Here is a 72,089-nt window from a genome sequence, read left to right as displayed (position 1 = left end):
TAGTCATCAAGGCAGTGATGAAGTCACCTTATATGTACATGATTCACAAAAGGGAAAAAAAATTAAAGCAAATACCCAAATAATTTTAATACATATGTTGCTATATGCACGTTTTATGTTATGCTCATGCCTAATGACATTGTCCTCTATAGCGACCCTCGCTCTCTACACAACTTTTAGAACATCAGAATACATGGCAGGTAGTTAATTATTTCATACCCCATGCCTGCTACATAATGAAAGCTGCATATGCTTAATACTAATCAACAATGATAACCATAATACAGAAAACATTGATTTTTCATCATTGTATTCATTTGAAAAATGACCATTTCCCCCTTCTCCTTGGAAAGATGATGCAAATTATAAATTATAGGATTAATTCCATCGCTATGCCAATTTTTTTTTAAATCATACCTTCGAAGGGATGGAAAAGTGAATAATATTTTGTTAATGTAAAACAAAAATTTAATTAAATATATTTCTTGTATAAAAATAATTTACATTTTCATCCAATTATAAATTTTTGTTCATTGTAAACTTATTAACATTTTAATAATTACTTTAAAAGTCTCATAGAATTTCTAATTAATCAACTCTATAAAACTATTTATATTAACAACGTACAAAGTGTGTTTGAAAAGCAAATGAATCCAACACAAATCAATGTTTAGGCCAAAGCTACAACCTAGCTGCTTTGACGTTTTTGCTTTGGAACATGTAATTTTAACGTTCAACATGAGTACAACGCATATCCAAACACACTCATAAAAATTAAACTCAAAACAATAAACAATAAAAGATGATAAATTTTAACCTTAAAAGAAAAGCCTGTTCTAGATGATACGGTTACCTGAAATGATTTCTTGCAATTAAAGGGAGACATACAGGGTAGGTTGCAATAATCCGGCTAGCAGCTTTAGCCTTGTTTCCACAAATAAAGCAACCACCAGTGTCAAGTATAATTGGTAACCAACATCTTGTCTAGAGTAATGTCATCTTCTGTCTAGACAAAGATGATGCAGAGGAGAGGTATTCCTTTTTTGCATGTTCTACTACTCAATTCACGAACTTGAACAAGTTTTTTGAATATTTCACTATATTTCTACCCACCTCAGATTACCCCAGTTAAAATGATCAAGTTGGACACGAGTAGTGAAACTAATCAATGGATGAAGTTTATGAACTTGGATGACAATCTTGTTAGTTGCAAATGTATGGCAATGTCAAGGGTTGCCGTTAGTAGCACTGAAGATTTTATCAAAGGAATAGTACCTAGTTTGTTGCGGTCAAAATAATAATCATTTGATTCTTGTAAATGATACTCATTTCAGATTCTATAAAATAATCCCCAAGTTTTAATCCTAATTATTTGTCCTTATTAATACAAATTAGTCCTTGTTACTATTATTACTATGTTTATGAAATTTTAGTCCCTTAAAAAACTTAAAATTTTATATCTATATTCACTTCAACAGGAAATATATGAAGCAAATCAGCTATTGGAAATTATAGGTAATATACGAAGTCCAACAGATAAAAGTAGAATAATAAAGTTTCAACAAACCCACAAAATGTGCTAACTGAAAAGTGAAAACTGAAGCAAATGGAAAAAGATAATCATCATTTTGGATTAGTACAGCCTTTGCATTGCAATGGCAGGATAAAATACCGCACCAGCACTAGAATCTTCACACAGAGACCTCTGGTAGCTTGAAACTGCTGATTTTTTAAATATATGCTTAAGTGTACTGCACACTAGTTGATAGGCCAACTACGAAAAGATTCAAACTAGTATCTGATTATTGATGAAAAGCCACTCGATGAAACTGAGTATTGCAAGCTATATTACCCCCTCTCAGTAGTCAAAATATCAACATTGCAAGATTTTCATTCATAATAAATTAAAACATTGAATTCTTACACCAATAAGTGAATTGCAAGATCACTAAGATGCCACTCAAAATTGAGAAATAATACATTGTTGCATGTATCAACTTATTTGGTTGACATGGATCATTCACTTATTATTTTCCAAATACCATTACATATATCAAGGGCAGTCATCTTTGAGGTGTCATATTCAAACTTCTCAACAGCATCTTTATCCTTTTCCACAATATCTGCAATTGGGGGTTAAGGAGCAACCAATTTTTATTTTTTTTTAAGAGGAACGATCAACAGACAATATCATATATACAATACCAGAAGAAAAAGATGAAGAGACAGAATTAGTAAATTCATCAAAAGGATACAGCCTGAAATTTTGGAATGTTCATCCAAGTTAGGCACAATATTTGTGACAGAAGCATACATTGAAAGTACCATCCTGAAACAGAAGAGAAGAGTGCATTTATGTTCCACTTTATGTAGAATACGTTAAAGTCAAACACTCATAAGTTTAGAACAAGTAACTGAGAGATTCTAACATGAAAGAAAACATGAGTAACCAGAAAATCAAATGTACATGGCATCTTTACTATCTTAGATTTAAGTTCTGTAATTTACTTACTGTGTCCTCTGCTTATTTTTCTCAATTTTCTGTAAGGTCTTCTTTTGCTCTTGAACAGAAATCCATTGTTGTTCTAGATCATTAAATTCATTGCCGATGCCTGTGTTGACAAGAGATAGATGGTAAGATATACCATGCTGGAAAGCTAATAATCCAAAATGAGCATACAATTGAAAAGACAAAAACCACTAGAGACTTATCTAAACTCCTCTTTCAACAAGTGTTCTTTCTCAAGTTCTTCCTCCAGTTCTCTCTGTAGCAGATCCAGGTCTGCATCAGCAGCAGTCTCGGATCTAGCTTCCTCTATTTTCTGCTTGCATGTATCTACCTTTTTCTGATAGTCTGATTCATACAAGCACAGTCAGCAGCATAATACAATAAAGAAGATCCTCTCACAGCAGACAACAGTAGTATGAACTACTCAAGAAATAGTAGAATTTCTAGCTGCATTTGTAATCAAGGTTTTAAAAAGAAGTCTGCAGCCAAAATTTAGGTTTTAACATTAAGGTTTTTGGGGTGTTTGCGACCACAATTGTGGCCACATTTGTGCACAATTTCCTGCAATGTTAAGGAATGTGACGAAATCACAACCACACTGCAATTTAAAACCTTTGTAATCAGTAGCAATTAGCATACACAAAATCCACTTCCAATTGAATCACTAGAAACTTTCTATCAAATCCACCAGCATTTTTAATTTTTTAGTATCCATTACCATTATTTAAATTAAAATATAAAATCAAATAATTTCAAAGTTAAAACCACAAACAAGACGGGGAATAAAACATCGAAATACATCAACTCCATTCATAGTGATTCATATTATTACTCAAGTCTTCATAATGTTAACAAGACTTGTTTGTAATCAAAACTTGGGGATCAAAACCTTCACACCAAAACATCTCAAATAGAAAAATGATAAATAGGGTGAAAAAAATCCTAATGGAAACAAACCCTATTGCTACAAACATTGGCACTAAAACCCCAAGTGAAATATTCGCATTGGCATTGTACATAAAATTGAATCTGACTCCTTTAAACTGAGTAAAGGTAAAGTAATATGAGAAATGCGCGTCTCTTCACCAGCCAAAGACACATGGCAAACAACTACAGAAAAAATGCACGTTCCTTTTCATCAACAAAAAGGCTTTCTTAGTACAACATCCATTATCACAAAAAGGAAAACTCAAATCTAAAACCTCATACTCCCACATTTTTTTAACTACCGTAATTAGGGTGTCTGCTTCTGACACCCCCACAAATTTTAGTCCTTTGGATCAACTATGAGACTAATCCACGATTTCGAATTTAGTCGCACTTAAAACTCTAAACCTCCCTCCAAGAATGAGTTATGCGGAATCAAATTTAAGTCCCTCCCCACAAGTTCAGCGTGTGTTGTTGCCAACTGAACCCGAATCATTGCGTCGAAGTCCCACGTTTTAATTTCACTTTAGTGTTTCCGTTTGCAAGATTGGAAAACTAAACCTACGAACTATAGTGAAATAAATACTAGCGAGTAAAAGAAAAAGGAGAAAGAAGTGTAGAATTGGTTAACCTTGGAGAGAAGAGCGAACATCGTCGAGGTCGGAGTCGCAGGAGGAAGAAAGGGCGAGCTTTTGTTGGAGAGAGTGGGAGAGGTTGTTGAAGTCGCGCGGACCCTGCGACAATACCTTGACGAGGTCGTCACTGTACGAGATCAGCTTTTCCACGTCGATGTTTCTCCAAGGTTCTGCCATCACTCTGGAATTCGCTTCTTCAGAGGTCGGAGAGAAAATTTGAAAATTGGTTCGTTGGGGTTTCGACTTTGAAATTTTGTTCTTTACCTTTCCAAGGAGGGAAACATCATTTAATTTGCGTTCTTGGATTATAATCTCTTTCTCTCTCTGCGTTTGATGGGGTGGCCGTGGGTAATCAGCAAAAACACTAAATGGAGTTACTTTTACAAATTATTTATCAAAAAGAGGCTCTTTTATAATTATTTTTTAGGGGTCTGTTTTTTTATTACAAAGCGCCTCCCAGACAGGCGCCTCCACTGTGCACATGACACGTGGCACAGCAGGTAGCGCCCAGGGGTCAGGCTCCACTGGTGGCGCCCCTGCTGCAGACCCTATTGCTAGCGCAGCGCAGCCAGGCGCCTGCCCCCAGCCTCTTCTTCTCACACCCCCCAGCCTCTTCCCACACCCCCCACCCCAAAATTGTATATTTTTTAATTTGTTTATCAAAAATTTAAATTTTGTTTCATTTTTGTTATTAGTATTATTTGTTATTTTTTTATATTCTCACACCCCCCATCCCAAAATTTCAATAAGATTATTTTTTATACACTCTAAATTGTATATTTTTTAATTTGTTTATAAAAAATTTAAATTTTTTTCATTTTTATTATTAGTATCATTTGTTATTTTTTTATATTTTATTATTCTTTCTTTTTGAAGTATATATAAGTACATTTTCAATAAAATACATTTTCACCTAAAATACATTTTGAAATCCTAAAATGTTTTAAAATGCTTTTTGATTTGGTCAATTCTTTTTTGATTTGGTCATTAAATTACGTTAGAGATCACTTTTGGTTTATGTGTCATTAACATTATGGTTATTTATTTTTATTTATTTTAAAAGCATTGCACAATAAGATTGAAACGTTGAAGTGACAATAATATAAAATTAACAAATTTAAATTTTTGATAAACAAATTAAAAAATATACAATTTAGAGTGTATAAAAAATAATCTTATTGAAATTTTGGAGTGGGGGGTGTGGGAATAAAAAAAATAACAAATAATACTAATAATAAAAATGAAAAAAATTTAAATTTTTGATAAACAAATTAAAAAATATACAATTTAGAGTGTATAAAAAATAATCTTATTGAAATTTTGGGGTGGGGGTGTGGGAATATAAAAAAATAACAAATAATACTAATAACAAAAATGAAACAAAATTTAAATTTTTGATAAACAAATTAAAAAATATACAATTTTGGGGTGGGGGTGTGGGAAGAGGCTGGGGGGTGTGAGAAGAAGAGGCTGGGGGGGGGGGGGGTAAGCCGAATAATTGCCTTGAACCAACAGTAGCCCCTGCAGCAGGGGCGCCACCAGTGGAGCCTGACCCCTGGGCGCTACCAAAGGCGCCCGCGTCAGGGGCGCTACCTGTTGTGCCACATGTCACGTGTACAGTGGAGACGCTTGTCTAGGGGGCACTTTGTAATAAAAAAATAGACCCCCCTGAAAATAATTGCAAAAGAGCCCATTTTTGGTAAATAATTTGTAAAAGTGCCCCCATTTGGTGTTTTTGCCGTGGGTAATCTCCTTTTTAGAGCTAGAAAAAAAATGTTTTAATTTCATTCAATACTATTGATGGTAAAGTTAAACGCAATAGTAAAGATAACTACTATTCATTGTAACTAGACTTTGGTCACATAGATGGGCTCATACCCTTATTTAAGGCAACATGTTAATATTATATATTGTTTGATATTATTTAAAATAAAAGAAAGAATGTACAATAATATGTATCTTACTAAGTCATGAAAGATTAAGAACACTAAGTCATGAAAGATTAAGAACACTAAGTCATGAAACATCAAGAGACAGCCAAAAAGATTTGAGAAAAAATATAAGTCAACAAAATAAGTTTATAATTAATCAAAGCAAATCATAAATTGTTTAGTCAAAATTAAAAAGAAATTGAAAAATTATTTGATATTCAAAGGTATTGAACTTACAACATTAATAAAGATATGAGAAGAAGACACATGAAAAAACTTCTAAGATGCACATGACTAAATATTAGTAGTGTCGGACCGTGCCTTCAAATTGTTGACTGAATTTTTTTTCTCTTCTTTTTGATCGAATCCCCTTCATCATAGAAAATAATACACACAAAAATTACAGAGCATAAATCTTTTGTCCACGTTTAACCTACAATTAAAATTGAACATTACATGTGGTAATCGAAATCTTACAACATTAATAAAAAATATGAGAAGAAGGCACATGAAAGAACCTTTGGGATGCACATGACTACTCATGCCTTCAAATTGTTGATTGCATTTTTTTTTCTTCTTTTTGATTGAATCTCCTCCACCTCCACCATAAATTAAAGAAAACAATACACACACAAAAATTACTGAGCATAAACTTTTCGTCCACGTTTAATCTACAATTAAAATTCATAAAACATTATAGATGGTAACCAAAATCTTACAACATTAATAAAAATATGAGAAGAACCTTTAGGATGCACATGGCTACAATCAAATATCAGTGGTGTCTGTATGTGCCTTCAAATTGTTGACTGCATGTTTTTTTTCTTCTTTTTGATTGAATCCCGTCCACCATAAATTAAAGAAAGCAATACACACAAAAATTACAGAGCATAAACCTAACAGAATATGCTTATTAATTCGAAAATTATGATAAATTTCATATCCTAACAGAATATTTAAAATTCATTGTTAAGTACCTATTAATTTAAAATGAAAACTAACAAAAATATAAATAAAATGTGCTTATTAATTAAACGTTAATAAATTGACAATGATTACGGTAAAAACAAATACAAAATTGAAGCTGGTTTGAACAATATGTTAAAATTGATAGTGTAATATTTAAGATTGATTACTAAGTACCTACTAATTAGGAATAAGTCAACGTCTAAATTATCATTATTTCGATAACCTAACAGAATATGCTTATTAATTCGAAAATTATGATTATTTGTTGTTAAGTACCTATTAATTTGAAATGAAAATCGATTGATAGTGTAATATTTAAGATTGATTGTTAAGTACCTACTAATTAGGAATAAGTCAACGTCTAAATTGTCATCATTTCAATCTCCTAATAAAACTTTATAAAGAAAATCACAAATAATAAAATGTAAATCCACCACAAACTATCACACCGTGGAATCTAAAGCAGAACCAAAAATCCAACCTTTTCAAAAAATTCTTGTTAAATTCAAAACCAACAGTATTGACCTCAAGAAACAAAAAAAAGGGTCACAAATCACAAAAACTAACCAATTCAAAACACTACAGCTATGGCAGCAATATTAACACTACAACTATACTCATGCATTTGAAATGAAAAGTAGCAAAAATACGAAAAAAAATATGAAAAAAATATGCTTATTAATTAAACATTAATAAATTGACAATGATTACAGAAAAAACAAATACAAAATTGAAGCTGGTTGACATTGACGAATTTGATTTATTTTGATGACGAATTTGGTAAGAAATCCAAACATCTCCCGTGTTTTATTTGAATAAATTAAATTGTAATAGTTTAATTTTTATATTTGACATTTTTAAACTATATTTATTAATTATTTATTTTTCATTTGAAACATTAATATTATGTTAACATTTAAATTTAAAAATAAAATTAATTTATTATAATGATGACTAAATGTACTAGTATTGATAATTATTTATTCCCATGCAAATTGATTTCGGTCATTTGATTTAAAATGCAAATCCATCAATAATCATTGAAACAAATATAGAAAATGAATATAAATTAAAAATATGATCTTTCGAACTCCAGAAATTGAAGTGAAAGCTCAACAAAATTCAAACAACCCAAGAATCATTCATTCAAGGGAAACTGAAGCAAGTTAAACGCAAAAGATCAAAAATTAATAAATGTTGATTGACATTGACGAATTTGAATTATTTTTTATGACAAATTTGATAATAAATCCTCACATCTACCGTGTTTTATTTGAATAGATTAAATTTTAAAAGTTAATTTTTTAGCTTTGATATTTTTAAATTATATTTATTAATTATTTATTTTATTATGATGGACGGTAGACAATGCTATTTTTTTCTGATAAAAAAAAGTTAATTTTCTATTGTAAAACCCTTCGTAGAGTCATAAGAATGGTGAATTATTATCAACATTAGCGTAACATCTTAAATTTTCTACACGGTACTTATTTCAACTCTCAGTAATCTAACATTAATAAATACGATACTTAAATTTTCTACACGGTAATTATTTCAACTCTACACGGTACTTATTTCCACATTTTCAATCCCATTTGAAAAATAATTTTTTTGGTAGAGTACAACATTAAATGTTGCAGTTGAGTGTTAGAACTCAGAAATGAATAATATGTTTACTATTACTATTAGCATCAACATTGAATAAATTAAATAAATTTTTAATTGATTACATGTTACTAATTGAATAAATAAATTAATAATAATAGTTAAGTATTATATATTAACCTTAATCATACAATAATTCAAATTACATGTTAATAATTGAATAAATAAATTAATAATAATAGTTAAAGTATTTTATATTAACCTTAATGATATAACAATCCAAATTCAAATTAGAAATTTTAAAATGTTACATGATCTGAGTTTGAATTCTATAGACACAATAAACATAAAATGTGGAGGAAAAATCTTTAAAATTGCAACTAATATATTCCAAATAACGCTTTGGGTGGCAGTTTCTTTATTTGTTCATTTGAAGATCAAACCTTCACCACCGTTGTTAGCCTGTCCCACAAATCAAACCACAAAAAATCATACCACAAAAAATTAGACAAAAAAAAGGGGGGGAAATAGATAAAAATGTCACCTTTATTCTTCAAGACTTTAATTGTGAATCATATTGTTGCAAAAAATCGGCAACAACTCTTGTAGCAAAAATGACAAAGGATCATTTAAAAAAAATGAAAAAGAATAGAGGAGAAACAAAAAGTGGAGAATAATCAACAACAAAAAAATAGATAAAAATTAGACAAAAAATGAAAAAAAAAATAGATAAAAATGACATCTTTATTCTTCCAGAGAGCCCTGTGAATCATATTGTTGCAAAAAATCAGCAACAACTCTTGTAGCAAAATTGGCAGAAGATAATTTAAAAAAAAAACGAAAAATAGAGGAGAACAAAGAAGAGAGAATGGAAAGATACCAATTGGGGAGAGAGAAATGAGGGAGAAGAGAGAACTGAGGGAGAATGAGTAGAGAGAATGGGAAAATGGAAAACGTAAAAGGATAGTCTTGAAAAGAACCCAGAAACCATTTTTCAGTCAACCCAAGCAAAGAACTACCAAACCAAGTAAAAAAGCTTTGGCCTTTGGGTTTTCCTCACGGAAGAGAAAACAACCAAGCAAAAAATTTAAACTTTTGTATAAAGGAAGAACAATACACAATCACGGTCAAATAAGGTCGAGGATCACAAAAAAAATCCAAGTTTTTGTACTGACAGAACTCACAAATCAATGGAGAAGGAACCATGCAAACGAAAAAGGAAAACACAAAAGGATAGTCTTGAAAGGAACCCAGAAACCATTTTCCAGCCAACCGAAGCAAAGAACTGCCAAACCAAGCAAAAAAGCTTCAGCCTTTGGGTTTTCCTCATGGAAGAGAAAACAACCAAGCAAAAAATTTAAAATTTTGTATAAAGGAAGAACAATACACAACCACGGTCAAATAATGTCGAGGATCACAAAAAAATCCAAGCTTTTGTACCGACAGAAACTAGAAATCAATGGTGAAAGAAACAAGCAAATGAAAAACCAAAATGCAGAAGGATAGTCTTGAAAAGAACCCAAAAATCATTTTCCGACCAACCCAAGCAAAGAACTGTCAAACCAAGCCAAAAAAGCTTCGGCCTTTGGGTTTTCCTCTCGGAAGAGAAAACAACCAAGCAAGAGCCTTTGAGTTTTTCGTCAAAACCAAGCAAACAGAAAACGAAAACGCAGAAGAATAGTTTGGAAAAGAACCCAGAAATCAATGGAGAAAGAACCAAGCAAATGAAAAGCCAAAACGCAAAAGGATAGTCTTGAAAAGAATCAAAAAATCATTTCCTGGTCAAACCAAGCAAACGGAAAACAAAACCACAGAAAGAATAGTTTTGAAAAGAACCTAGAAAAAATCATTTTCTAGCCAACCCAAGCAAACAACTGCCAAACCATGCAAAAAAGTTTCGGCCTTTGGGTTTTCCTCACGGGAGAGAAAAGAACCAAGCATCAGCCTTTGGGTTTTTCGGCCAAAACAATCAAATGAAAAAAGAAAACTTAGAAGGATAGGAGACAAAAGAACCCAGAAATCATTTTTCGACCAAACCAACCAAAGAACTATCAAACCAAGGAAAAAAGCTTGAGCCTTTGGGTTTTCCTCACGTGAGAGAAACCAACAGGCAAACCAAGCAACAACCTTTCGGTTTTTCGGCCAAAACAATAGGAGAGTGATGGATTCCCTCATTCTCGTCCAGTATTTGGAGAACAACAGCACAAAAGCATTGTCTTCAATTGTAGTGGAATGAGAGAGAATGAAGAACGGGTAGGAAAAAAAAAAGAAAGAGAATGAGAGAGAGGATGAGAATAGGAAATCGTGGAGAGAGAATGTGCGTTTTCTATCAACTAGATAATTGTGCGTTCCCAAATTATGAAGGAAGATAATTGGTATCGCATTAATTATGGTTTTTGAAAATGCAAACGTCTTGGAATGGGTACAGCATCGAGTAACTCATTTAAATTTTTTTTATTAAAAAAAAGTGTGAATGTTAAAATTTGTTAGGTCGACACGTCACTAAAGATTGATGTTGACATTTTTAGGCGGAAAACGGGAGCACCACATTGCGACAGCAGGCCATCCAGGACCTTGTTTATATAAGGATAGTAGATAGTATATATTTTTTTTTATGTGGGTGATTGTAATAATATATGAATATGAATTTTATACTAGTTTTTGTGGATCAAAATTAAATTCATCACAATCTTCTATAATGATATTGTATTTTTTATTTATAAAAATATTTAATCAATTAAATTAAATTCTTTTAATAATATTTATTGGGGTTAATCCTCCGGTTTATAGGGAGAAATGGAACTCTGATTATTCTATTTGATTAAAAAATAAATAAAGTCTAACCAATAATTATTTTTGTCAAGTATTGAACTTTAATAATATTCAAATAATTCAACTTTAACTTTAATACATTAGTCACATGTGTCTAGTCACTTGATTAGATTCCCTTAACAATTGTATTGAGGTAAAGGGTGTTCAAATCCAAACCAATCCAAAATAAAACCAAAAATTGCTCAAAAAAATTGAAAATTGATCCAAATTGATTCTTTCTAGATTTTTTGGATGATTTTTTTCTCAAAAAATTGATTTGGTTCAATTTGTTGTTTGTATTTTTGAAATCGAATAAATCATAATACTTATACTAACATTTATATTACTTTAATATTATACATTTTATTTGTATACCACTTGATTTTTACAGTGTTTGTAGTGTTATATATATATATATATATATATATATATATATATATATGTGTGTGTGTATGTATGTATGTATATATAAATGTATACAATGTATATCACTTTCTTTTTTAGTCGACTTTTTTTTAGATATGTTTGATTTAAAATTGATAAAAATTTGATAATTTTTTATTGTAGAAGATTTAACATATTAATAAGTTTCGTAGATTGTTATTAACAATTTTTTTAATGTAATTTAATTTAAAATTTGAAAAGGAAGTATATAAATTTTAGTGAAATAATATTTTGATAAAAATTATAAAACTGAACCAAACTATAAAATATTGATTTAATTTGATTCAAATTTTATTTTAAATAAAAATCAAACCGCTTATGTTTTTTAGATTTAGTTCTAGTGATTTTTTGATAAAAAAAATTGAAAAACATGGAGTCACCAACATCTTTACTTTGAGGTAAAAAAAATTGTAGTAATATTTTTATACAAATTAGAAAGATAGTACGAAGGTTATTTATTTTTATCCTATTAAAATACTCCATTATTATCACATTTTAAGTAAAATGAACTATGCTTTTTATTTTGAAAAAAAAATCATTTACCTTTTTAAAACATTGAATTCAGTAGTACATCCATGCAGTTGAAAATATATTACAGTTCAAAATGAACTATCCACTTCTATAAAGGAAAAAAAAGAGAGTAAATTTTGGTCTTTGAAATACTGAATTTTTTGGAAATTACTTAATTTAAAAATAGTTTTATAAAGGTAAATGATTTTAAAAAAATGATAAATTCAACCTGCAATGATATGAATACTTTAGATTGAATTTAATGAATTGATTATCTTCACTTTTTTAGTTACTCCTTCAATTCAAATTGTAATTCATTTTTAGTTTTATCTGACAAATAGAGGAGGACGATATGATTATGTTGAATGTGTTTTTATTGCTTGACAAAAATCCAATACAGAAGTGCAACTTTTCTTTTATTTGTATTCTCATTCACTTTATTTAATTAAGGTGCAAGAAACAATAAAAGAAAGCTAATGCATTTGCGAACAAGCTATGATATTATGGGGAAAAAGAATATACGTCTATATATAATTTTTGGGGGTACATATGACTGATGTGAGCATGAATCTGTACAAATTACAATAACTACTACCATTTAATTGTATAATTTTGATTAGTATACACTCAGTATTTTCAACTCCTTAGTCCTTAACCATTTAGCTTTAGTTTTTCCAAGTTGAAAATCTTAATAGTTGAGTTCCTTTGTACTCCAAAACTAGTTCATTGTCATGTTGTCCTTCAATTTTGGCCTGATAGGAACCTTCACTTTCTCTCAACACTTCTCTGATTTCCATTAAGATATTTTTGCTTAATTGGCAACCTTCTAAACTAGTCTCTGCCTCAAGATGGTCACCCCTTTTCATCTCCTCCCATGTTTGTAACCAATCAAGAGAAGAGATGCAAGGTTGTAAAAATAATTGCTCCATGGCAATTCTCACTTCTGAGAAACGGGTTGGAAAATGTGATTCCATTGATTCTAACAAGATTTGGTAATGCACCAAGTGTCCATAAAAAAATGACCAGAAATTCAAGTTATTTTTCACTTTCTCAAAAGCACCCCCATCCCCAAAAGTGATAATTCCCCTGTTGCCAGAGGTGTTGATCAATTCCTCAGCTACCCTTAGAAACTGCAAGGCATTTTTTCTGCTCCTTACTTTTCCCATATGTGGCAGATCAATCATGCAATTGAAGGCCAAAAACTCTCTCCTCCCACCTTTTTTGTTCATTTTCTTAATCTCAGTAACCAATTCCTCCACGCCTTTCTCCTCTACCTTCAACTTCAAACCACAGGATTTGGCATGCTCATAGAGCTGCCTTCTAGTTTCATCAAAATTGCATGGACTAGAGACACATTCAGAACCCTCACCACCCCATTTGATTGTTGTCAATTTCAATGTTTTGTGCATGTGTGCAATAGCCTCAATCATTGGAGGCCATTGAACACCATGTCCAATACAAAAGTCCACTATGTGCACAACATCATAATCTTGTGGCATGGCTTCAAGAATTGTTGAAACAGCTGCAAAGTGAGCAATTTTCCCAATTGGGAATCCTTGATAGAGTGCCCTCAAAGTAATCCCAAAGTTCTTGAAGGCCTCCCCTTTGAGATAGTCTCCATGATTTGTCATGCCTTGGGACAAGTAGAATGCAAAGCGCTCTAAAGACTCACCAAGTGGACTAGCTTTCTGGCTTATGCGCCTCAAAGTCACTTCTTCCAGTGCTTTTTGTCCTTGCTCCAAGGCTTCTCCATAGGCCTTCAACAAGTGTGGAAGGCTCACTTGTTTTTCAATTTCCATGTTTTCTAGTGGTAAGGTCAATGGTGATGTTTGATTTGTGGACAATTCTGACATCACAGATGGGGTTGGACTCCATGCATTTTCCACCTCACTTGACAAATTCTGTGAAGGGAAGAAGCTCCCTTCACTTTCTCCATGACCTTGAATACTAATAATTTGAGTATCCAAGATGGAATAAAAATCATCCAATTCCATCAGTGATGGAAGGTCCATGGTTTCTTCATTGATTGGGTATTGGATATGAATATGATCATTGGAGAACATGGGGGAGGAAGGAAAGGGGATGGAACAAATTTCAGAAGTAGAATCCCCTGGAGTGCTCAATAGAGTACTGAGGCCACAATCACCGACATGGTCATCCATAGTGAAGCCATAAGGTTCACAATTACCAACATGGTCATCCATAGTGAAGCCATAAGGTTCACAATTACCAACATGGTCATCCATGGTGGTGAAACCATAGGACTCAACACCTTGATCAAAAGTTGAGTTCATGTCTTCAAAGAATGGCCATTGGAATTGCAGATCCTCTGACTGCATCATCTTTACTATTAGTTTTTTTTTTCCACACTACAAAGAAGGGGATTCTTGTTTTGGGGAGTTTTAATGTGTGATAATGTTTGCTTATTTATAATAGGGGAAAGGTTGTTTCCCCTCACTTTCAGCCAAATCCATATGTTAATTAAAATAGCATGAATTATATTTTAATGAGGCATTATCTTATTCCGCAAAACTCACGCAATAGATTGAATAAACAAATATTATATATATAAGTAGATGGTTTTATAGTGAAACCATTTAGCATATATTTTAATATCACATCTGTTTCTTTTTTTTTTTTAGCTGATATTTTAACCTGTGAAACTTGAACACCAAGCCCGGCATATCCTTTAAAAGAAACACTAATACAAAGTTACATTAATAAAATAATATGTATGTTTTTTTAGAAATTACATATATATTTTTCCAGAAGTATTTTATTTGAATTAGATAAGATAATTATAAGGGTTAAAACTTTTTTTTTCATATTTAACAAAATTACATAATTAGCTTATTATCAATTAATTCACTGGTTTAATGATTACTATAATATTAGTAATATATATTGAAATCACATCATATAAAATAATAAAATAACAAAATTATTGGCCAATCGTTATCTTTACATGATAGGAATAGAAAATCACGAATCACTTTCACGCAGTTTTTACGGAGTTTTATTGGAACAAGGTTGCATGCAAAGTCTGTCTCCTCTTTTGGCAGCTGCGATGGAACGCGAAACTAAATGGGCAACCCAAGTTACAGGTGATATCACTATTCCATATTATAGTAAAATAATTGATTAGTTAATAGTTCATGTCCTTTCAACACAATTACGTATCATATTCATGAGAAATTGAACTTCAATGACAATGAAATTTCACTGCCTTCTGCATAGCCGTGTACATATGGTGAAATATTATTATTATTATTATTATGTACACGCGTCCACGTGGGAAGGCTCCTTAGAGTGACACGTGTTATCCTAATTGTGATCATTAGAAAGGTGCTATGGAAAACAAGACAAAATTAGAGCTCTGCTGGTAATTATAGATATATGGGTAATGCCGTAATGTTATTTCCATTCAAATTTCTTGCAATTATTTTTATAATAAAAAAGAGATGTAAAATAAAATGAAAGATATGATAGCAATTTTTTTAAAAAAAAATTGTAAGATTTTTAAATGAAAGTAACATTACGCTTAAAATATTGTCTCCAAAGTAACAAACTTTTACTTAAAGATATAGTGGGAGTTTATTATTTAAAACTAATTTTAAATACATAATTTAGCGTGCAAATACAACGGAAGAAACACAATAAAAAATAATTTTTTATTGTATTTTTTATTTTATTAAATTAAAATAAAATTTATTTATTTTTATAACACATTATATGATAAATTTTATTTTCAGTAAAAAAAATAATAAATTTTATTTATTAATTCCGTTTTATTTTAATTAGCAACTATACTAAATATTATCTTAAAATCGAATAATACTAATAAAGAATGTTTTACTGTTAAAATCGAATAAATTTTCTAGGCTTTCTAGATATATCTAAAACATATTTCAAACAGAAGAGAAAATATATAATATTGCATGAAAGCTGAATTACAGTACATAGAGTGAACAACTAAGTTCATCGTACAGTTGTACTACTAAACTAATACGTATTCTTAATCCAATAATTTCTCAATCTTAATTTTGATTATTTTTTGAGAAATTTATCTTTCAATACTAGTCAATATTAAAAAAATATATATTACAATCAAGAAATATTAAGAGTGGTGAGTTCCCTAAAAAATAAAAAGGAGTGGTGAGTTTGTGTCATGATCCCGAATTCCCGATATTGGGTATTAGTTCCATTCTTATGCCTTAATCAAAGCGTTTTCCATTAGAACCATCATGGCTTGATGAAGCTTCGGTTGACCTATTTAATTTAGGCATGGAAGGCGAATCATATGACTTAAGCTGGTCGAGGATAAAATGTTGTATTTAATTATCATTCTCTTTATAATTTTAAATTTTAAAAAATATATAACATATTATTTTGTTTGTGTTTCTTTTTTTTTTTACTAGTTTTATTATTGACTTAAATATATTTTTTATTCTTGTAATTCTGTGTATTTTTTTCATTTTCTTTCTTAAAAATAAATCTTATTTTAATTCTTAGAAAATATGTTTGTTTTGTTTTTCTTTCTTAGAGTACTTTAAATAATGCTTTAAATAATTAAAAAAATACTTTGAACAGTAATTTAAAAAAAAAATCTAAAATACTCTAAGAAATAAATAAAACAAACAAATTAATCAAAGACTAAAACAAGAAAAGTAAAAATTACATGAACAAAAATAAAAAAAAACAAAACACTAAATTACAACCATAAAAAATGTATTTAATTTAAGCCTTTGTTATTCGTATAAGGTGTCTTCTTATACCATCACTTAGGTCATAATTCAAGGATCCTAATAATCCAATATGGTCAGACATCTCTAAAATGATCATCAGTAACTGGATTTTGAAATTTAGGATAGGTTTTTAACGTCAACAACTGATCCTTCATTGGCTTGATCTATCGGAAGTAAGTTGTTTATTCATCATGAGATCACTCATTGTGGATTTTCCTGTGGTAGTCTCCACTAAATGGGATCTAATAATATGCTATAGTTAACCTTTTGAAAGTGTAGTGAATAAATTTAACCCTTTGAAAGTAATTAGAAACTCAACATTCCCCAATGATGTAAGTTAAAGTAGAAGGGGTCAACAAATAAATTTAAAACAATTTTATTTCCAAATTATCCTTTTATAGAACTCTGATCTGGCATGCATACCTCAGAATCATAACACTATTGTCATTTTCTAATTTCTAACAGCCAAAGCCAATACCAACGTCCTGCCCAGAAGCTCTTCAATTCACGATTATAATAAAAGTTGCGTAACTGGCATTTTTTGGACTTATTTGATCATTTTTAATGATGTTCCTGAATTTTTTTCTCAACTGGATTATTGGACTTTAATTTATTTTTAAGGTAGGTCTCTTCGTTAATTTTCTTTATTGGAAATAATAATAGAGATCTAATTAAAAAAATATAAGTTTAAGAACCTCACATTTATAGGTTTTAAACTCATTATTGTTAACTTTTATAAGTTCTACAACTATTATTCTTAAACTCTAGAAAATGAGTCGGGTTGGCTGGGGTGAGTCAACTTATGAGAATTAGGCTAATCCATTTTGACAAGCCTAATTACCTAAGAGCTTATATATTATCTTATTTTTTAGGAGTAATATTTTCTTTCGGACACAATTTCACTCAAGAAACGGTGAGACATTAAATATGGTTTCTCAATAGATTTTTAAATCTTAATTCATCGGATGTAAGGGAATATCCCTATTTGTTAGACTAAATTCTGTTGGTATTTTCTTCATTATATTATTGTTACATAAAGATGTCATGTAATAATTCTTAGTGATTCTTAACTTTGAAGATAATTATAAGTTTTAATAGCCAAAGCGTCAATGCGACAAAACACATGAAGAATATATGCCACTTCAAGATATTTGCATGAATTGAAGAAGACTTGTGCGTATTTAAACTTTAAAATATATAGGGTTAATATGCTTACAACTCTTTGGATCCAACATGATGGAAAGGGTGGATTCATAGAAAAAACATGGGAAAGGTTAATAAAAGATAAGGTTAACACGTATTTTAATCAAGTGACGAAGAATCAATAACTTGCCTGAAAATTTTGCGTTAACTTAAGTTAAAGAAGACATAATGTCCTTATATTTGTTTCCTTTCGCTTTCCTTAATGATGTTTTTTTCCCCTTATCTCAAACTCTATCTAATGTAAAACAACAAAATACAATTTATACTACTTTTACGTGAATAAACTAGTGTGGAATTATTTCATCTTCATTTCTAAATTTAAGTTTTAAATATTGAGTATTGGCAAAATTTTGTTTAAATATCATGGATTTTGTCTGTAATATATTGAGAAATTTCATACTCCTCATGTATTAAAAATAATACTCCTCGTGTATTGCTTTGAATAATTAAGAATTGTATATATCTTCTTTTGACCAAGTTTTATCATGTATGGCTAAGTTAATTTCTCAAAAAATGTAAAGGAAAATGTTATTTGAATATCGATCCAATGAGATAGTAAAAAGTTATCTCTTTAAATTTTATGATATATTTTAAAGAGTTTAATTTTTATACAATGTAAAAAAATTTACATTGTTAATAATAAAAAATTATGATAAATATGACTTTTAAAATAATCATAATAAAAATTAATAAACTTATTATACATGATAATTTATAATTAAATGATAATTTAAAATTTTCTTAAGCTGTCAATGCATAAATATACATCTTGTTTCGATGTACCTATAAAAAAATATAATAAAAAAACAACAAATTTCATGTCACATGCGATATCAATTTTTTTATATTTAAATAACAAAATGATAAATTCTTAGAAGTTAATTGTCATACAATGTAAATCTCTCTAAAATTTACCTCTATTGAAATTAATTTTTTTTGGGGACTTTTGAAATTAATTTTCATTAAAAAAACATATCTTTAACTTTAATTTTATACGTTCATACATTTTTTTTATTAGATATATTCATACATTTGTCTACAAAGAATCACAACTACCATTCAATAGGAAAGTTAAAAGCATAGTTGAATATAGACATGACAATAGGATTCGAACCTGCGGGCCTGTTCCAGACCCGTCCAGACGTTCGGGATTGGAAATGGGATGATTAATACCCGACTTGAACTCATCCCCAAATCCGTCTCGCTAATAATTAATTTACAAAAATATCATTGCATATATATAACACACTAAAACATGAAATTTTTAAATTAAATTTTATATTAATGTTGAATTGGATTTTATATTGTCATGTTCAATCTAAACATATATTATAATTATTATTTAAAATTATATTTTTCACTCTATGAAAAAGTTAATTTTTTTATATAGAATTTTATAATCATGTCGGTTATATAGAATTTTATAATCATGTCAGGGACTGGAAAATTCGACCCGCCCCGTGCCATGCATAGTTGAATATTTTTGCCTTAATTAATTAAGCAGTTTCGTTTCAGTATAATAATGTTGCTCTAAGCCACTGTTTTGGTGCATTTCTTAATTAATTCCGTCCTTTATTTTGTTCAGCGAACTATATTGATTACATTATATTGACTTTGGAAGTTTGGAATGAAGAAGTTTTAAAGCAGCATCTCTCATCTCTAATTATATGCGTATTTTTAAAGTTGGAATGTATACGGCTTCTTATCTAAAAGATAATTAATCACGATCTTTGCAAATTAGTGTAACATGAAGTTTATTGCAGATTCCTATCTAAAAGATAAACACACATACGAGATGCAAACAGCCAAAATATGAATCAATGTGTTTACGTAGGGTTAATGTCAACTCTTAAGATATTTGCATGATAAAGGGAATAGGACTCTAGCTATTGAATTTAGTTGTTTCTTAAAAAAAAATTAATTAATTAATTAAATACCGTAAAAAGGCCTTATTATATAACTTTTTGACCGAAAGAAAATAAATTTGATTTATCACTTAAATGTGTTTTTACTCTTTTAAAATTGAGTCATTTTTTTAGTCCTTTAAATTTTTTTTCTAATCTTTCAAATTAACAAAATACATTTTTCAGTCTTTTTGTACCGTACAAGCCAAATATGAAAAGTGATTTATAATTTATGACAATTTTCATTGTCAAAATTTGTATATTATTTTATATTTTAAAATATGCTTTTAGTGGTTAAAAACTAATAGCATAAAATCTGAAAAAAAATTAAAAAATCATTAATTGCTTTAAAATTATTTTTATTTATTTTTTACTTGTTTTTGACTGTTTTAAATTGTCAAAAAATCATACTTTAAAATATAAAATATAAAATCACAATAAAAGTAAAATTTTCAAAAAAAATTAATATCTTATTTTTTATTTGGCTCATAATTCATAAGAGAACTAACAAAATATTTTACAAATTTCAAGAATTCAAAAAATAATTTTAAATTTAAAAGATTAAAAAAGATAACTCACATTAAAAAAAATTAAAAACGTATTTAAATCTTAATTTATTAACAACTCTGCGCGTGAGAGAGACTTGTCAAAACATAGGTAAAATTAAATACATAGAAATCCTAGTCATCCTACCTCAAAAATGAGGAAAACACCCGGACAATAACAACAAATTCAAATAAAATTAGTTCCAATTCAAAGTCCGATGCTCATGTTGATTGAAAAACATCAATTTGATTGTTGATTGTGGTGAAGTTGATTTCTCAACAAATCTAACAATTTCTATTTGAAAGAGAAATGACAAATACAAAGACCCAACCTACTTCATAATAAATAGGTGGTTGAGAAATTTTGACTAGTGCAACGCAAAGAGTCCATCATTACTACAAATGTAATTTTTACGACATTGTTTTTAAGGCAAAAAGGTTATTTTTACAAATTATTTATTTAAATGGGTCTGTTTTGAAATTATTTATTCTATGGGTCTGTTTTTTTATTACAAAGCGTCTTCCCGAAGGGCGTGTTCCGTGTGAAGGTGACACGCGACAGGACTTGGGACACGCCCTGCGCACAGGCGTGACAGGTAGTGCAGCTGTCGGCGCATCGGATTGTGTTAGGGACCCAAGCACGATCCACAGTTGGGTCGTACTTTATTTAATATTTTTTATATTATTTTTATTTAATATATTTTTATATTATTTTATTTAATTTTTTTTATATTTTATTTAATAGTTTCTATATTAAATAAATTCTTAGCATTATGTATGATTTTAAAGTCATAAATAATTTTTTATATTATTTTTATTTACTATATTTTTATATTTTATTTAATATTTATATATTAAATAAATCCTTAATATTAGAAAAAAATAAAGAAAATATTAAATAAAATATAAAATATAAAAAAGTAAAAAATGTTAAATAAAATAATATAAAAAATATTATAAAAACAATATACAAAAATATAAAAATATTTAATAAAATAATAAAAAAATATTATTTTAAATAAAATTATTTATGACTTTAAACTCTAAAGTTGAATTTTAAAAAAATATTTTTTTTACAATTTTAGTAAAAAAAATAAAAAATAATTTTTCATAATAAGATATTTTCACTTTGTGTAAGATATTTTCATCTCCATAAAAAAAATATTAACTCCTTTTAAAGACCATAGAGAAAGAATATGTGTAAGATATTTTCATCTGCATTTAAAGTAATAAGATATTTTCATAAAATTATTTTAAATATCTTATTATGAAAAATTATTTTTTTTATATTTTTTTTACTAAAATCGTAGAAAAACTATATTTTTTTAAAATTCAACTTTAGAGTTTAAACTCATAAATAATTTTATTTAAAATAATATATTTTTATTATTTTATTAAATATTTTTATATTTTTGTATATTGTTTTTATAATATTTTTTATATTATTTTATTTAACATTTTTTAATTTTTTTATATTTTATATTTTATTTAATATTTTCTTTATTTTTTCTAATATTAAGGATTTATTTAATATAATATAAAAAATATAGTAAATAAAAACAATATAAAAAATTATTTATGACTTTAAAATCATACATAATGTTAAATATTTATTTAATATAGAGACTATTAAATAAAATATAAAAAAATTAAATAAAACAATATAAAAATATATTAAATAAAAACAATATACAAAATATAAAAAAATATTAAATAAAGTGCGACTTAACTGGGTCGTGCCTAGGTCCCAGCAGACCGGTCGTGCCTGGATCCCCAACACAACCCGACGCGTCCCAAGTCCTGCCACGTGTCATCTTCACGGAGAACGGGAGATGCTTTGTACTAAAAAAAATAAGCCCATGGAATAAATAATTTCAAAACAGACCCATTTAGATAAATAATTTGTAAGAGAAACCCATTTGATATTTTTGTCTATTTCTAAGGCAATTTTCTGTGGAGTCATCTTAGAAAGGATCGTGGTAACAATTTTGTAATTAATGAAATGAAAAAAGCTTTTTACCCTAAAAACTAGGATGGATTTTACTTAAAAATCGTCTTCTTTCTCATTCCATTCCCAAAATTGAAGTGCAAATCCCCAAGCTACATTCTAAGGTTTACTAGTTCCTTAGGGTCACATGGAGCATGCCTTTCCCTCGCATTACCTCAGCCCTCTCATCCGCTCTCTCCCCTTCGTCCCCTGCCATGTTCCTCCTCACTCTCCTCTCACAATCACAACAACAACCTTTCCAAAATGACACCAAGGAGGTTTGAAATGACGATGACGATAAGGACCGCGAGAACAACAACGTCATTTCATTCGCGAAGATCCTCACTCCCTCCGACGCCAACAATGGCGACGACTTCTCTGTGCCACGCTTCTGCGCCGACTCGTGCTTCCCTCCACTCGACTTTCGCACCGATCTGCCTGTCTAGCTCCTCTCTGTCGCTGACATCCACGGCGTCGAGTGGCGCTTCCGCCACATCTACCATGGCACGCCACGCCACCACTTCTTCACCATCGGCTGGAGCAAGTTTGTCAATCATAAGAAGCTCGTCGCCGGCGACACTGTCATTTTCGTCAAGGACTCCCACGGTAATGGGGTGCCGCCTAGGTTTGGTGCTAACTAAGTCTTAACTGGCAGTGGGGTGCCACCTTCTCCAAGGTCCGATCATATTGCTGTTGTACATGAAAATCATCTCCATCTAATCATTTGTGCGAACTCTACAGATGGAATGGTCTCGCCCAACGCAGCTAGGAGAAATACCATCACCACGTGCTGGACATGCTGGTGTGACAGTAGGGGAAAACTGGTTCATTGTTAGTGGTGGTGACAATAAGAGTGGTATGCCTTTTTGCCACTTAAAGTCATACTTTTTGCATTGAGGAATGATTTTTCATTGTAAAAAATATTGCTTGATATATTTAACAAATATTATTTGAACTTTTCGAGTGTACAAGTGTATGTTGTGGGTCAAAGTAAACTAAATCAAGCAAACAATTACTCTATTAGATCATTTGCTTATAGCTCCATTCCCCCAATTCTTTGTTTTCCCTCTGGTTTTGGATATTTCCTGCATAGATGGATGTTAATAGACATTTTTTTTGCTCCTCAATCCTTTTAACATATTTTGAAGATAGGGTAATAGATAAATTTATGGCACTGAAAGGACAGTAAGGGGTGTAAAAGCTTTGATAATCATGCATTGGTGCAATGATATTAGTGCTTAATTATGTGAAATTTTTATGCATATTATTTTGTTGTGAAAGAAAGTTATATAGGAACCATTGCCATTTTATTGGGATCACTGTGAAGATTAATAACTTCTGGGGTGGTTATTATATATCTATATGACTTGGTTGGTTTCCTAGGTTGTAAATTTACTGATTATTTTGGATTCCATTACATTTCTGGTGCTCTGTTTTGTTTTAACTATATATCTCTTTTACTATTTATATATTCCATGTTATTCTGCAGGGGTCTCTGAAACGATTGTACTGAATATGTCTACACTGACTTGGTCAGTGGTAACTTCTGTTCAAGGACGAGTTCCTGTTGCCAGTGAGGTACATTATTTATGTATTTTAACAAGGTTGCATTTGATAAGAAATCTAGCTATATTACTGATTCTTGTTAACTGCATGCTATGGTGTAATAAGGCTATGTTTCTAGTGCCATCTGATTAAGATAATTAAAATGTTCCCCTTTACAGGGATTGAGCTTGGTTGTAAGCTCTTATGATGGTGAAGATATACTTGTATCTTTTGGAGGGTACAATGGACGTTACAACAATGAAAATATTATTTCAAAATTTTGCCTTGCTTCTGCTTTCTTTTGCTTTTGTTTTATCTTTCGCCTTCGTTTGATTTGGTTTGCTGCCTTTAGGTCTATGTTCTTAAACCAAGCCACAAATCAACCTTGCAATCCAAAATAATTGAAAATTCCATACCAGACAGTGTTTAGACTATCCCAAATGTAAAAAATGTGGAATCTGAATTTGAAGTAGGCCATGATGCTGATCCACCAATATGTATTATTACAAAGGATTTACATTATTTCTTTCTGGTTTTAAGAATCCTCTTGTTTCTGTATTTAATTTTGTTAATTTTTTTACTGTGGTGCTTTATTTTATAAAAAAATTAGCTCGTAAATCAGATTTAACAAGATATCTACTTTCCTGGCTGCATGCCTTTGTCTCATAGTCCAAGATCTAAAAACTGGGTATATTCTTCTGTTTCAGTTTTTGTTCTCTTGTATTTATAACCTTGCACAGAATCTAGACTATATTAAAGATTTTTATCATCATCCTAGAACTTGCAATGAATCAATTCCCTTACATACCCCTCAAATTAGCCTTCAACTCAACTCAACTCATGTAGTTTTAAGCCTTGAATTTGTCATAAAACCCTGACCCTAGCCTGCTAAATTATTAATCCTTAGTTTCTGTCACTTTAAGTATCATAGAGTAACAACACATTATGCTCATGTCATTGTGTCAGTGAGTGATTTTTCTCTTATTGCCAACATAATGAACAAGGAAAAATAATAATGAAAAATCAGTTCGGAGTACATAAATAACTCTGAAGTTCAAACCACAACTACATTAATATGTGCAATTATAAATATTTTATTTCCCTCCTCAAGTAGCTGATTGAATTGAAAATTATGCTCATCCTCATATTATAAGTCAACATTTTTTAGACTGTTCTCCTCCAATCTGTGGTTGTGGTACCCTTCTTGATTAAATGTTGTTAGCCTCCAGGCCTCCAGCATGTTATTCCTGTGTAGTTCATGCCTATGGCCTTCATTTTGTAACCCCAAAAGAACAGATCATATTCTGCACTTGTGCAATTTCTCTTTCTTTTCCCTGTCGGTCATTGCTTTCATATTTTGGCTGTCATACAGAAATCCAAAGGTGATCTTGTATCAGTCTTGAAGGCTAAGAAAGAAGTGTTGGAATCATCACTGAGCAAGGAGAAACCATCTTCTAGATTTTTGTAGACTTTTTTTTAAGGAAGCTATGTTTCAGTATCCAGATAGACCTTTTTGTAGACATTAAACCATGAATTGTAGCATAGGCTTATTTGTATGTTAGTTTCTTGACTTTACCCATTGATCAATCAAATTAGTTATCCAAACTGGATTTCTCTATTTGGCTTCTAAATCCTCTTCATATGATGCTTTATTGTTTCTATTTTGTCTCATTTTTTTTAACCTTTTTATTCTTGTGCCAGGAAGAATTAAAAGCCCAAACTCCAAAATATAATAAGTTAATAACTGATAAAAGAAACCAGTCAATTTATAAGCCCAAGAAAACTGATTGATCAAGTGAAATCATTAATTAAGGATTACATGTCAACAATGATTAGTTTTATACTAAATCGTTATGATGCTATTTCTTTTCAAGGAATTTTGGTTAGAAGAAGCCAGTGACTAATGTTTGGAAATTCATTCGCATCACTACAAAAGTTCCTACTTTTCAAAGCATAAAAATAGGAAGCAATAAATTATATCTTTTTTTTATTGAATTATTTGACTAAACCAAAAACACAGTGATTCTTTTGAATATTAAAATTCATTTTAAGAGGTTAACCTAACCTTATTCATTCATGTATAACTTACTACTCTTAGTAAAATAAAGCTTGGTCGTTATGCAATTTTTTGTCCAAAATTTGATTGATCAATGGGTTGATGCTCTCATGTCCTTTGAAAGCTTTTCATGTTGAAGAGTCTAAGAATAAATCTGTAGAAAACTTCTTATACATTAATAAATTAAGAAATTGAGATATTAGTTAACAAAGACTGCTCTTATATATTATTAAATTAAGAAAACTTCTTATATATTAATAAATTAAGTAATTGTAACTATATGTAATCAATTAATGTTTGACAAAGTTGTTTAATTTCCCAAAGGTTTGTGAGAACAAAATATCAGGATATATAAACCATACATTACTACTTATGTAAAGGGAATGATTGGCCATTATGCCTAACCATAAAAAGATAAGACTTAGACTACCATATTTATTTGACCAATTGGGATGTGTGGCACGTGGCAAACTATGCGCCATTGCTTTTTCTTTCGGGCGGCGTGGTTAGTTCATAAGAAGTTTTTTTAATATATAACTGCATTGTTTCGCAAGTGAACTCAATTGAATATTGTATATTATTGTTAAATAGTTGCATATTGTCCCTGTAAGTTTAATTACATCCTTTCCTGACTATGATGCAGCCTTTTGCTGTAGTTTTCTTTAATGCCTATATGATAGATATATACCCATGCTTCTAATTTCTAAATGATTCTAGAGCTTTTTAATATATAACTGTTGTAGGTTTTGATTTTTTTTAGTACTTTATAATAATAATCTTAAATCCCCTCCAATTAGGTTCTAGATTGTAATTAGATGCAATTTAGTTATTTGGATGTCACTACTAATGATAATCCAATTAGAACCAGTGAGAATCCAAGTAAAATAGAAAAGTTCATTGGAGGGAATAATCTATATTCTATACTTCCTCAGAAATTTGAGCTAAAAGCACACGATACATCTTTTAGTTCCTTAATTTAATAACAATTATTTTTTCATATAAAATATTTTATATCATTGAGAATATATTCTATGAAAGAAGTCGTGATCACAGTTTCCTTATTTTGTGCCATGCACTTTTTTGCAGCAGAGTCAATGGTATATGGTGTTGTGTTGTTTCAGGAGCTCTTGACAAGACATAAATCTATTGTAGCTGAATTCCTTTCCAAGAATTATGAATGGGTAGGTTCCCTTTCAACCTCAGTTTAAAGTAGCATTTTAATTTTAATTTATACACTTGTATACCGCCTTTTTCTTTTCCTAACATTCTATTGCTAAATAACATGCATGGGTGACATATTTGATTGATAAAGGTTCTCGTATATGGGTTTATAGTTTGGTGCTAATATGGGCATGACATTGATTTTAGAATTAAAGAGTTTTGATGAGCAATGCTTTTGGTATAAATTATAATCTGACAAACAATTTTAGAACCTCTAGTTCTGACTATTATTCTAATTTTTATTCTTTTCATTCATATGGCATGGTCCTAGTAGATCTATATTTTTTGTTTCCCTACTTCTAAATATTGACTTATGTACAGATTAAAATACACACATCTGGAAAATTCATTTTGCATGCATGGTGGATGAACACATTTTCTATCAAATAACCATATTTGTTTTTTTTATCAAATTGCCCTTGATTTGTGCTCTTTTTTTGTTTTGTTTTTTTACCAAATATAAAATAATTCTGGAAAGTACTGCAAATTTTGCTATATTTTCTTATCTCCTATAGGAATGGAACATATCTGTAACCATTATTTGAATTGAGATGCTCATGCTTTTATAAATATCATGAAGTTGATGAGAAATATTCTATTTTAGATTAACAAGCATTATTTTAGTCATGCACTCTAACATCATTTGGTATATGCTTCTACATATCCTTGCCACTAGGATTGGGTGCAGGGTAATGCTAGAAAATGAAAAAAAAAAGTAGCATTATTAGATTCTCTTAAAAATATAGTATTCGTGACCATCTTAATGGGTTAGTTATGGTGTTTATTCTACACTACAGTGTAAAATACAAAGGTTTTAATACTTTTTTAAGACGGTTCTTATTTGGGACCGTCTTAGAAAGTGGACATTCTAAGACGGTTATTAGCTAACGACCGTCTTAAAAAATACACTTTCTAAGATGGTTGTAAGCTGTGATCATGTTAGAAAATACATTTTCTAAGACAATTGTGAGTTAAGACCTGTCTTAGAAAGTCCACTTTCTAAAACGGTCGTTAGCTAACAACCGTCATAGAAAGATAGATTTTTCTATGACGATTGTCTTATAATCATCGTAGAAAGTTAGATTTTTCTATAACGCTGGCTATAAATATGGCTTGTAATCGTTGTTAAATGCGTTCTTTAACCGTCGTTAAATGTCTTTTTTTGCAGTAATGACTTTTCAACTATTCATTTTTTTTTTCCACAAATATAGATGGAAGTGTAATCCTATTTGAAATATTATCAAGCCTCTTTAATAGAAACCCACGGTCACCACTTCTCACCCAATCTCCTGTATCATCATTGTCCACACCATCAACAAGCTCATCCCAATCATTGTCTGTGCTAAAGTGTTTGTCTGCATTGGTTTTGCTAAACATGCTCGTGAGAGTGTTCTTTGCTATCTCAGAATGGGCGAAAATGTGGTGAGGTTAAGGGAGCGATGGTGTTGTGAGTGATTATTTGGTGAGGTTGAGGGAGCGAACTTTGCAATCTGATGAATCATATTCAAACATAAATTGAAATTAACTTTTACAAAAGTTAAGCAAAAGAACTTTTATAAATTAATTTTAACTTTGGAAAGGAATTTAATTTAATTTCTTTTCTTTTTTATAAATATTTATTAAAAAAAATTCCAAACAAAACTTGTGTAATTGCACTTTCTCCCCTTCTTTCCTTGCATTTGCTTCCTCACAAAAAACTCCATATCTAACCTACAACGGAGTGAAGTATCTATATAAATATACCTCATCTCATTGTTTCAAATAAATAAAAACATGAACAATATATTATTTTATCAAGTTATTTAAATTTATCATTTTTTTAAATTATAAGTAATTTTCATTAAGACAATCTTATTCTAAATAAATAAGATCATTATAAGTGACAAAATTCTCCATTTAAGTATTTAATAAAAATGTATATTTAAAGGTTAAATTATGGGCAATCAAATTTATCCTCTAAGTATTTAAAGTTATCATTTATTAAATACTAGTATATTTTATTTGAATCCGTTAAATAACCATAAAATACTTTTCGTTCATTCAGTAAAAAAAAAATCACATGAAATGCATACATTCAAGTATGGATATTACTCCTGTCATTGTAGCATTCCCCATTTCATGTTAAGTAACATAGAAAACTAGGACGTCAATGAAGTATCACTATCCTCCAAGATTGAGGATCATGCCAAAAATTAATGAAGAAACTCCAATATTGTGTGGGACATTGTTATTTTTTATTTAGTCTAATTATAAATTCTAATCATGCATGCATCTCTTCTAAGTGTTAGTTAGCTAGTTAGTCGGAAGTTAGTTTAGTTGGTTGGAACTACTGGTAGTTAGTTTGTTAGTTGGAAGTTAGTTTAATTGGTTGGAAGTTAGTTGTTGTTGTATTATATATAACCATCTATACAACTTTCATCATTGATTCAATACAGAGAATTCCATTCATTGCTTCCTATTTTCTTTTCTCTTTAGCTTTTCTTGCAAGCTTTCTTGGTTAGTGTTGCATTCAACAATGACAGGCATGAGATTTATGATGGTATTTGGAGGTGCTCTGTTGTGCAACTCCCTGATCTTGAACCTGCATCTTTTTTCTTTCGATTCCTTCATCATGACCAATGAGATTTCTTCACAAGACCAATCCTTGAATGTTCATAGCCCATACTACCTTCATTCAGGAGAAAATCTTGCAATTACACTCGTTTCTCCAGTTCTTGATCCGATAAACTACAACTCATGGAGTCATTCGATGCTTACTACATTGAGCACGAAAAATAAAGTCGAATTCATGGATGGATCAATCCAGAAATGTGCATCAAATCATCCTCTCCATGCAGTTTGGAGGAAATGCAACAATATGGTGGTTTCTTGGCTTGTCCACTCGGTTTGACCCTCGATAAGACAAAGTATCTTATGGATAGATATGCTAGAGACATTTGGAAGGACTTAAAGTCAAGATGCTCACAAGGAGATCTGCTAAGAATTTTAGAGTTGCAATAAGAAATGGCTTTTATCAGACAAGGTGATCAAATCATCATCGTTTACTTCACAAAATTGAGAGTTATTTGGGATGAATTGAAAAGTTGTAGGCCTGATCCAACATCATATAATGTAGTTCCATAGAGGTTTAAATGATCAATTTAGTACTATGAGATCCAATGTATTGATGATGGACCCATTGCCAAACATAGCCAAGGTTTTCTCATACGTTGTTCAGTAGGAAAGACAAATCAATAGCAATGAATTAACAGGAAACATGAGTTTGATCAATGCAGCAGGCAACAATTCATCGAATTATGAACATTCATGTACCTATTATTGGAAAGATAATCACACTATATATAGATGCTATAGGAAGAATGGTTTTCCTCAGAATTATGCTTCCAGAGGAGGAAAAAGAAGTCAAAGCAATCCTAGCAGAGGAAATTTAGGAGTAAAAGGAAACAAGGTATACACATATTGTGGTTTTTCTAACCATATTGTTGACGATTGTTACAAGAAGCATGGATACCCACTTGGACACAAACTTTACAAGGTTTAAAATCCACACATCAATAATGTCAGTGTTGTAAGAGAAGAAGGTGATGGTTCACCCTTAGATCGAAATCAAGAGACACAAAATGAAGATGTGAGATTAACTACTCATCAATATAAAGCCTTGATGTTATTATTGCAACAACAAGCTCCAGTCTAGAACAAATCACAAATAAATCAGATTGGTACAACTACTAACAAAGGTAGTATACTATCTATTACTTGTAGTGTTAGCAAGACTAGCCAAGATGAGTAAATTCTTGATTCTGGAGCCACAAATCATGTCATAACCTTCCCACATTTATTTTATTTATGTAAGAAAATAAAACCTATAATAGTTAAGCTTCCTAATGGCCATACGGTTACTACAACCCTTGCAAGCATAATCCAAATTACTCATTTTTTGTACTTGAAAGAAGTTTTATACATTCCTAGCTTTCAATATAACTTGATTTCAGTATCTAAATTGGTTTCCTCCTTGCCTTGCAAACTAACATTTATGAATGATAAATTTTTTATCCAGGATATGAACCAACAAAAGATTGGTACAATTGAGATGGTGGAAGGACTTTATAGACTCAAGATGATTTCATTCAAGTCTAAGTACAAGTCTGATTTTGTTAATTCTAGCATTTTCAATGTTTCTGCCTTTTCATGTAATAAAATACCTATAGATCTATGGCACTATAGACTTGGTCATCCATCTTTAGAAAGATTGTTGTTATTAAAATAATTTTATCCTATACTTACATCAGATAAGCAATTTGTGTGTGAAACTTGTCATCATTCAAAACAGAAATGATTATCATTTCCTAGTAGTGAATCACATTCTTCTTGTGCTTTTGCTCTTATACATGTTGATATCTGGGTCCTTGCAATGTAACTTCATTAAATGGTTACAAGTATTTCCTTACTATAATATATGATTACTCAAGGTTTGTTTGGGTTTTTCTCATGCATTCAAAGGCTAAGACACAATCTCATTTAAAGAATTTTGTTGCCAATGTTGAAAGGCAGCTTAAGTTAAACGTGAAAGTGATTAGGTTAGATAATGGATCAAAGTTTATCATGAGACAATTTTATGATGATACTGATATTGTGCATCAAACTACTTGTATTGAAACACCCCAACAGAATGGCTTTGTTGAAAGAAAGCATCAACATTTGCTCAATGTGACTCGATCTTTGTTATTTCAATCAAATCTTCCAACTGTCTTCTGGTCCTATGCATTGGTTCACTTTGTTGTTCTTATCAATTGCATGTCCTCTCCCTTTCTTAATAATCATACTCCCTATGAAAAATTACATGGAAGCATCTATGATATTGAGTCATTAAGAGTGTTTGAGTGTTTATGTTTTTCTAGTACTGTAGTAGTTAACAGAAAGAAACTAGATCCTAGGGCTGTCACTTCTGTATTTTTAGGTTTTAAGCCAAACACCAAATTATTCATTATTTTTTTAATCTTAAAACCAAGGCCATATTTGTCTTTAGGAGTATGATCTTCTATGAGGATTGTTTTCCATTCATTGGCCAAGACAAACTTGATCATGTCACTGTCTTTTCTATTCCTTCTTCTTATTCCATTGATCAATCTTATGGTGTCTCATCAAAATTACCAACTGATCATATCATGCTTGTGCCGAATAATACTAATTCTGATCTCTTGACTTTAGAGCAGTCCTTTAATATAACTAGAAGATCTCTGAGACAGACACACAAATCAAGCAAGTATAAGGACTTCCATGTTTCATACCCATCTTCAATTGTAGCTAGTTATTTTGCAAGTACTTGGCTCTATCCTCTTACTTCCGTTCTTTCCAATAGCAGATTGTCTCCTTCTTATGACAATATCATTTTATCTATTACACTAAATTTTGAACCTCAGTCCTATAATGAAGCTTCTAAGGATCCTGTCTAGATAGAGGCAATGAATGCAAGAATTATGGCTTTAGAACTTAATGATACTTTGGTTTTGACTGATTTGCCTCACATAAGAATGTTATTGGCTGTAAGTAGGTGTATAAGATCAAGCACAGATCTGATGGGTTAGTGGAAAGACATAAAGCCAGGTTAGTGGCCAAGGGCTACCCTTAAGTGGAAAGGCAAGATTACCGAGACACCTTTTCTCCAATGGCCAAGCTAACCACAATCAAACTTCTATTGGCCTTAACTACTATCAATAAATGGTATCTTAAGCAATTAGATGTGAATAATGCTTTCTTACATGGTGATTTGAATGAAGAGGTGTACATGATACTTCCTCAAGGTATGCAGGTAGCCAAGTCTGGGCAAGTTTGTAAGTTGCAAAGGTCCCTATATGGACTGAAACAAGCCAACATACAGTGGTATGCCAGATTGTCTTCCTTTCTGATTTCACATGGGTACAAGTGTTGATGGATTGGAAAGTGCTCTAATTCGTCCTAAGTAGTAAAATTAAAATGAAAGTTCGAGTTTTGAATCCATGGGAACACTGTTTGTACTTAGGTAGATGAATATTTTATTAATAAAAGAAGTTAAATAAAATTGACTAGAAAAAGTTATGAGAAAAATAGTAATTTAAATTGGTAGAAAATTAATTCAAATAAGAGAAGAAAGTAAACAAGAATTTAAGTTGATTAATTAAAGATAGAAAAATTAGAGAACCTAATAATATTGTAGAAGTAAATTCAAAAGATGAGAATACTGGGAACTAAGCCTACCAGAGCTACTATTTGATGTAATGTTAATGATTTTTCTCTATTTATAATTATTCCAATTTACACCTGCATCTACTAGGATACTCTAACTTTGGTCCTCTGCATGAAAGAGCCTAATTTATCTATTTTCTCTCATAAATCCCTTTGCAGAGCTAAAATAGTAAATTATATTAAGAATAGAGATGTATAACAGGCTAAAAAAATATCAACTTATTCCTAGTGATGACTTTATTTAGATATCATTTCCTATTTCTATTTGAAAATAACATCTCCCAATGCTACCCTTAAAACTTACCATGCAAATGGGTGATCAAACCACAAACAATAATATTAAGCACAAGAAAAGATAATGCAAATGTAATATTCATAAATAAATAGGAAGAGAAATTACATCAAAAGTAGTTGACTGTCAAGTTCCCAACAAAGGGGGTTTAGCCTCTCATAGTCATAGGAGGCTTTACAATTGCAAGAGGAGAATATTTAATAAAGGGGAATAAGATAAGAAAAGGGGATGGAAGGAAGGAATGACTCCTAATGATTAATTCTCTTTTTTCTAGCCTTTGCATTTTATAAGGAATTGTATTTTCTTGGAATTTCTATGTGTCTTTTCTTTCTTTTCTCTTCTTCTTTTATAGGTACAGATTAGCTTAGCTACGCGAACTTCTGAATTAGTTTTCTTTCCTTAATTAATTTGTTTTCCTTAATTAACATGATTTCCTTAATTAGATTGTTTTTCTTAATTAGTCTTACTTTCCTTAATTATCCCTATTTTCTTGGGCTTTATTTTACTCACTAAGCATCATAAATTCATCACTTTTAATATTCTCTACACAAAAACTTAAATGATGTTAATTTAACAATTATTTTCTCAAAAAGGAAGAATAAGGAGAGAAAAATTATAAATTCTTATATAATTTAACCCCAAAATATACTCATAATTAGCAGTTATCATACAAGCAGTGGGCTTCAGATCATTCTTTGTTTCTCAAACATAGATTCAACACTATCACTACTCTATTAGATTATGTGGATGATATTTTTTTGTCAGGCAATGATTTGATTGAAATACAAGGTGTTACACAACTACCGGACAATGCTTTTAAGATAAAGGATTTAGGTGACTTGAGATACTTCTTAGGTTTTGAAGTAGCCAAAAAACCTACTGGTATCAATCTATGTCAAAGAAAGTATGCCTTAGACATTCTCAGTGATGCTGATATGCTTGGATCTAAGCTAATATCTACTCTATATCAAATTATGCTACTAAGTTGCATCAACAATCAAGAACTCCTCTTTCAATGGAAGATGATTTCTCTTTTAGAAGGTTAATTGGTAGGCTGATCTACTTGACTAATATAAGGCCAGATATCACTTATGTTGTGCAACATCTAAGCCAATTTGTTGCTGCTCCCACCTCAGTTCATCAACAGCCTGCTGTTCGAATTCTCAGATATATTAAGGGATCCCCAATAGTAGGGATTTTCCTTTTTGCTACAAGTAAAATTCAGTTAAAGGGAATTAGTGATTGTGACTGGGTTGGTTGCATTGACATCAGAAGGTCTATCACTAGTTATGCTATGTACATTGGTGACTCATTGATTTCATGGAGATCCAAGAAGCAAGCCACTGTATCCAAAAGCTCATCAGAAGCTGAATATAGAGCACTAGCCAGTGCCATTTGTGAGCTACAATAGCTTACCTATCTGCTGGAAGAATTCAAAGTAGACTTTAAGAAACCTACTACTTTGTATTGTGACAACAAATTTGCCCTTCACATAGATGCAAATCCAATGTTTCATGAAAGAACAAAGCATATTGAGATTGACTGCCACATAGTTTGATAGAAGGTGTTAAGTGGTCTTGTGAAGTTACTTCCTATTCCTTCTGCAAATCAATTAGTTGATGTTTACACTAAAGCCCTAATGCCTGGTGCTTTTAAATTTCTGCATTCCAAACTAGGAATGTCTGATATCCATTTCTAGTTTGAAAGAGGCTCTTAGTGTTAGTTAGCTAGTTAGTTAGAAGTTAGTTTAGTTGGTTGGAACTAGTGGTAGTTAGTTGGAAGTTAATTGTTGTTGTAATTGATTATATATAACCATCTGTACAACTTTTAGCATTGATTCAATACATAGAATTCCATTCATTGTTTTCTATTTTCTTTTCTCTCTAGCTTTTCTTGCAAGCTTTCTTGGTTAGCGTTGCATTCAATAATGAAAGACACAAGGTTTATGATATCTCTCCCATTGATTACACACAACTTTCTTCTCAAGACACTACTACAAAAAGCACATTTAACATCGACAAATTAACATTGGTTTTGTAGAAAACCGATGTTAAGCTAAACCCGGTGGCATATTTGTAAATAATGTATATTCCTTAACATAGATTTTTTGAAAAATCGATGTTAATTAAAAGACGTTAACATCGGTTTTTAAAAAACCAATGTTAACCCCATTAGTTAACATCGGTTTTTGAAAAACCGATGTTAACATATCATACGATAACATTAGTTTTTTGGAAAACTGATGTTAACGTCTTTTAATTAACATCAGTTTTTTAAAAATTGATGTTAAGGTATGATTTGTTAACATCGGTTTTTCTTAGAAAACCGATGTTAATGTTAACATCATTGGATTAACATCATTTTTTTGATTTAAAATCGATTTTGGACTTATATTTTAAAATATCAGAACTCGAGCCCTACTACTTTCCCCGCGCTATGTTCTTTGCTTGTTGTTCTTCTTCTTCGCTTCTTCTTCTTCGCGACCGTGAGAACAACTTCTTCAGCTTCTTTGTACAACTTGTTCACGACCATGACATGTAGCCACATTACCTAGGTACAACTTCTTCTTCTTCTTCTTTGTAACCGCAAGGACCTTAGTCTTTGTTGTCTTCTTCTTCTTCTTCTTCTTTGTTTGGGGAACTTGTGCTCATTGCAAGGATGTTTGTTTATGTGTGTTGCAAGGAGTTAGTTTGTGGAAGTCGTTTGCTTCAAGGATTAGGTTTTTGCTCGCAAGGTGTCATTTTGAGTGAGGTAAACTATTTCTTCTAATCATTGTGATATCTTCATCATGAGTAGTTCATCATGAGTTTTGCATCTAACATGTTACAATATGAAGGATACAAGTAACATGTAAGCATGAGTTGTTGGTTACTAATGCAGTTGAAGTGAGTTATCTCATTCCATTCCCTTTTTGTTATTTGGTTTGTGATCAATGCTGTCATCAAGTTTGTAAATTATGCTTTTTGGCTATTTATTTATAGACAAAGGGAGCCGGTTTTGCGGCTTCTACATCAAAATCTAGATCTGGGTATGTCTCTTTCTACAATTATTGTTTCCATGTTATACCCTTTAGAGTGTCTCTTTCTACAATTACTTTTGTGATGAATATACAACACTGAAGCAAAAGAACAAACATGGTCTATAGAATTGACTAAACAAACCTTTCCCTGTATGCCATATTAACACATACTAAAGACATCCTATTCCTATGTTGTCAAAATATGTAGAGGATGTCCCATAATCCATATCAAATAGGAAACAAATATGAAAACCACTCCTAAGAGATCATCTTAGATATTTTAAGATACTTTATTATAATGAGGTTATGAGATGTATCCTTAATCATTGCTCGGGGTGCTCACTCATGAGTAGTTCATCATGAGTATGGTTATTTAAAGATTATTATATTGATAATGCATTGATTCTGGAATATTTTAATATGTGACACTTAGAGTACTAAATGGAATGGTGCTTTTTGGACATGTATGGGACCCACAAACAGCAATTGGTGTAGAACCAACTTTAATTTTTTATCTTCTGGATTTTGGTTGTTGTGCAATTAATATTTATGACCTGAATTGTATTTAGTATGTATTACAAACCCTTTGAGACCTTAGATAAAATGCAATCTGTTTATGACTTTTTCAGACACCCAAAATAGCATTTTCAATGTTGTACACACATATATTAAGGGAAGAAGCTGCTGAAAGATACATATATGCCAGTTAGTAATACGGTCGTAATTGATAGTGCATCCCTCTTCACCATATTGTGCTTGGCTGCTTGCAAGTTACTTGAGTGAAGTTATTATTAATGCAATAAATATAGTACTGCTCATGTAGGCCTCTTTTCTTATTTGTTGGTGGCTTTCTCTCGGTTCTTACTTCACCCGATTTGGCCCTTGTCATTATACTTATGTGATGTCTCACAAGCATTAAGCCGTGGATCTAGTATAGTGCAGTTTGTGAATTTTTTTTTGCCTTTAGCATTTTAGTTTATAAGAGTAAGGAGATCTTTATTAGTTTAAGTAAATTCATAGCTTAAGTAAATTAGTTCAAATTTTATAGGGAGATAAATAGAGTCCTTTTATTTTAAGTTTAAGTAAATTAGTTTTGTTGGTTATTTTCTTTTTTAATTGTAAGATTTAAAGAGTTATCTTCTGTTTTAGTTCACTTCTTAGTTCTCTATAGGTACAAGATACATTTGCTTGTGACTCAATTAAGCTTCTTTTAGTGGTGATCTGATCAAGGTATGAGGAAAGCTTCAAGTCTCCGCGCCATTGTTTTAGATCTCACTGCCATTGTGACTATTTTGGTTCAAGGTAAGCTTTGTCTCTTTGTTATATAAATATATGCTTTTTCGAATGAGGAAAGGGAAATGGAGGGAAGAAATAGAGAGAAAGAGAGAGAGAGAGAGAAAAAAAAAAGAAAAGGAGAGATTGTGTTAGGAGTGTTTTGGATGAGATCAACAATTTTACAGTTATCCCTGGTTGATGTAGCAGGTGTTGAAAACTTGTAATCTGACACACTCTTAAAATCCATGTTAAGTACAACTTGGGTGTTTTTATGCACCATGGTTGGATGGTTTTAAATTAAGGGATGCTTCTTTGGTTGAATTAAAATGTGTGCTTTCGAGTATGAATTAGGGATTTATGCAAAATTGCTCTCTTTTGTGAATTTTATTTCAATTGATAGCTTTCTGCTTACTTGGTAATCCAATCATTGCAGTCTGAGCTTTCTTATTGTGTGGATCCTTCATTTGAAAAAAGTGCATAAATTGTCCTATGGCCTTTCTTAAGGTTGAATCATGTATTGGTTTTCTTTCCGGTGCTAACTATTTTAGTATTGTTGATATATGAATTAACACTGTTATTGAAGATACTGGTTAACGTGAGAACATTGTTCCTAGCATTTGAGTTCAATATAAATAAATTCAGATGAGCGAAACTTTCGATCATCGTTTCTTTTCAAGATAAAATGTTAAGTCATAGAGAGATGTCGTATGAAGTATCAAGCCATGGATAGTATGATTTATATTTTGTTTTGATGTTAAATGGGATTGAAATAGAGCCTATGGTTATGTTCTTAATGCAATCTTAGTTGTCGAGTTTCTAAAAATAAGATTGTTACAATCTGCATTCATCTAGTCTGAGTTCAAATTTATCTGTTCATTTTTTTATCAGCAAAGATATATATATATATATATATATATATATATATATATATATATATATATATATATATATATATATATATATATAGAAATAGTATCAGGGGTACTTAATTACAAATGTTTGGTTACCCATGCAATTGGTTCCAAATCAAACTACATTTAGTCTAGATAGGAACCACTGCTGGGCTCTATCATGATTTTAAAAGCTCATTCTTACCCTATTTTGGTCCCTTATTGATACAAAAACCCCTCCCTAAGATTGGTCAACCATTGATAAAAATTAGTAGAGAAATTCTTCTCCAAATTTCTCAGCCAAGTCCACATTAGAGAATATTATCTTATTCCTTTTCTGTTCATAATCTGTGTAAAATCCATAATTGGTTCACTTGAAAAAAGTATATTTGGATCATAATGAATAAATGATTTCTTTTGTAAAGGCAAAAACATCATCCAAAACCAAGGACGAGACTTGTATTCCTTGACAACAAATCTAGTCTAGCTAGTTCATTAGCTACTGTTCGTAGATCTGTGAGTGTAAGTAAAACTATGAACAAAATTAGTACACCCCCCATCAAAGCATAGTCACAATAGTTATCTTTGTTCCTAGCTTTCAATTGTTGTACAACTCTTTGTTTAGTGATGTAAGGCTCGTAGACTTTTGGAATGTGAAGGGAAGCTGTTGCCAGAACTTCCCATGCCTCTTATATTATGCCAGTACCTTTCTGCTGAATGGAGACATCAAAATTATCATTTGTTGAAAATTTTGGTAACTTAGCTCGGCATTGGAAACTCATGAAATCTTCCCATGTCTCTTAGTGTTTTGTTTGTACTTGCTATTGTGTTTCATATTTGCATTCCACACTTTCTCACAAATGATGATCCAACTTAGTGTTTCATATTTTGGGTATGGATCACACGATTGAAAACAAACTTGAACATACATTGTCTTACTACTTTGACACCAATGAGAAAATCTTCTGTTTCCATAGATTCCTTGATAAAACATCCTAAAGAAATTGCAAAGTCATTGACTAAATGTCCTCATGTCATGCTTCTTGTTATCATTGCTTTTCATTTGTAATTTTCCCTGAATTGCGGCCGACAATCCTTCAAAATGAGCCCATGGCTGACAAGCTCTTGAAGCTACTGCTTCCTCCACTGAAAATTGATTTCCGTGATCTTTCTGGCTTCATAGGGCTAGATTCCACTTCTGTATCACTTACTTTGTTAATCTTAGCAACCAGTAATTGAAGAATGGATCCACGAAAAAATGAATCCATATGTGGTGCTGCAGACAAAGGATCTAGCAGGGCAGCACATGCATTATGCTTGTGCTTCAGGGCAACTTCCTTGCGCCATGTTGTTTTATTTGATTCCACTTGATGACTTAGTTGCCTTTTTTGTATTGTTCTCCCTCACGCTCTCTTTTTTCTTTTTTGCTTGATGATTATTAATTCAGTCCCTCATATTTAAGTGCTGCTTGGACTTATAAAATTTAAGAGTTCACGCCTATTATTGGAGTTTATATTAATATTGGTCGTTCTATCTCTTTCACAGACCATTGTTACCCTAAATGGTTAAACATTTTTACTGGAGACTATTATGTTAGTTCTATGCTATTGATATGTAAATTATGATACTTGCCTACTTGGTTTGCTTTGGTGTAGAGGCAGATTGTCTTACCAGAATCTCACTTCCTTACCCCTCTCTCCCTTTGTGCGCATTTTTGAATGATAACTTTATCATTATTTGGTTTGAGTGCCGTTTCATTTGTTTTCTTATGCTCTTCTTTCCCAGTTTAGTTAGGATTCTTTTATCAGCCCGTTCTTTTAATCCAACACAATGTCAGTATTTTGGTCTAAAAGTTAAGATAGTTCCAATGATTGCTTTTTATGCATATTTTTGTTTGTGAAGTGATCCTAAGAATTTTTGTATGTAGCTTGTGTAGAAAATTGAAACCAGTAATTTGAAAATAGGATGCTTAAACTGGTTTAGGCTATAAAAAGCAAGTTTTAACCATTATGCTACACAAGTCAGTAGCATAGTTATGAAACCAGTAATTTGAGAACAAGATGCTAAACTGGTTTAGGCTACAAGAAGCAAGTTTTAACCACTATGCAACATTTGCTTTTAACCAATGTAGTGTATATGGTCCTTAAGCACACGGGTTAGTAGATCAATCTTTAGGTCAATGTATATGAAATAACATCTTTTCTCTTTTTTGCTTGATCATTATTAATTCTGATGGCAATATCAATAGATACAAAGCCACAACTGATATAGAAGTGGCCCCTGCAGCAAAATATAGAAGTTTAGTTGCTGCCACAGCTGATATTCTCTGGATTCAAACTCTTCTCTTGGAACTTTCAGTCCCTCATTCTAGACCTAGGTAGGTTAATTATTCACCATGAAGTAAAAAGAGAGTATCATTTGTATATGCAGATAGATATATAACATAACAAGGCAGCTAGAGAGAGAGAAAAAATAGAGAAAGAGAATGATAGTAAGGGAGAAGTTCATTTATGTTCCAAATTTCAGTGACATGATTGATTCATTGATTAAATTCCAACCAGCATGGCTAAAAGCTTTTGAGTTCTGCCCTTAATTCTTTTTTTATTCTTCTGTATTTTATACTTTTTTTTTCTATAGTTCATTTCATCATCATTGTAACTATAGCTGCCCATTATAAAATAGCTTAGACAATCTAGGTCTATGTTGTTTCGGTTAACCCTAGGTACATTTGGTGGTGACCTGATCGAGGTACGAGGAGAGCTTCAAGTCTCTGCACCATTGTTTTAGATCTCAGTGCCATTGTCACTGTTTGGATTTGAGGTAAGCTTGGTCTCTTTTTCATTTCTATTTTAGTTAGGAAACATTTTCTATGAATCTATTACTACTTTGGTTTGTTGCAACCCAACCTAGATATATGAACATGTTTAGATCGACTAGTGTAGCTGAAAATTTAGACATTAAAAGTTCAAGCAACACTTAAATATGGGGGACTGAATTAATAATCATCAAGCAAATAAGAAAAATAAATGAGAAAAAAAAGAGCGTGAGGGAGAATAGTACAAAAAAGGCAACCCATCCAGTGGAATCAAATAAAACAACATGGCGCAAGGAAGTTGCAAAAGCTAATAAATCCAAATAAAGAAGAATGGGAAGAGAATGATGTTTTTTACTTAACCTCCATCTCATCCACTAATTATAGGTTTTAGAAAAGGAAACTATACACATACACCTTTCATAACCCACCCACACCATCATCACCATCACCCTATAAAGTATAGGTTACCCACAATTAAATTTCTCGCCCTCTGCCTTTACCCTACCCACCTATCCTAAACCCAATAAATAAGTAAATAAATAAATAACAAAAACCCCACTTCTCCTTCCTCCTGAAAAAAGAGGGGAAAAAAAAGAAAAAAACTTAAGAGAACTAGGTCACCATTGTTCATGATTAAGGAGCTAAACAAGTAGTATAGGATGACTAAACAGATGACTGTAAGGGGCTGGTAGTGGCAGCAACAGTACTAGACTCTAAGCAAGTAAATACTGAGCTCAGGTGCTCCATTGCTATCAAGATTCATCATGTAGAAAGCTTCAGAGTCTCTGGACCTAACAATTCTCTGAAACCTAGCCCTTATGTACATGACTTCACCATTATCTCCATCACTGTTAGGCAAAACACCTACACCTATAGAAATTGGCTCCACTGCCTTCAGTATGTCCTAGTCTTTGGCTCCACATTCTCTTCTCGTGGCAAAGGCATTTCATGCATATACCTGGCCCAGCTGCAGTAGATATTGACATAGGGACTCAGAATCCACAATGTTACCAATGGTGGAAGCTAAGAATTGTGATAGCATCAGGTGACACATAACGAAATTGGCTTCCTTCACATGCTGCAACTAATTTATCTCATTTAGACTCTGACCTGGCACCTTTTTCAGCTTCATTACATGTCAATAACTAAAGCAAGCATTTCTTTCTCTCCAATTTTGGTTGCTGTCCATGTTCTCTCCCATGATTAATTTGTCATTGCCATCAATAATGCTTACTATCTGTGTAGTGCTTGGTCTTAATTTTGGGTCAGAATGGGTGCATGCAGCTCCTAAGCTTACCAATCTCATTAACTCCTTCAAATTGTACTCTCCATTTAGTCCCGTATCTGCTAATGCCTCAAGTGGCCTTTTTCTCACCTCAAATTCATGAACCTTGTTAGTATAATAGTCCTTGCCTCTACAATAGGAATTCATATTGTCTACTTCATTGTGTTTTCTTTTCCTCTATCCTTCTGTTCTGTGCATATGCATCATTATCCTAAGAATCTCCTAATTCTGGTGAACTTTTTTTTTTGTTCCATTAGTGTATTATCAATCATGGTGTACTCCCCTGCCTTTTGAACCTGTTGACAAATAATCATAAAAAAAGCATTAAGAAAGACGCTTGTTGGACTATATCAAACATTACTGCTGGAAATAAAGAACAGATACAGGTAAGCCAACAAATCCCAATTGTCACTGTATGTTTTTATAGGTTTTGTTTATGGTAGTTTTGTTGTCTTGAATGTGCATAAATGTTAAACTGAATTGATTTGTTGAGAACATTCGATTGTGGCTTGTTATTGTATATTTGCTTATGCTTCTGCCATTATGGACAATAAATAGTTAAGGTGAAGATATGGTGGAATCGTAACCAAGATTTAGTTTGTCCTTTGATATGCCAACAGTAGAGACCGAATGATTGATTTAGTTCTACTATTAAGCCTGCAGCTCGTATCTTTGAAATCCCTTGTTGCAAATCTCACAAATGAACCTATTAGTTGCCAAAAGAGTCTTTGGAGACCACCTTCTCACTACCAGTGGGAGAGATTTCTCTTTTACTACCCACACTAGAATCCCATACTTCTAATGTGGGACTAGTCTCATACCTTGTTGGATCCTAACATCCGATCTTGGTTAGCATCTTGCTTTTGCTTGTATTATTATAACTTTATAAGGATAAAGCATGTCTGTTAGGAGCTATTCCAAGCACAACCAGACTTGTCCTTACAAATCAGCCCTCCAAACGCCAATCCCACACCAAGTTGGAGGAGAAGCATAAAATAAGACATGGATTTGGGGTTTTGGAAGAGAGGGTTTGATTCAACAAACTCCATGGAATCAACAATGGCCAAACAAGACTGTTGGTTGAAGACCATCCCTCTCCAATCCAAAAGCCTCAGATAACAATGAATCACAGATAAAATGAATCTGTCATACCTCTAACATATTCACAAAAGAAGACACATACCCAACTACAATAATAAAGCATAAGCACCCCCGAAACCCAGAATTCCAAATTAGTTACATAAACAACTGTTGATGTCGATATTTGTCTGTAATCAAAATTTACATTTTGTATGTTCTTGTATGTCATGAATGTAATATACTATACAAACAACTGTTGATGTCGATATTTGTCTGTAATCGACATTTAGATTTTGTATGTTCTTGTACGTCATCAATGTAATTTGCTATATAAACAACTTTTGTTCATGTTGAGTGAACCTTAGATTCCCGTTTGAGGCTGAATGCAATGATTCTTGTGGACAGTTTGCATTAGTCATTGTATTTAGTCTTGAATTGTCTGTTTGGACAGTTTGGGGAGATTGGTATTTTTATGTTAGATTCATTCGTTAAGGTTATTATTATTTTGATTAATTTGATGAAATTTTGGTACAATGCATTTCAAGTTGTTCTCTAAGTGCATACTTGATAATCGGGAAATTAATTTCACCGATGTCATGTCATGTACTTGGAGACCAATGCGAAATGCTGCCGAAATTTAGTCAAATTATTCAAAATAATGCTAAACCTGACGTATGAAGCTAACATAAAAGACAATCTTCCTAAATGGGATAGGGCCACACCTATAAATAAAAAAGTGAGATTTTCATGCATGGAATTGCTTAGATGGATCGAAGTTGGATGAATCAAAGTCGCATGAGCCAAGAATATGAGGATGGCGTCGAGCAGTTCTTGCAATTTTCTTCAAAAAGAGGTTGACCGAATGAAAAAGGAAAATATTATTGTTCTTGCATCAACTGTTTGAACGGAAGACGACAACTACTGGACGACATATGGGAGCATTTATTGTGTGATGGAATTAAGAAGAATTACACGACGTGGATATGGCATGGTGAAGTGATAGACATGCAGAGTGGGTCCCAATCTGAACTGTTTGATGTAGAAATGGGAGATCGCTTGGAGGACATGATTCGTGACCTTGGACAATAGTCTTTTCAGCAAGCATACACCCCTGTGTATGAAGGATTGTAGAATGATTCAAAGAAGCCTTTATATACGTGGTGTAAGAATTCCTTAACCCTGTTGTCTGTGGTGTTAAGTCTAGTTAATGTGAAGGCCAGGTGTGGGGGGAGTGACAAAAGTTTTACCTCATTGCTTGAGGTAGTGCACAATCTGCTTCCAGAGGACAACACACTGCCTAAAAATTACTATAAGGCGAAAAAGATATTGTATCCGATGGGTATGAAGTATCAGAAGATTCATGCTTGCCCCAATGATTGTATACTATACAGGCATGAATTCCAAGAAATGTCCAAATGCCCTATCTGTGGGACTTCACGGTACAAAGTGAAGGATGAAGAGGAAAACAGTTCTGATGAAAACTCAAAGAAGGGCCCTCCAGCGAAGGTTTTGTGGTATCTTCCAATCATTCCAAGGTTTAAGCGTCTTTTTGCTAACGAGGACGATGCAAAAGACCTTACATGGCATGAAAATGGAAGGATTTCTGATGGAATGGTCCATCATCCAACTGATTGCTCACAGTGGAAGAAGATTGATGGTTTGTATCCGTATTTCAGGAAAGAGCCAAGAAATCTTAGACTTGGACTAGCCAGTGATGGAATGAATCCATATGACACCTTAAGCACTCAACACAGTTCATGGTCAGTTTTTCTAGTAATTTACAACTTGCCTCCTTGGTTGTGCATGAAGCGAAAATACATGATGTTGTGTATGATGATATCAGGCCTAAGACATTCAGGAAATGACATTGATGTTTATCTAAGTCCGTTGATTTAAGACCTGGAAAGTTATGGGACGAGGGAGTTTTAGTGTTTGATGCGTTTCACAAGGAGATATTTGAAATGCGTGTGACGCTTTTTTGTACCATTAATGACTTTCCAGCATATGGGAATCTCATCGGTTATAGTGTTAAGGGTCATCATGTATGCCCCATCTGTGAAGAAAACATAAGCTACATACAACTAAAACATGAAAGAAAAACAATCTACAATAGGCATCGCCGTTTTCTAACACCCGATCATCCTTACAAACGACTAAAAAAAGCTTTTAATGGAAGTCAAAAGCACGATATTGCACTGATACCGTTGACTGGTGAGCATGTATACCAACGGGTTCAACACCTGAATACTGTATTTGGAAAGACCTAAAAGAAGGATAAAAGTAAGACTTGCATATGGAAGAAGAGGTCCATTTTCTTTGATCTTCCCTATTGGTTTGATCTAGACGTTAGACATTGTATTGATGTTATGCATGTGGAGAAAAATGTATGTGAAAGTGTGATTGAGACGCTCCTTAACATTTAAGGCAAGACAAAGGATGGCTTGAATACCCGTCAAGATCTAGCTGAGATGGGGATACGATCACAGTTGCAACCAAGGTCTGATGGGAAGAAAATTTACTTGCCCCCAGCTTGTCATACTTTGTCCAAAAAGGAAAAGATAAGTTTTTGTCAGTGTCTTCGTCGGGTGAAGGTTCTACAAGGATACTCTTCAAATATTAAGAGCCTTGTGCAGTTGAAGGAGCTTAAGCTTGTAGGGTTAAAGTCTCATGATTGTCACGTGTTGATGCAACAATTGTTAGCCGTGGCTATACGAGACATCTTGCCAAACAAAGTCAGGTTAGCCATAACTCGCCTGTGCTTTTTCTTCCATGCCATATGTAGCAAAGTCGTTGATCCTGTCAAGTTTGATGAACTGGAAATTGAGGCCGCAATTATACTGTGCCAGTTGGAGATGTATTTTCCCCCTGCTTTCTTTGACATCATGATTCACTTGATTATGCATCTGGTCAGAGAAATCGAATGTTGTGGTCCTGTTTATTTGCGGTGGATGTACCCAGTTGAGCGATACATGAAGATCTTAAAAGGGTATACAAAGAATCTATATCGTCCAGAAGCATCTATTATTAAGAGGTACATTGCAGAAGAAGCCATTGAATTTTGTTCAGAATACATTGAGAAGGCTATACCTGTTGGCCTTCCTGAGTCTCGACATAATGACATAATGGGCGGTAAGGGTTCAAGAGGACTACACGTGATCACTCTAAGTCTAGAAGATTTGTTACAAGCTCACTTGTATGTATTGAACAACAATAATGAAGTTTTGCCTTACATACTTAAGCATGAAGCTTTAGTCAAACAGAATAATCCAAAAATGTCAAAGAATTGGGTGTTGAAAAAGCATAACAAGACTTTCTGTGATTGGTTTAAAGATACAATCTTTGCAGATGAAAATGCTTCAGAAACATTAAGAAAGCTAGCAGATGGGCCTAAAAGAAATATTATAACTTGGCAAGGATACGACATAAACGAGTATTCATTTTACACAAAAGCACAAGACAACAAAAGTACAATGCAGAACAGCGGGGTCACCTCAAGGGCTGAATCTCAATACTTCACAAGTGTGCATGATGCCAATCCCTATGTAGCTTCCATCCCTTACTTTGGTGGGTTCATTAATGAAATTTGGGAGCTTAACTATGTGAAATTTACTATTTGTGTTTTCAATTGTAAATGGGTTGACAGCAACATCGGTGTGCGCACCGATGATATAGGATTTACGTTGGTAGAACTAAAGAAACTTGGTTACCACAATGACCATTTCATCATGGCAAAACAAGCTAGACAAGTATTTTATGTGCAAGACCCTTGTGATGAAAGGTGGTGCGTGGTTCTACAGGGCAAAACAATTGGTGTTAATGTAGAAGATGATGATTCATACATGGACACCTATGTTTTTTTTTTGTCCACACAAATCACTCCTAACGTTGTCGAAGAAGAAGAAGCTAACGACGTTCATGCTAATTGTAATGATCATGATGAAGGAGAATTAATTAACATCGTCTAATGTAATTTTCTATTTATATATTTGATTTTTGCTAGATTGATCTACATAATTCATATAGTTATTTTTTGTAATGTTTATTAACCCTGGTTTTTTTTTTGTATAAAGGATCATGGCTTCTCCACCTGGCTCGCCTCCTCCTTCTCCTCCTTCAGACGCATCAGCTTCACCGTCTGCCATGAAGTGGACACGCAAAGCCACACGTCTACGATAGTTGTCTACTAGATCACCTGGTGTTGAGAGACCAGTGGTCCATGTTGATCCTGCTACCGGCAAGGCCGACGGTCCCCATAGGAAGAAATTAAGAGCATATTTGGGGGTTGTGGCGTGTGATAAGGTGGACGTCACGTACATGAACTAGAAGGAGGTCCCTACTGCTCTGAAGGACTTGATTTGGGAGGATATTCAGGTATTTTTCTTTTCTTATTTGATGTACTTTAATTAATAGCCAAAAAATACATTATTGTAACAAATAAACCTTATTTGTTATTGTCAGGTAGAATTTGAAATCCCAGAGGCTTCTGACAGTATGACAAAAAAGAAGTTACTTAAGACTGTCGATGAAAGATAGAGACAGTTTAAATCAGACCTCACAAGGAAATGAGCCCTTGCAGCCGAACAGGACGATGTGGATGACACTGTCTGTGAGAAATACGACATAAGCAAGGAAAAATGGACCCAATTTTTCCAGACTCAGAGACCCTTCTTGGGAGGTATGTACCTTTCCATTTAAGTTGTTTTTCAAAAAACATTAACTTGTTATAATTCATTCTAGCAATTTGAAAGATTATTGTTTTATTTTTGTAGGATGTGCGGAAAAAGGCACAGGCCATCCAGAAACAGAACACTGCCCCCCACGTTTTGTCTCGTGGGGGTTATGAATATTTAGAGCAGAAGCTCTTGGCTAAAAAGACCAAGAAGAAGCTGGAGGAAGCTGCACAGTCAGGAAGTGTTGATGACATCATCGACCCTCCATCCCCCATCAGACGCCACGTGAAGTGGAAGATGGCCCGCACCAAGAAAACAGGGGAGATGACGACTGAGGCCGCAAAGGAAATCGCTGATAAGATCGTAAGTCATTTTCAACTAACGATTAGAATTATATTTCTTGATTTTGTGAATGCCATGTACAAATGTGTCTTTTCTATGCAGGATTCCTTTGAGGAGCAGGCGTCACAGGGATCCTTCGTCCCCCATGGACGTCAAGATGTTCTCACCGCTGCTATTGGATGTCCAGAACACCCTGGACGTGTCTGTGCTGCTGGAGCCGGTGTCACCATCAGGCAATACTTCAGATCAGCTCCATGGACGTCTCGCAGCTCTTCCTTGCTGCCTCCTGAAGAATTGCAACAGCTGACCCAACAAATCAGGGACCAACTAGAGGAGTCGATCACAGAGAAAGTGACTCGGCAGCTCATGGCATTGTTCAGCTAGATGTAGTCCCAGTTTCAGTCCCAGATGCAATCTCAGGAACTTGCACTGCCTCTGAAGCCTCTGGTTGGTCCCTCAGGTCCTCGAGTAAGCACAAAGGAGAGTTGTGTTGATTCCTCAATAAACGATCATGAGACGGGTGGCTCAGACAGGTGCGGCTTGTACATCGAAGCAAATCCTGCCCACCTGGTTGCCCTGAGAAGGCTTTATGAGGGATCCACTATTGTTCATAACACTCCTTTGTTGCCTAGCCAAGTAAAAATGGGTGTGGAGGAGGTTAAAGATCCAGATGCTCCCGTTCCTGTACCCACTGATGAGGTTTCCTTAGTGGGACAGTCAATTCACACCTTCCTTGCTTGGCCGACACATCTGGTCAAGCCTTTATCACAACAGGTACTTTACTCTTACTATATATTTCTTCTTTTTGAATTAATTCATTTAGCGTGCCTCAAATTAGACCATTTAACTTTGTTTCATGAATAGGCAACTGTGTCTCTGGCAAAACCACCTCAAAAGCCGAATCCGGAGATCGATGATCTGCTTTATCTAATGGCATTGACTATCTCAGAGCTTTTCTTGAGGCCTTACCAGGTTACATGGGATGCCACCGTGTTCGGGGTCTTTAATCCAGACTTTCCGCTCTACATAAAGCACGAAGACCTCTCCTAAATCGCATATGGTGGTCAATATCTCAGCATATCAGTGTTACAATTGTGGATTCTGTAAGTCATTTTAGATTACTTTTAATTACCTAAGTTATTGCTTTCAATTCATAAATATTTAACTTTGACTTAACATAAACAGGCATCTGACTGAAACAAGTATGCGAGCGGGGAATTCTGATCTGTATGGATTCCTCGAGCCACAATCCATTCAGAGTTACATAAGAGTTGAATACAGAGTTCAAAACGCGATGTCTACCTTGGAGCCTACATGAATGAGTAAGTCACACAAAATAACTGAATTTAATTAATGTTTACTAATATACTAACCCATATTCGTCTCCACTGCAGCGGACACTGGCAGATGGTGGTCATTGTGCCCAAGGAACACCTAGTTGTCAGGTTTTGTTTTTTGCATAACAGGCTAGACAACTAACTTAAAGGGATAATTAACAGGTCAGTGTTCTTTTCAATACATTTGCATTCAAATACCTCAACAACACCAGTTTTTAATTGTTACTCGTCTGGAACAGTGCTTTAAAAGGTCTTGATGATGCTCCATAACCTAAATCAAAGACTCCTGCTAGGTGAATTGTCGTCAAGGTACGTCATTTACATAAAACTTCCACTTATATATACTTCTTATGTGTCTGTACACTAATTGTTTAATTAATACCCAAATTTCATTATATATTTAGTGTAATCGACAAAAAGGAAGCACTGAGTGTGACTATTATGTCATGCACTGGATGTCCACCATCATTTTAGGAAGTTTCAGGAATAATTGGGAAACGGTACGTTTATTTCAAACAAATTCAATTTTTTTATAATTTGTATTACATTATTAATTTATTATCATTTATTTCATCATGCAATATTTTAACAATCCTAGACCATTGGAGCCAGAGAGATTAAAGGCGCTTCGAATCCAGTGGGCACAATATTATCTCTGAGTTAGAGCTCAGAGCTAACATTGGTTATTTATAAATAAATGATGTTATATATAACTAACTACAACAAAATAAGTGTATACATGATGACCGTTGACATTGATTTTCTATAAAAAAACCGATGTTAATCTATTAGTTAACATCGGTTTTTCTAGAAAATCGATGTCTACATTCATCATGTATATACTTATTTTGTTGTAGTTCTTTATATATAACATCGATTATTGAGAAAACTGATGTTAGCTTTTTTATGTTAACATAGGTTTTTCAAAACCGATGTTAATAATAATACATTCAACATCAATATTTTTAACATTGATTTTAAAATTAATGTAAAATGTCGTAAACAACCGATGTTAAAAGTGTATTTTCTAATAGTAAGAACTTCCACCGTAGATATATATGGCAGCATACTAATTAAGCTTCCCAAACTGGCAAACAATATGGCGGTCTTCCCACGCGTGGGTCCTTTTCATTTTGTAACCTTCTCTTCATTTTCTAAGAAAACAGTTTTGTCAATTCATGTGCTTGTGTAAATTCCCATCAAAATGAAAAATTGGTGCGTGTGGGATTGTGGGGTTGTCTTTAATTAATTACTCCTTAGGGTCCTTCTTATCTTTTTCGGATGTGGTCCCTTAATGTGAAATTGCAAATTAATAATTGAATGGTGTCATCACTTGGCTATTTCAAAATCACATCAAAAGCCAAAGAAATAAGAAGCATACAGCTTGCGGTCTTATTCCATCACGCAAAATAAATCAACTTGCCGATCGAAGATTTTATACCAAATCGTTTGTGCTGTCATCTCTTTTTTGTGATGAGCTTCATCACTTTCTAATGGTGGGACATTTAAGCCTAGAAGCTGAGAAAATTCAAACCCTTGCATTTTTTTTTTATCGCGAAAGTTGGGTCAAAGGAAGATAGTTTACTTCTGTCCAAGGACATTGGAATGTCAGCATTCAAACTTCAAAGTAATATGAGCCATTCCATTATTCAGTGTTGAAAAGTGTGCGCGCTCCTAGTCTTAGAGAAAATAGAATACTTATCAAGATTCGAGAAATGCTGGAAAAAAATATACTACCCATTTAACATATTAGTTTTTCCTTAAAGGACATATTAGTTATTTTTAATTGAAATTCATAAAAAATTTTAAGTATAAAAACAAATTAAGAAGACATTACATATATGGGAATCAAATTAATAAGAGTTTGAATGGGGCTAACAATCAACATATACATAATCGTTAGAGATAGCGTCCAGATGATAGGGATTAAACTGGTAATATTTGCTCAAATAGGAACCAATTTAATAAGTTTTACATATAGAAATCAAATTGAGAATCTGTCACATGTATAAGAATTTAATTAGATGTTTATCCTACTTTTTATTATAAAAATGAGGCATAAGACTAAGGTCCGTGTAAAAATATAATAAAAAGTGCTTTTAGTACCATTTTAAAATTAAAATTAGAGTTTTACTTCACTAATTTGCGTTATAAAAGTTTGCATTAAAAAATACTTTATCTAAGTGATCAAAACTCTAATTTTAACTATAAAAGCAATACTAAAAATACTTTATCTAACTTTTGTAAAAAAAAATGTGAAGATATTTTTCTAGAAAATCTGAAAATAATTTCTTTGCCGTTTACACTTGTTTGATAATTTGCCTTGCATTCGACTCACATTCACATGTTTGTATAAAAGACTTTCCTTGCATGTTCTTTGGCTTTGACCCGTTCCGTAGTTTAAGGCCCCCACAATTGATTCACTTGCTATCATCAACCAATGCCTATACCTCTTAGCATATCTTTATTCTCTAAGCCTCTTATTATGGCTTCTCCAACTCTTGTATTTGTCTTCCTCCTATTTCTCTCTCTCTTACCCCAAGTTATTGCCTCCAAGGCTGTGATTTTTGAAGGATTCGATGATGAAAACAGTGAACTCAATCTTGAAGGATCTTCCATCATCAAAACCAGCCGTTTACTTAAACTCACCAACAGATCAACCAATATTGTAGGCCATGCATTCTATGCCACACCCTTCCAAATGCTTAACAACACAAACCAACCCTATGCTTATTCCTTCAGCACCAATTTTGTTTTCTCAATTGTGTCCCCAAGTTCTGGTTCTGGTGGCTTTGGCCTTGCCTTCACCATAGCACCCTCAACACAGTTTCCTGGGGCTGAGGCTGGCCATTATCTTGGCCTTGTTAACTCCACCAATGATGGGAATGAGTCAAACCACATCTTTGCAGTTGAGTTTGACACAATGAATGGTTACAAAGATGACTCAGACACTGAAGGAAACCATGTTGGGGTAAACATCAATGGCATGGACTCAAATATTACTGAACCAGCTGCATACATTAAAGAGGGCACTGATAAGGTAAAGGAAGATTTTAGAATGGCCAAGGTTGATGCTGTCCAAGCTTGGATAGAATATGATGGTGAAAACAAAACTCTGAATGTAACAATAGCTCCTTTGTCAAAACCAAGGCCAAGCAAACCAATTATAAAGAATCATATCATTGATCTTTACAATGTTATGGAGGAAAGCATGTATGTTGGTTTCTCAGCATCAACAGGCCAGGAAACAAGCTCTCACTATCTTCTAGGGTGGAGTTTTGCAGTGAATGGTGTTGCCCCTCAACTGAAAATTTCCAACCTTCCAAATCCACCACCAAAAGAGAAAGAACCGACATCATTTCCTTGGGTCAATATTGCAATTGGCGTCTTGTCTGCTTCGACTTTTTGCCTCTTGTGTATTCTGTTTTGTATAACATGTTATAGGAGATATTATATGGACTTTGAGGTTCTTGAGGACTGGGAGATGGATTGTCCTCACAGGTTTAGGTACAAAGATCTTCACTTAGCCACAAAGGGGTTCATAGAGAGCCATCTCATTGGAGTTGGAGGCTTTGGTGCTGTGTACAAAGGTGTGTTGCCTTCCACGGGAGCTGAGGTTGCTGTCAAGAGGATTGTGAGAAGCCCTTTCCATGGAATGAGGGAATTTGCTGCTGAGATTGAAAGCTTGGGAAGGTTGAGGCACAAGAATTTGGTGAACCTTCAAGGTTGGTGCAACAAAAAGAATGATCTACTCTTGGTCTATGATTTCATCCCAAATGGTAGCCTTGATTATGTCCTATATAAACCCAACAACAACAACTTTGTTTTGAATTGGGGGCAAAGATTCAACATTCTCAAAGGCATTAGTGCTGGACTATTATATTTGCATGAAGAGTGGGAGCAAGTCGTGATCCATAGAGATGTGAAAACTAGCAACATTTTGATAGATGCACACTTGAATGCACGTTTAGGTGACTTTGGACTGGCGAGGCTCTATAACCATGGTCAATTGTCACACACAACAAGTGTGGTTGGCACTATTGGTTACATTGCACCAGAGTTAACTCGCACAGGAAAGGCTTCCACAAGCACAGATGTGTATGCATTTGGGGTTGTGCTCCTTGAAGTTGCCACAGGTAAGAGGCCTCTTGATTCGGATCAGTTTTTCTTGGTGGAGTGGGTTATTGAGAAGTACCACTTGGGTCAAATTCTTGAGGTGGTTGATCCTAAGCTTGATTCACTTTATGATGAGGAAGAAATTGAGTTGGTTCTGAAATTGGGTTTACTTTGCACTCAGCATAGAGCAGATTATAGACCTACCATGAAACAAGTTACAAGGTACTTGAACTTTGATGAACCTCTTCCTGATATTGTTGATTGGGGACATGGTGTTTCTGGGAGCAGTAGATTGAGTTCAGGTTTCTTAGAAGTTACGTATTCTATGGGAACTGTTGAAACATTAGGGTATTTGTCATCCATTAGCATGAGTACTAAGTCCATAGATGCTGGTAGGCAGCAAATAATCATATAGTAACATTTTACACTTTAATGTATATTTCTCTCTAAATATATCCACATATATAGTTCTAGTGTAATTCTTTTATTTGATAATAATAACAATGCTTTCCTAATTAATCCATTAACACGTTATATTTAGGGGTGGATATGATTTAAGTAGGTTCAGCTTTATTTTAAATTAAATTAAATATAAACTGCACTTTAATTATTCAGGCGCCATAAACTTATAAACTTAACAGTTAAGGAAGAACGAACAAAACATAAAAAACATAAGGCTGAATATATATATAAATATATAATTTGAATGTGATTGTACATCGGCGGAAAGAATATCTTCTTATTGCAATTTTGCTGGCAATATGCTAATATATAAAGCAAGTTACTAAAGATGTAAATACTCTCATAAAAATGCATAAATTAAAAAAAAATACACACATAAAAGTTCTGTTCATATACTATAAAGACGTACTGTCTTTTTTTTGAAGATGAGATACAAATAGCAAGTAATTTGATAGCTTTTAAAACCGTTGAATATACACTTGACGCTATAGAAATTTGTACAAGAACATAGCTTTCCATGATTCACGTACGTGTAAGACATTTAGACGTTATAGTTAGTAATTGTTAACTAATCTTGTCTGGTAGTTCTTACATTAGAGAAAATCTAAAACTGAAGGTGTGAAAGGGTCAAAAAGTAATAAAAATAATTAATGTAGTTGCATAAAATCCATATTCATATGTATGTATATTAAAATAAAAAATAACCCAGTTATTTTTTTACAGAGAAATAACCCAGCTAATATGTTCATTAACATTCAAGTAAATTAATAAAATAGTTTTTACTTAAAAATTATGGGAGATTATTTAGGTTCATGTTTTGATGACAGGCATGTTCTCGGTGGTCCATGCTATTATTGCTATAAATGGAGAAACCCATTTAAGCATTTATTAGTTATATTGACACCTCTTAAAAAAAAGTTACTGTGAGGTCCGACACAAGATATTCTCATTAAGAACGAATTGATTTTAAGGAGAAAATGATATTTCATCATATCAATAACTTTTTCTTATGAAGATTAAATCAAAGTATTAATAAATCATGTAATTTTACCATACCAAACTTAATCTTATACATAACAATAACAACATTAGTATATAATATAATAGCTAATCTCTAGAAATGATTGTTTTGGGTATTGTTTATTTTTTTAAAAAAAAAATCGAGAAATTAAAAAAATATGTGATTTTTTAAAAATAAATTAAAAAAAACATGCACTAGTTATATTAACTTAAATAAGTTGTTAGGCGTAAAAATAAAGAATAAATGTCATACAGTGTATTTTAAAAAAAATCTATATTTGTTTTATTAAACCTTACCTTATTGATTAGTTAATAAATGAGTTTGTCTTATAGTCTTATCTAACTCAAATAAAAATATATTTAATAAAAAAATTTCTTCTTTATCGAAAAAATAAATAGGCTTATGGCAAATTGAGCCATACACTTTGGCAGATCATTTGACCTATTTTAATATCCTTTTATTATGTCTTCCTAAAAATATTTTATTATATATTTTTGGCATAAAAGTGTTTTATATTGATCGGACAAGAATACTTTATATAATTTTTTAAGATTTATTATCTTTTTTCTATTTTTAGTCCCTTACCTATTTTTTTAATAGTCAAAGTTTTTTTTTAAAAAAATTATCCTTATTTTTAGTCCTTTAATTCTTTTTTTCTTACTTAGCAAAAAAAAAGTTAAGAGACTAAAGTCAATCAAAAAAAATATTTAAGGACTAAAAACAAAAAAAAATATATAAAATATTGAGGGACTAAAAAGATAGAAATTTATTTTATTAATTCTAATTTTAATAATTTATTAAATAAGTAAATTATAAATTAAATTTTTTTAATTTAATTCAATTCAAAATATGTAAAGATCTTTCTTGTCCTAATCATATATAAAAACACAACATATATATCGTGTAAGTATTAATAAGATGAGTACTATAATATTCAAATATGTATCTATACTCATAAATATTTGTGAATAATTATTATTCATATCTAAATTCAGACTTACTTAATGGATAAGATTACATTCATCATGCTGGTACCAACAAGTTGAATTCAATTGCCATTATACTACGATTTCTTGCTGAATTAATTGCAGATTGACATTGTTCTTCTATTAATCGATCTCATAAATATTTTAATATAGCAAAGCTTTCATGAAAATCCTCTAATAATTAAAGGCTTCTTTCTCAAACATTGAATTAATGAAAAGTTTGATAGATTAGTTAAAAATGGTTTGAGTAGAAGCTGACGGGGGTGTCCGGTATGTACCGCAGTCAGTGGTTGATAGGCTTCTTTCTCAATTTGATGCGTTGCAAATTCTTGTATTTTTGGAGTTTTATATTTCAATTTTAAGTAAATTTCCAATCCTTAAAACTCAATTTAATTCCTAAAATAAAGTGACCAAATAATCCCTCGGTATTTTATAGGAGGAAAATGACTAAAGGAATAAAATGTTTTTGTAATCTTAAGGAATTTTAGTAACTTTTTTATTTTCTTTAAAGACTTAAGCAAATGATTTATTTTTCAAAGAATGAATTAAATGTTTACTCTATTTTTTTTTATTTAGTCATACTTCCTCCATCTCAAAATAAGTGTTAGTCTAAATTGTTTTATACATAAAAAACTAATAAATAAATGATAATTTTACAAAACTAATCTTATTAAATAGATAAAAGATAATAGTATTAATGTTAGATTTAAAAATTAAAATAATATTTATTAGGTGTATTAGTGTAAAAAAAGTGATCATTAATATTATATTTAAAAGTTAAATACAACAGAACAATTTTTTTTCTAAATACAATACTTATTTTAGGACGTAAGTATTTTAAATTTAACTAAATAAAGCTATCATATTTGTTTTGTGGTTAATTTAAAATTTAAAGAATATTCTATTTTTTTATTTTACTTCATGAACATATTATGGGAATCTGGTTGTAATATTTGTATATGTATATTATATCCTAACAGTTGAACGCGACTAGTTAGAGAAAAGTAAAAGATAATTCCAAGGATCCATATTGTAATTATCACATCTTTGGTGAGATGGAGTTTGTCCTCATCATTTTTATGAAGTTTGAAGAATAATACTGAACAAGTTTCAGGCAATTTCATTTAGTCAAGAGCTGTCAAATACTAGTACTTTTCACTTTCTAGTTGTTTGCTTGTTATCTGTTTTGACTTAGAGGGAGGTTTTTTGGGCATGTATACCAGCAATCAAATTGTTGTTTAAGATCATTAAATCTATGATATCAAGCTTGCACATATATAAGTAAATCAGCGTAACATTTTTCGTCTAAATGTGACATGTTTGGATAAATTCCCAATAAGCACGGATAAAAGAAAATAAATTAAATTAAATGTTTTTGACATATTAAAATTAACTTATGCACATATTAATTTATAAAATCTCTGTCATTTAACTTCTTCAAAAGACTTTTGACTTGTTTATAAACTAATTTTAATTTATGGAAAAAATTAAATTTATTTTACTCCTTATTCTCTTCTCTTACAACCGTTTATTGATAAGTTTATTCAAATAAAACCTAAATTTACATCTTCTCTGCAATTCTGAATTAGTGAATCACTGATTGAAATGAATTTAACTACACATTACTGGTTTTCAAGAAAGGCAGCAACCCCAAATTGGAATGAGGTTTTTTTTACACTCTAATTGAACTGATTAATCATTGAAATAAACAGGAACATGATGTTTCAGCATGTACGGACGTAAAATAGAACAAAAGGATTGTGTATAAAAGAAAAAAATAACTTGGTTACAAAATAATATACTAAATCATTGTAATATTCCTCAAACATCTTTAACATTTGTGCAGGGCTTATGGACTGACGTACGATGTTTCGTATGTTTTGAACTGTACCGATGCTTCTGCACATTTGTAAATGATGGTAAGACAGGACTCTTTATAGCACAAAGCTTATTCTTCATAAGCCAAGAGAAGAGAAATTCCAAGCCACAACCTTTTGGAGAAGTAGCATGTGAATGCCTAGTGGAACCTTTGAGATAACCCTCATGACTACAATTATCACAAACTTTGGCATCATTGGAAAAATGTGCAGAAGATGATGCAACCAATGCATTGGCATCAGGGAGAAAACGGTTGATCATATAAGTTGGAGATGGACCACCATTAGACTCTGAAAGCTTTAATCTCAAACCATCTTTGCTGTCACTATGAGCTGCCTCTGATTGTTGCATAATGTCTGATGCCTCTGATAGTGATAGAACATCCACTGCATCTGAGAACACATCATTCTGCTTGTCATCATCCTCATCGTCGTCAGCATCACAACCATCATCTTGATCAAACGCAAGAGCACCATTATCAGCTTTAGTTGCTTCTTTTAGTGGATGCCAGAGGCAAGGAGGTGGTCTTAGCCGAGGGGTGTCTATGTCTCCATCATAGATGCTATCACTCCTCTCCATGGTTTTGGGCTTCCCTGGGGCTTGTTCCCATGAAAATGGAACACTTGTATTTAGTACTGTACTATTAAGTGAGTTTGACAAGCAAGATCTATCTGCAACACCTGAAAAGCCTAAACGTTTTGTTGACAATAGAGGTGCATTGAAGTTTAGCTTTCTAGGTCGTTTAAAATCCATGGTCTCCAAATTTTTCTCTCCTTCCTCCATGTAGGGGAGGGGAGGTTCTATGACCAAAAAGACTATCTGGAATAACTAATTAATTGGCAAAAGGTTCATTAAAATTGTGATTAGAGAGAACTTGGCATCTAGTTAGTTGAGTGGAATAAAAATATCAGTTGAAAATATGGATATCTCGTGAAAATCATTAAACCAAGATCTGCTTTAAAATGGTCACGGGTGAGTTGATAAGCCCCTTCCATGTGGGAGAGGAACAAGGAGCCAGATATTTAAAGTTAAATAGTTTGAAAAGGATAGGGTGTTATGTATGCAGCATAAAAGGAAGAAGAACAAAAATAAAATTATGTCGAGTATACGGCATCAGCTGAATTGATATGTCTGTGTTTAAACTTTTCAATAAACATATCACAAGGTAGGTATATCATATATATGTTTAAGACTATGTAAATAATCAACAGAATAGTCATACAGAGTTATTTTGTTTTCTTGGGGGCTGGGGTGGTGGTTAAAAAACAAAAATATAGAAGAATTGAATATATGAAAACTTTCATAGCTGGGTATTGATATGGTTCTCCAAAGAGAACTTGTCACAGTACACAGTGAAAAAGAGTTGCAAGGGAGTGTTTGTACAACATAGAGGAGTGAAAAAAAGTTACAACACAATGTGAATGAATAGAGTTGTTACTTTGACCCTAGGCCTAAGGCCAGCCCACTTGATCACCCACCTTGTAAAGTCATTTCAGTTAGCATGTTGCTTTCTATTTTCTTTAAAAAAAATATCATCTTCAGCAGATTCATCCTGAATCTCACCCTTTGGTGCTTCATCATTCATAATATGGATAAGAAGTATAAGTTTGAAAGCATTGTCATCATTAAATATACAAGTCAAATCATCATCAAATTCAAGGTTAATCTTCTCTGCAATGTCAACCATACTCCTTTGGATGAGACTGTAAAGGTATATTGACCATTACATAATCCAAATAATTTAGTTATTTCAAGTAGAAATATTTATATAATTATCATATTATATACTGAAGCTGCATACCAAATTAGAATTATTTGTCTAGGAATGATGAGACTGAAAACTTGTTTCCCTGTCATAGTTGTTCAGGCTTCAATTTTGCAGGAGTAGGGAACTTTCCAATCAAAATCTTCCCACCACATCAATGTGTTCATAAAAACATCCTGGTTAAAAGGAAAAAGAAAAATGTTCTTATCAAACATAAATAGCTTGTACAACAACCGTGACGGCTGAACTAAACTGCAAACAACATAAAAGTGTTATCTACTTGAATTTCAACTCTATTCGGAGTTTGTATATGTCTAATTTTAAGTAATTAATGAATTAAATTCAATATTGGTCGAATAATGATACAGAACGTAAAATTCAACATAAATAAAGATAATTAAGCAGAAAATATTGAAGAGATAGAACACAAACACTCAGGGGATGAGTTGTCAGTTGAAGCAAAATTACTTTTGATGCAACATTAAGGATTTTTTATGGATTAATATTATTTTGATCATTACCTTCATTCGCTAACCTACTCTGTAACATCCCATTTTTTTTCGTATATAAAATTTTAGAGAATAATGATGTTTTATAATTAAATAAATAAAGAAAAATAGTTATAATAAAATAATGGTTGGAGAGAAAATAAGAAGGGTATTTTATTATTCATTTGATGGAGAATAAAATAGAGTTTCTTTTTTTATAAAATAATAAAAATAAATAAATAAAGTAAATAATAGGTCGTGAATACCCCTAGTTATAAATAGCGACATGCTAGGTCAGTTTTCGGACTGACTTCTCAGTCTCCTCTGCCTATCAATTTCGTTTTTTCTCTCTTCCTTTTCCAAAACCCTATCTTTTTCCCGCAGGCCATCAAACCTGTCTCAGAAAAATGACGATCTCGGACTCATTCACTGTTGGATCGTCGTGAAATTTAAACAGCATGTTCGCAACCCATTTTCGAGAATTCTCACCGTTGGGAATTTCCATATCACGTCTGAGATAAGAGAAATATCCCTCGCATTGTAGCATTTTTCTTTCCCGCAGAAACCCAGAGCTGTCTTGGTAAAACTACGATCCCGGTTTTGTTAACCGTTGGATTGTCGTAAAATTTAGATATGTTTTTTGAAATTCAGTTTCGCACGCTTTGACCGTTGGGATTTGCGAGATAATGTTCGTGGAGGGAGAAAAAGGAATCGCATGAAGATAGTCCAAATGGAGGCTTTAATCATTTCTACGTTTCTCTGACGTTTGGGAACTCTATCGGAGCAGTCGGATGAAAAACTGGAGGAATTTTAGGGAACCGTTAGAGATGACGCTATCGCTGTGGGAAGACATGTGAGTCCGCTTAGAGGTAAGGGATGAGTTATTCACAGTTGGGGATTAGTGAGAACATGTGTAGGGATCCTTATAAGATTAAATTGAGGTTTTATTTTGGGATGTTTGTTAAATTGCATTTTTTTCCTTTATGATTATAAATAAAATATTGATGTCCTAATGAAAATTGCTTGATAAATTGTGCTCTTGATATTTGTATATTTCGACCTATGATTTTGATATAATTGTGTAATATTATTTGAGGGGGTTTAGTCCTCATGTTGTGATAGTTTTTTATATAAATTGTTATATTGAGGATATGAAATGATGATTCAAATTGTGAGTATGTGATGAATGGTAGAATAACATGTTGCTTTGAGATTATAATATTGTTATTGAGATTGAGTATAAGTGTAAAGTTGAACATGTGTTAATTTGTGAGATACGTGTAAACATGTGATGGTGGATTGTGACACTATGAGATGTGAAATTGTGAATGAGTTCTAGTTGTGGATAAGTGTGTAGTTAACACTTGATGTGAAATTACTCGTGTTGTAAGCTATGAATTGTACAATAACCCGACCAGCGTTATCTTGAGAAAAGCGTTGATGCGTAGTGTTAAAGAGAAAATGTAGGTTTCCTATTTAGGAACCAGTGTTAAATCGTAGCGCAATTGTGTTGAACGTGTTTAAAACACGAGTGTAAGGTCGTGGGTATTGTATAATTCATGAGCAGTGTCTGCATGCAAAAATTATTTTAGGAGTTGGACCTGAATCAGGAGGGAGAGACCCTGACGGACTCTTCGGAGTGTAAGCCTTTGGGGGAGCAGATGAATAGGTGGATGATTAGGAAGAACCTCATGCTAGAGGACACGGAACACAACGCTCTGATAGGATGTGACATTAGGATATAAGTTCTATATTAATTGTATGAAGCTTAGATGACCTTGTTTGAGTCGAGAATACTTTATTATTTATTAGGACAAGTTTGAATATGATGTAGAAGAAAATGAATGTGAGCCTTTTTCCCCTTTGAAAGACTTGTAAAAAAAATGTTTTAAAAATACTTTTAATTAATATTTGAATTTTTTTTCCTTATTAGTATATATGTGAGGGGTAGAGGGTGTTATATACCCTAACCATGATTCTTCATGTGAAAGAGCCCAAAGTACCTAATTTCACTCCTAATCCCTTAAGAGCTACATCAAATAATTTGTTTTAAGAATAAAAATGCATAAATAAGACTAAATAATATCATTCTATTCCTAGACATGGATTACCTAAATGTTCTTTTCAAGTTCTTATGAGATAAACATTTTCCCATGCATAAACCCTATAACACTACATGAGCATGGGTGATCAAACCATAAACATGATATTAAGCACAGAATAGAGACAAAATATCAAAATAGCATTATATAGATAGTTAGAATCATTACATCAAGAGCGTTTGGTTGTTGAACTCCCAATAATGGGTATCTTAGCCTCTCATTGTCATGAGAGGCTTACTAATACAAAAAGGAAACAAGTAGTGTGGAAGAGAATGGAAGAAAATGGAGGAAAAGGCCCCTAAGTGAGTGGCTTCTCCCTCTTCTCTCGTTCCCTAACTTCTTATTTGGTCCAAAAAACAAGCTGCCTCTAGTTTCTCCAGCATAATCATGTTTTTTGACATTGACAGTGCACTGAGTCTGTATGTGCGCGCTGAGCGCACATGCAAAGTCTAGCTAGCATAAGTGATCGTGCACCAAGCTGCTAGCTACGAGCTAAGCCGTCAAATGTAGGCTAAGTTGCCAGATGCGCGCTAAGCCGCCAAAGACACGCTAAGCCTGGCCTCCAAGTTGGCTCCTCGCGTTGAGCGGTTGTTGACGCATTGAGCACATTGCTCCAGTTCTTCAACCCTCTTTCAAACCTCTTGCTATGTAATTCTACAAATAATACAACTAAAAACACTATAAATTAACTAACTTTAGCATCTAGTGGATAAAAACTCAGAAGAAACTAAATTCCTAATGTTTAAACACAAAAGAAGCAATAAAAGAGAGGAAAATTAGATAATTGCTATGTGATTTAAATATTCAAATTACGTATGCATAACAATTATCAAACTCCCCCAAATTTAAAGCTTTGTTTGTCCTCAAGTAAAAGTAAACTAATATTACACTAAGTTAGATCAATGGCAATGTTCAAGATGTAACCAATCACAACAACTGAGATAATTGCAAACTTTTCAAACAATTTCAACTTTCAACCCTCAAGTTCACAATTATCATGGTTTTCATGATGGAATCATGCAAAGAATGCACTCAGAGATTGAAATAAGTTAGCAAGTATGGCAGGTATCAAAGACAGATTAACTATGCTTCACTCCTCACAAGGCTAGTGTTTCTCTCAAGCACACAAGTGTTTCAGTAATGTATATTTCATTTAAACTGATTGAAGTTATAATTTTTACATTTGCACATCATCTCATTCAATGCAATCACACACACACACACACACACACACACACACACACACACACACACACACACACACACACACACACACACACACACACACACACACACAATATGAATCACTAAGGACTTTATTAGGCTTGTAACGTGGCTGCGCTAACAAGGAATCATGGTTTTTCTCATAATTCAAACATTTAGGTTCTAGGAGAGCATTCACCCATTCCTTATCTACTTAAAGAACCATTTTTTCTTTGACCTCCCAACCTTTATTGATATGCCACAATTAATAGCACACAGAGGTTTTCTTGGTATGTATTTGCTTTTAGCTCATTTCCATTTTTTTGAGACAATAATAGGTACTATAAAAGAATGTAGTTCTAGTTCTCTGTGTGCTTGTTACTCACATTCCTGGAACAGAATTTACCCAAGACACTCCCCCAAATTTGGAACAAATTTGTCTTGATCCATAACAATGCTCTCTTATAGCCTAAGATAAGGTGTACAAAGATAGCATCTGCATTTAGCTCAGTGTTCAATGGCACATTCATTCACACTTAGGCTCAAGAGGGTGCAAGGGATTCAATCATTCATTTACAATAGGATAAGCCATTTGGCTAAGTGGCTGAAATTAAAATAAACAACAAGGCCTTGATCATATCCATATCATGTATGCACTCAAGCAGTTCATGAATCATGCAAAATTGAGAAAATGAAATCAATCGTTCTCTTGCAATTAAGGTGCACACAACTCACACGATAATGTGAAGCATTTAGTTTTTAATCCATAATTTCCTGTCATGCAAGCTAACCAACTCACTACACACATTTAATTTACAAAACCCTCAATCAACAACAACACATGCTTACTCAAGAATCGGAAATTTCACAACATTAATAACCAATACACAATGTCTTAGTCATGCAATAAATTCAACCAAACATGCCTCAAAATGTGTTAACTATTAGAGTTAACCAAAATGTATCATCATGTCTTTCATGCAAATTTAAACATAATAGAGAATTCAAATTTGAAAAGTAACAAAAAATGAAATAAGGTAGGAGGGAGTGGTGTGTTAAGTGCACAGGTGCGTGCTTAGCACTCCACAAGACAAAACAAACATAAATGCATGGTGGGCTTAATGCGTAAGTGTGTGCTAAGTCCAATTGACAACAAAAAAGAACAACAAGCTTATTAGGCTTAGCACGCAACTGGTGCTTGGCGCAACAAAAAAAATGCAAACATTGAAGAACGCTAGGGCTTAACGCGTAAGTGCGTGTTAAGCCTATTGTGCACTAAAAGTACAAGAAATTTTGACTTTTTTTTTGCGCCCTAAGCCCGAAGTTGTGTGCTAAGTCCAAATAATTAAATTGCAACTCCAAAGATATTATTGGGCTTAGTTCGTCATATGGGGCTTAGCGAGTTTTGTAGGAGGAAATTTCCTACTAAATCCGCTTAGCGAGCATCACAAGCTTAGCAAGAATGCATGGCTCGCTTAGCCTGCGCTTGCGCGCATAGCCTAATTTGAGATATTACAAAACAAAAGTGGTTTTGGGCTTAGCGCGACATGCAAGCTTAGCCAGTTGCCCATACGTGCTTAGTCTACACATGTGCACTTAGCCTGCACTTGTGCGCTTACTCCAAATACGAAATATTTTAAAACATGGAATTCTTTGGGCTTATCGCAGCGTGCAAGCTTAGCGCAACAAAACAACATGTGCTTGCTAAGCGAACACATGCACATTGAGCGCATAGCATAATCAGACAACAAACAACAACAAACATTTGCACTTAAATCAACTAACACAAATATTCATAGAGTCATGAGCATAACCAAAATCAACCTAACATCAACACACAAACCAACTAACACAATTATTAAACAAGTTACAGAAAAGAGGAGAAAGACACAAACCAACTAACACAATTATTAAACAAGTTACAAAAAAGAGGAGAAAAAGGGTAGAAATCCTGGGTTGTCTCCCACTAAGCGTTTCTTTAATGTCATTAGCTTAACGGGTCAAATGACTTCAAGACGGCATGAAGGTCACATAGAACACATATTCCTTACATTTTCACTTCTTAGCTAGAGACTCCATGAAAATCATGTATCCCTGAAATGTCTTCCATATCATTGCAAGGGAAGTGTTGGTGATCAAGGAGAAAATGACACTTAAAGATTTATCACATTCTCCATGCCTTTTTTCCTTGCCAATCAATTGATGAGAAGAGGTATTGACTTGGAGAGGACTTTCTTGTTAAATTTTTACTTGTGAGCACTTCTTCCACTGTTGTTGTGTTCTTTCCTCACGTTTTTATTTTTTTGCTTCATCTTTTTCTCTTCATCATGCTCTTCTACAAGACTCTCCTCATGCTTTAACATTACTCACATATGAAGGGAAAATTTGTTTAATCCAGGGCCCTCGTGCATATTCTTCCTTTCTCCTTTATCCCTATTTCAACAAGATGATAATTTCTTTTATTTCTTTTTCTTTCTAAATCACTTTTCTCTATTTGTTTCTCTCCCAAATCAATCCATCTAAACGAATGTAAATGCATGCTCATAAATATTAAATAGAAGTAATCACAATTTTGTTTTTAATAAGTGGATCTAACAGATGAGTTAGTTAAGTAAGTGTGTGTATTGTTTTAAGCTTTCTCATTCCTGAATTGAAATTCTATGGATAAAAAAAATTTATAAGTTGAAGTAGGATTTGACAAAAAAAAAAAGAAAAAGAACTAGCTAATTAAATTAAATCAAATCAATTTTTTAATATTTTAAAACTAATCCAACCAAAACCAACTGAATCAAACTCAAGTTGAACTGCATCAAGCCATGTTCAATTTTGTTAACTTTTAATGCAATTATAAATCGGGGTTTGGCGATCTATATACAATATGTTTATTCATAATTCATATAGTGCCGGGTCTGGTATTCGTCTATAATATAATCCAATTGATTTCCATTTTAATTTATTTTCTATATCACCTTGTTGTAATGGTTATTTATTTATTTATTATTCAATGCTCCTTATTTCTATCCTTGTTTAAAATTTATATTTTATTGATTTTTTCACATGAAATTTATTAAATTTTACTGCAAATTAAAAGGAGAGGAAAAAAAAAAATACACATTATGAGATGCCTGAGTTGAGACTTTAGAGGACCTCCTGAGTAAATGGTTATTGATGATTTGATGGGGGATGACGCACGCACCTCCAAAGTGGAAAACCTCCCCCGATAATTATTTACATTAAATTATTACCACACTAATGATTTTTAAACCATCTGCATTCTAGCATAACTTTGGTTCTATTCCAAATCGAATCAATTGTCAACTATTTAAACGTGAAGTTGCAATCATCTTATTTTATTTTTTTCTCGACAAACTAAAGACATTATTTGAGTGGTCCTATATCATACTTATAACTTGTCAACTATTCTGACAGGCAAATTAAATATTTGTACATTTATTTTGGTGATTAACCTTATTGGTTGTATAGTGGCATGAGTCAACAATACTTCCAAATAATGCTATTTAATTTATATTTATAATTTAATATGAAAACTGTGTATTGAGGTTGAAGCTGACACATATTTCCTGACCTTGTGGGTGAAACGATGAGCTTTGAATATAGACATAGCCAGAGAGAAGGTCTACCCATATATATAATTCTGGAAAGAATTTATGTAGACATTAGTCTCTCGTCACTAAAATATATGTCAAATTCACAATAATGTCATTATGCACCAGTAAACCAATACTATACCAACAACACTTAACATATAAGTAATAATTACTTATGTTATTTAATTAAGTGGTCTAATATTTGAATCTTAGTAAGTTTTTGGGTATGAAATAAATCGTATTGAGAGAAAAATATTTATTTTATATATGTTCGAGGATTCCAACAAAAATTAATTACCAAGTTTAGTGAAGACTTTTTTGTATCAATATCATAATAAAAAAAACATAAATTTCAATTACATGGCATACATCATCAAATCTTCAATAAGCTCTTCCATTCATAGTCATCAACCCAACTCAATATTGACCAACCCAATGTCGCGGGTTGTAGGGTATAGAGGGTTGAGAAAAAAACCCAAATTCAATTTAGACCTTTAAATGAAGTTCAAGTCCTATAAAACTGTTTTTTATGTTTTCCAAGAATTTTTGAAAGTTAAGTCCACATTGGGCCATATTGGATTGGACTAAAATCGTTTACATTTAATTTTGATTCAAAATTTTAAGGGTGTTGCTAGGTGCACCTAACATTATTGCTGGTGCACCTAGCATTATTGCTAGTGCACCCAACACTTAAGGTAAAATGACGAAAATATCCTTAATCCGTAAGCCATTTAAGTTGATCCGTAAAAACCTTACGGATCAACTTGATCCATAGAAACCTTATGAATCAACTTAATCCGTAAGACTTTTACGGATCATGTTGATCCGTATTGTTCCATAAAAGGCTTACGGATCAAGTTGATCCGTATCAATCTTACGGATCAACTTGATCCGTATGATTTACGGATCACCCTCACACACACCCATCACAAATACGAAAAAAGCGCAGGGACAGTTTTGGTATTTTAATTAAATGCTGGGTGCATCAGCAATAATGCTGGGTGCACCTAGCAACACTCAAATTTTAAACCAAAGTCTTATATTTTATCAATTGGGTTTGTGTAAACCTGACTAGCTCAGCTCATTTTATCACTAATTATAATATTAGTACAAATATAAATAATTAGAATGGCATTCATATAAATACAAAGTATCAAAATTAACAACAAAAACATAAGGTATCCAGATAGTAAAGCTGAAAATGCTAAGATAGTGAGAGTACAAGTGATATAGAATAAGAGAACAAAGAAAGCTATATGAAATTTGATTTTGATAATATCCATCAAGACGATTTAATACAATACATGGTTAATTTAAGTCCTAAGACCATATGATCTTCGGTCTTTATTTTTTTGACAGAATATGATCATTGGTCTATGAATCATTGTACTATATATATTCATCAACTTTATTCTTCCTCCCCCTCTCTGTTAGTCATTCATCAAAAGGTCCAAAGTCAGCTTCTTGTGAAGGTTTACCGTGGTCAAGTTAATATAGCCTAGCGCATCCTTAAAGGAAAGCATATCATCTCTCTAGACACCTATAGGTTCACTAACATCTATTTATTTTAAAATATAGAGACGGGGCTTTTGAGATGTATGTTTTATATAAAGTGGAAATAGAAAATTAATTAAATAAAAATTAAAAGAGCTAAATACTTAAATTAGGTATTTTTATTTAATTACTTTTGCAAAAAAGAAAAAAAATTCATGAAACAACTCCATGTGAGTGATATTTTTCATTGATACGTGGAATGAGATATCCTATATATACGCGACTACGGGGTCTACGCAAGGATCGTGATTGCGCGATATTATAATACTTTTACTTATGGCGGGAGATTTCTAATATTTTAATAATTCCATTTCTAAATAATTTAGCAAAGACTGGTATAAAACGACAGACATACTCATTCTGAAATAAAAATATACTGGGGCTTTTGTAAAAAGAAAATAAAAGTGAAGTTTGATCCGAATTTATAGGTTCACCCACTCTATTGTAGCTTGACGTATTAGAATTAAAAATGATAGAAATAGCGAAGTACACGACAATACTGTTTAGCGTGGACCTCTTCAAAGACATAGATGCCCAATTTGGAGTGAATCTTTGGAAATCACGAACATATTTACTGTATAAAATAAGTAAGTTATTATCGGGATGTGTTCTTTGTTTTGATTATGTGAATTAAATCTCGAGTTATTCTTTTAGAATTATACGTAAAAACAAAATATACTCCTCCCTAAATATATGAATCTCTTTAAGTAATTTGCAATCTTTTAAAAAAATTGATTAATATAGTTAATAACATTAAATTTGTTAATAATTTATATTATTTTATCAAAATTTCTCTTAAAATTATTAAAACTCATTCATTTTTTTTCTCTCAATTACTTTTTCACTTAATTAGGTAATATGTGTTAGTCTTTTTATCTGATCATTATAAGAAAGATAATATATTTTTATAATACATAACATTATTGTAAAGTAATTAAGGATATTTGAGTTAAAAAATAAATAATACAAAAAATAACTTAAAAATAATCTTATAAAAATGATACAAATAAAATTGAAAATATTGAACATATTTAGGGATGATGGAAGGAGTGGTTAATAAGCCAGACAAATAGAATTTGGATTTAAAAATTAATATAAATATAGTTATTTTTACATTATTAAATATTTGAATAAAAGATAACTTTTAAGCACTTTAATAATTAAAAAAGTATTATTTTGTAGCATTTGATGTGTTATTGTTCAGCACCAAAAAGAAACAATATACGAAGCCTAATATAGAATCTTTGGTGGTTTTCAGGTAGCCAATCTCTGGTTTAGTCGTTTACAAGGATTTTAGTGCACAAGTCATTATTTGCAAGAGATGGTCAAGTGAGAATTATACAGTGATTGTATCTTGTCATTGTTAGGCATACTTATATCACTTAATTGAAAGGTCTCTTTCAAAAAGAACCTATAAGAAAAAAATTAGATGTTCAATCAAAGGATTGATACTTGGGGAATGTGTTTTTTAAGTTAGTTGTGTGAGTTTATAGCAATGTTGTTGTAGGGTGAACCTGAAGAGACTTGTGAAGGATAATATACTAGAGTTAAGTGGACTTGCAAGGTTAAAAAATATTGGTTAAAGAACCTGCAGAGATTAATCCTGAGTTCAAAACCTGCAGGAAATGAGAATACTAACATGAAAATATGAGAATATAAACTTGGAGATGTGATAATATTTAACTTGCAAAAATAAAAATGTTGGATTTGAAAGCAACCTACAAGGACTTAAGAAGAATACTACGAAAGCACGGGGAGAATTTGAGAATTACTTTGTAAGATCTAAAATTATTTTGCAATTCTGTAGTCACGACAAGAAAAAATCCGAAATAGCGACCGAATTTTGTCACCCAACACTATCAGTCGCAATTAGAGACCACTCCAAGTCTTGTACAACGGCAACTTCGAAAGCTTAGCGACTGACTACATCACCCCGCAAAATGATACACTTTGCTTCAGTTGCTAAATCGATAGCAGTTATAATTTGTTTGCGTCGACAATAGCGGTCGCTAAAACACATGTTATTTTAGCTATAGTATTTTTCGGTCGCTAACGACAAAAAATAAAACACCTCACGTTTACTTTTTTGACCACCCTCATAGTCACTAAAATAAATATTAAAAGTAAATACT

The 72,089-nt window shown here is 32.3% G+C and overlaps 6 protein-coding genes and 2 non-coding genes across 22 annotated transcripts in view; 5 read left to right on the top strand and 3 right to left on the bottom strand.

Moving 5' to 3' along the window:
• Positions 1-187, top strand: part of LOC100792938 (gamma-interferon-responsive lysosomal thiol protein) — a 2,576-nt gene extending 2,389 nt beyond the window's left edge. The window contains exon 5 of the mRNA XM_026129258.2: positions 1-187. This exon is cut by the window's left edge and continues 202 nt beyond it. The gene's annotated coding sequence lies outside the window, so the exon portion shown is untranslated.
• Positions 188-1,873: 1,686 nt separating this feature from the next.
• Positions 1,874-4,415, bottom strand: LOC100791171 (kinetochore protein SPC24 homolog). The gene is made up of 5 exons (XM_003529124.4): positions 4,068-4,415; positions 2,713-2,854; positions 2,513-2,614; positions 2,256-2,329; positions 1,874-2,123 (listed from the first exon to the last, which is right to left on the bottom strand). The coding sequence occupies exons 1-5, from the start codon at positions 4,246-4,248 to the stop codon at positions 2,017-2,019; spliced, it is 606 nt and encodes a 201-aa protein (XP_003529172.1). The 5' UTR covers positions 4,249-4,415; the 3' UTR covers positions 1,874-2,016.
• Positions 4,416-12,842: 8,427 nt separating this feature from the next.
• LOC100792407 (protein NODULATION SIGNALING PATHWAY 2) lies at positions 12,843-14,753 on the bottom strand. Its single transcript, XM_003530253.4, has one exon. The coding sequence runs from the start codon at positions 14,681-14,683 to the stop codon at positions 13,007-13,009; it is 1,677 nt and encodes a 558-aa protein (XP_003530301.1). The 5' UTR covers positions 14,684-14,753; the 3' UTR covers positions 12,843-13,006.
• Positions 14,754-22,795: 8,042 nt separating this feature from the next.
• On the top strand, positions 22,796-31,980 carry LOC106794119 (putative protein TPRXL). Of its 2 annotated transcripts, NM_001371835.1 has the most exons (5): positions 22,796-23,331; positions 23,467-23,581; positions 24,215-24,303; positions 27,448-27,507; positions 31,605-31,980. In NM_001371835.1, exons 1-5 carry the CDS (start codon positions 22,990-22,992, stop codon positions 31,812-31,814), a joined length of 816 nt encoding a protein of 271 aa, NP_001358764.1. In that variant the 5' UTR covers positions 22,796-22,989; the 3' UTR covers positions 31,815-31,980. The 2 variants fall into 2 exon arrangements, with proteins under 2 accessions (NP_001358764.1, XP_040872826.1); XM_041016892.1 differs by lacking the exons at positions 27,448-27,507; positions 31,605-31,980 and adding an exon at positions 24,450-25,626 and having other exon boundaries at positions 22,801-23,331.
• A 4,763-nt stretch (positions 31,981-36,743) lies between these two features.
• LOC100790645 (uncharacterized) lies at positions 36,744-52,752 on the top strand. Of its 14 annotated transcripts, XR_005892241.1 has the most exons (15): positions 36,758-36,812; positions 36,898-36,946; positions 37,043-37,089; positions 38,295-38,382; positions 41,968-42,065; positions 48,496-48,796; positions 48,884-49,100; positions 49,195-49,458; positions 49,540-50,211; positions 50,302-50,540; positions 50,623-50,759; positions 50,832-50,936; positions 51,014-51,083; positions 51,179-51,274; positions 51,373-52,746. It is a non-coding gene; the product is annotated as an uncharacterized protein (transcript). The 14 variants fall into 14 exon arrangements; XR_005892240.1 differs by having other exon boundaries at positions 36,744-36,946; positions 38,252-38,382; XR_005892239.1 differs by having other exon boundaries at positions 36,744-36,946; positions 51,373-52,745.
• On the top strand, positions 38,509-38,591 carry LOC113002267 (small nucleolar RNA R38). The gene has a single exon (XR_003267810.1). It is a non-coding gene; the product is annotated as a small nucleolar RNA R38 (small nucleolar RNA).
• Positions 52,753-53,029: 277 nt separating the features above from the next.
• LOC100791358 (lectin-domain containing receptor kinase VI.3) lies at positions 53,030-55,465 on the top strand. The gene has a single exon (XM_003530252.5). The coding sequence runs from the start codon at positions 53,215-53,217 to the stop codon at positions 55,303-55,305; it is 2,091 nt and encodes a 696-aa protein (XP_003530300.2). The 5' UTR covers positions 53,030-53,214; the 3' UTR covers positions 55,306-55,465.
• A 3,715-nt stretch (positions 55,466-59,180) lies between these two features.
• On the bottom strand, positions 59,181-60,020 carry LOC102663314 (uncharacterized). Its single transcript, XM_006583605.3, has one exon. It carries the CDS (start codon positions 60,018-60,020, stop codon positions 59,181-59,183), a length of 840 nt encoding a protein of 279 aa, XP_006583668.1.
• Between the last annotated feature and the right edge of the window lie 12,069 nt (positions 60,021-72,089).

This window comes from Glycine max, chromosome 7 (assembly GCF_000004515.6).
Source record: "Glycine max cultivar Williams 82 chromosome 7, Glycine_max_v4.0, whole genome shotgun sequence".
Lineage (NCBI taxonomy): Eukaryota > Viridiplantae > Streptophyta > Magnoliopsida > Fabales > Fabaceae > Glycine > Glycine max.
Note: the sequence above shows the minus strand (reverse complement) of the source record. Positions and strands in the feature narration are given on the sequence as shown.

Coding starts and splice junctions, on each gene's coding strand:
- LOC100791171 (XM_003529124.4), bottom strand. CDS start 4,248: ATGGCAGAACCTTGGAGAAACATCGACGTGGAAAAGCTGATCTCGTAC. Junction 2,615..2,712: donor TTGTTGAAAGAGGAGTTTAG/ATAAGTCTCTAG, acceptor TCTTGTCAACAC/AGGCATCGGCAATGAATTTA. Junction 2,124..2,255: donor ACATTCCAAAATTTCAGGCT/GTATCCTTTTGA, acceptor CCCCAATTGCAG/ATATTGTGGAAAAGGATAAA.
- LOC100792407 (XM_003530253.4), bottom strand. CDS start 14,683: ATGATGCAGTCAGAGGATCTGCAATTCCAATGGCCATTCTTTGAAGAC.
- LOC106794119 (NM_001371835.1), top strand. CDS start 22,990: ATGACACCAAGGAGGTTTGAAATGACGATGACGATAAGGACCGCGAGA. Junction 23,582..24,214: donor TGGTGGTGACAATAAGAGTG/GTATGCCTTTTT, acceptor GTTATTCTGCAG/GGGTCTCTGAAACGATTGTA. Junction 27,508..31,604: donor TTTCCAAGAATTATGAATGG/GTAGGTTCCCTT, acceptor TTTTTTATCCAG/GATATGAACCAACAAAAGAT.
- LOC100791358 (XM_003530252.5), top strand. CDS start 53,215: ATGCCTATACCTCTTAGCATATCTTTATTCTCTAAGCCTCTTATTATG.
- LOC102663314 (XM_006583605.3), bottom strand. CDS start 60,020: ATGGAGGAAGGAGAGAAAAATTTGGAGACCATGGATTTTAAACGACCT.